Here is a 72,089-nt window from a genome sequence, read left to right as displayed (position 1 = left end):
ATTCCTTCTTAATTTCATAAATTTTTGATGTGTTTACTACTCCAATGTTACCATAGTCAATAAATTCCACTTCAAAAGAATTTCCTAGTAAAATTTTCTTAAAATGGCATTGTCACCAGAGTATTCTGCAACTACAAGATCTCCCACCACAGGTTTGACTGATTTTCTCTCTTTCACTGTATTGGCTCTTCTTGCATTTAGAGCATCCGCTAGGCTCATGATTACATTTTCAGTCTCGGCAAGCTGAATATGGAAACTTGCTGGATTACTTATATTAGAAACATATTCTTTAACTTTGGCATTCAAGTAAATTTTGGGTTGAGGAAGGTCTTTAATCTGTGGTCTAGCATGATTATATGTGTTTTGTGAGGCTGCCTGATTTAATTCTCTGATAAAAGACTGTGATACAACCCTTACTGATTTCTGGTCCACATCACTTTCATCAAGAATATGTGCAGACCCAGGGGCAATTTTTACACCTTTATTTTTAAATCCATCATTCAAAGACTTCTTCACCTTGTTTTTTGACACAAGTTCAACTTTATAACAAACTGATGGTTTCAAAAGCCTGCCATATATACTTTTGGAATTCATTAACTGATCTATTTTGCTTTCAGAATATGTTATTAGACTAGTTTTACTTATTGTACTATGGTGATAATTGTTTTCTATTTTGCCTTTCAAGGAAACAGCAAGTTTCTCATTTGTTTTAGGACGCTTTTCCACACATTGTGCTTGGTCACAATGTTTTTCTCCATAAGCATGAATCAACATTTTATTTTCTGATTTATATGTTGATATCCATCATATAAGTCTACACCAAGCTGGCCATCTGGCTCCTTGGACAATATTATTGCCCTTAATGGTTTTCCCAAAAAATTATCTTCAAACCAGCTATTGATTTCTGCTGGAATATCTACATCTCTAAGATCTGACAAAAAACATTTAATAGCTTGCATAGGTGTAAACAGCAACTCTGATAACTCATCTGAAACATCCCTCAACATACTTTCTTCTACTAATTGCTTATTTCCAAAGTCCACAAAATATACCAGGAAGTCAGATAATGAACCTGTCGGCATCACTAAAGCTCTATAAGGGAGACCATCCTCTACATACTTAAATATACACAATCTCATTTTACTAAAATCAGATTTGTTGCACTGACTGAGGTTACTAATCTCTGTGATTTTTGTTTCTGTCATCTCTAAGTCTTTATTATTTCTACTAAGTTGGCAATAAAACTTTTTGGGACTATATATGTGAGATATATATATTTCTTCCTCACTTCCAATTTTTATATTGAAGGAAGAATAACTGTAAAGACTAACTGAAGATGGAAATGGCTTTGATACTGTACTATACTGTGCAGAGCCATGATTATTAAGAAATTCTCTTGCACTAGCAAATGGAGATTGTAAATCCACCAAATTACATAAACAGTTTGGATATATAAGAACTAAGGCATAGATGACACAAGTCAATAACCCTCTAAATGAAGAAATAAAATTCCCAAGGTCTCTGCATGCTTCTCTCGTCCAATTGAATACTTTACAACTAATGGGTTCAACTAAATGGTTAAGACTTCATCTGAAGGCCTGACCTTCTAAAACAAGGAAACATGGTTTAAAAGCAGAAAAATCTTTAATTAAAACTCTTTCCTGGTAACCATAATCAACAAGTACCACATCAAATTCTTTTTTTTTGCGGTACGCGGGCCTCTCACTGTTGTGGCCTCTCCCGTTGCGGAGCACAGGCTCCGGATTCGCAGGCTCAGCGGCCATGGCTCACGGGCCCAGCAACTCCACGGCACGTGGGATCTTCCCAGACCGGGGCACGAACCCATGTCCCCTGCATCGGCAGGCAGACTCCCAACCACTGCGCCACCCGGGAAGCCCCCAACATCAAATTCCTTTTTTGATACTTGAGTCAAAATAGCAGCTCTATACCACTTCCCATCTTTAGAATACTTAGCAACACAAGCAATCTGCCCAATCTGATAAAGATCAGAATGAACACTATAATAATCCTGAAGTTGTTCCAATAATTCAGTAATTTTAAGTCTGCTAACTTACATTGCAGCTGGCATGAGAAGTCACCTGGGCCATAATAGTAAAAACACTTAACTTCAAGGACTGTTCCTGGTTTAAATACATATTCTTTATAAGGCCATGGTGACTCACGTCTCACAGACAAGGTGAAAGGGTTTTTTAAATCTAGGAAGTTAACAGCTGGGGACTTTAACAAAGAAAAGTTACTTCCTTTTAGCTTATCTGAATGGTACTTTTCAGGTTTAGGTCCTTCAAGAAGGGCAGATATAACTTTCTTAATATTTACTTTGTTTTTAGATTTTAAATTTAACACTGAATATTCACTTACAGATTTTGGACAACATTCTGGTTCTACTTCCCAATATTCTGCATATCCAGCTTGTAACATAAGAGAGACAACATCAATAGTTTCTGAGGCTTCAATATTCTGAATATTTACAGTATACTTCTTTGAAGCAAAATTGCTTTGTTCAAGACAATTTTTTAAAAATAATCAACTGCTACCTTCATCCATAAATCTTCAACGGGAAATATATATATGCAAGTGAACAACACATGGCTAAGGCAGGCAACTCACAAAACTCTGGAAGCAAAATTTTTACATCAAAAAATGGTATGGAATCAGTATTTCCGTAATCCAAGAAATAAACATTAATTTTATAACCATTAATTTCAGTAATGACAGCTCTATAAAAACGTCTGTCCTTGCTGTATCTAGCACAACAAAATAATCCAGGTTCTGGAATTCTTAGAATCAGTTCATCATTTTCACACAAATCATAAAATTTGTTTATATTTTTCATTATATCTTGAAATTCATTTTGATGTTCATTAGTACATATCCAGAAATTTGATGGGTTTAATACATATGCTACAAAAGCTATGTAGATAGCTTCTATCTCCATTTCTACAGTTTTAATAGGAAAATCTACTTTCAAAGTGTCTTTTTTATTTAGAGAATCTATCGATCATTCAGTATTTGCAATAAAACTCTCAACTGCAAAGCTGTTTACATCTGAGGCACTAGTCTCCCTCAACATATTTGAGATTTTTGAATCAGACACTGGACAAAGTACTTGGATGCCTACGGTCTTTAGCAGACACTTAGAAGTAATTGTAGACTCTTGAGTTTGTAATGTTACATAATACAAATGCTCATCCTTACTGAACCAATCAAGGTGTGCATATACTATTTGTCCTAACAAGGCTTGTTTAAATACACTTAGCTGAAATTTTCTTGCATCTCTGGACTGTGTAAATATGTCAGAGAACACGGAAATGAAAATAATGGTACTAAAATAAAATCCTGTTTAAGTTTCTTTACGTGAATTGAGGGTATAGCCTCACTACTGCCATAATCCATAAACCAAATTTTCACTTGATTATTGGGCAAGAAGAATTGCTGAAGAATTGGGCAAGAAGAATTGCTGAAGAATTCCTCTATGCCACTGTCCATTTCTCCTTTTGGCAACACAAAGTACTCCAAAATTATCACATGTGGGACTACCTTCTTGACTGATAATATCATAATGCAAAGTCAAACACACTGTCAAGTTTTCTAACTCGGGAATCCATTTAATTAGTTGGCAATAAAATTTACTTGGGCTCACGGCAGATGATACTTTTACACTTTCAATGCTGCCTACTGACAAAGATGGTTGCAAATTATCCAGAACACGTTGAATATCAAGTAAGTATAAGTATTATTACTTAATGATAATTCAGGTCTTTTATGTTGTAATGAATCTGGCATTTGTTTGGGGAATTCTTTTACCATTTCCACAATAAGACAAAATGAATCTCCATCAGTAAGTCTCCCTAATTGTAATTCAAGAACCTGGGATATAATTTTTGGCACTTCAAGAAGAATCATCTGAAGAGGCAAAATAGCTCGTACACAACCTTTCACTTGTAGTCCTACCAATGACTTGAAGTAATTCAAAGCCTTAGGACACCATTTTCCCCCAGTTGGTAATATGTTGGCAAAAATGCCAAACATTACCCATGGTGGTAGATCAAATAAGTTGCCACAGGCTGAAGCAACCTGCATACTGTCAACTCTCAGTTCTTCTCCGCGATCTATGAGGAGCACAGTATACAGATCATTTTTCTTTTCCACAACTCTTCCTCTCTGCCATTCTCCTGATATTCTTTCTTCTACCAAACAAAATTCATCAATGTCCACATTATTTTTTACTTTTGGAATATGCTGTATTTCCCTCTGCAATATGTGGTAGTCAAACTCACATTCACTATTATTTCTGCCTTGAAATTTCACCAGAACGTCCTTGGGAAAACATTCTATATGTGATATTGTCAGATTCACATCTAAAAATGTTGGTAACAGAGATGTAGAATCCATTTTCTAAAAAGCAAATAATAAGTACCTATTAGCTTCTGGACAGACAGCTGTCAAAATTAAATGAAATTAGCCTTATAGTATATAAACACAAATCTTAAAAATAATTCTTTGCCTGCATTTACCAAACTGAACATGTTGGTAAAAGTTATATACACTGGACAAGATGAAGAGAAACAAAATGCATTTAACTGTTCACTGCCTTCCACACTTTCAAAAAATTCCATCGAAACAACCAAAAGAACATAAAAAATAGGGAGAATATATATAATCACTGGAAAACAGAAAAAAGCAATATTTTTCAGAGACTAACAAATTTCTACTAGATATTGGACTGATATGGTATAATAAAAGGAAGCCAAATAAACACTACTGGAAAAACTCCTCCCCTCCTGTAAGAAAACTACTTTCCCTCATTCAGACCTCTTCCAACAACCCCTAATTCAAGGGGGTGAGTGCTAGAAGCAAGGTTGGATGGTGAACCAACAGGGGACACACTGTTCACACTCCCCACTCTGTGTCAATTAGCAATATTTGGGACCCTATCAGCATCATTATACAACTCCAGGATTCTTCTCTGAGGGCAACTGGCTGAGTCCCGGACACCAGTAAGGAAAGACAGGCATGGAAAGACCCTGAGGCAGGTTAAGTACATCAAGGCCTTGTCACTGACATGGGTACCCACAGAAAGTATGGAGGGAGGGGGAGAGGAAAAGAAATCTTTAGCACAGAGGCAAAGCTCTCTACTACAACTATGGCTCCAGCTAATTTTCTCTAGATTGCTGGGATCCTAAAAACTGTAATGCAAATATTCAAGAAGTATAAAATAGTCCCCAAATTCAGGTAAGAACCAACACAGCCCAACTCCCTCTAGACTCTGAGTTAATAGTTGACAATTTCTTTCTATGAGGATGAGAGAGAGAAAGTACTAGAGCTAAACAAATGAGGGAACCACTTAAAAGAAACCAAGGAAATGCTCCCCTCAGGAATAAATGTATTGAAGGAAAGAGCAAAAAAAATTGTTTTTCAAAAGTCTGATTCCTGTTTTTAAAAAGCCCAAAAGAGAATAATGCATTTTTATATGACTAAGTAGTCATTAAGATGCAACAACTGAAATTAGGAAAAACTACACACACGTAAGATTCAAAACTGCAAAGGGGAAAGCCAACACAAAATAAAAATAAATAGACTAAAAAAAATAATAATAATAAAAAAATAAAAAAAATAAATAGACTACAAGAATATTTTGAGAGAATACCCAAAAACTCAGAAGAAAAGGATAAAAAGATGGAAGAGGAGCATGAAGGACAGGAATATAAAACCTTATCAAAGTATAAATGTGTTATCTCAGAGATAAAGTAACAGAAGCCATTTCTAAGACTTAAGACCCAAGTCCACAAAGTGAAACAGGCCACTGGAAAGCTAGAGAAAAAGGTACAACTTAGGGTTTTCTGGGTACTGAGTATCGTTTTTATTTCCTCCTAGATAATTAATTTGGTGTGATAATCAGCATGGTTTGATCTATACAGATTCCAGACAACTCACTTGACCCTGGAGTCTTTAAGAATAAAAATCAATGAGCGATATACACTAAAGATTCAGATCAGAATAAGCCGCCATTATTTAAAGTCACAGGTCTCTACTCAATTCCCAGACTTTAGTCAGTTTATAGACCTATAATACCTTACATGAAGGGAAGACCAAGTACTGTTAAGAAAGGATCCTGTGCTTGAATGTACTTGAATATACCAAGAACATTCTTCCTGGCATTTACCCAAAGGGTCTTGTGACTATTCACCTGAGTAAACAGGAAAAAGAAAAAAATACATATGTCTTTCAGGAACAATACACTCTTTAGGTATAAAAAGCAAATGTTGCCAAAAGGACCCCTTTATTAAATGAATAGGGTATTTACCAAATAAGCCAAAGAAAGCCCAAAGGAATACGCGTGGTCAGGTTACTCAAACTACCAGAAGCCTGCTCCTCCACACTGCTATCCCTCCCTCAAACAATATAAATGGCCTCATGGGGAGTTTCACAGAGGAAGGCGGTAAAAAAATCTGAGCCTGATTTGCACATGCTCTGGAAATCTGGAAGTTAGTGGCATTAACTTCCAGAAACAGACTGCTGAAGCACTGCATTCCAGGAAATATTCACAGTTGACAGGACTACCAATACATCTATTTTGCCTGAAAAAGAAACTGCTTCAGTTAAGAACTTACGCATATTAGTAGGCAATAATTAATAATTTCTGCAGGATGATTAGTAATTCTGAAGGAGCAAGACTGGAGGATTTGTTAACAAAACAAGTCTAAAGAGGAGGCATGTGGATTAGCCTCTCAGAATTGGCACATGAAGAAAATCTGTAGGTCTCATGTGATGCGCACCAAAGGGCTCACTATGGAAAAGATTCTTAATCAGGTAGACAGAATAACCTATTCTGTGAATGTCAATCAGCTTTCTTCACCTGCCTCTCCAACGCTTGCTCAATAGAATCATGAAGAAGGTTCCCTGGGTCATGGATAAAGCTCCTCCCCTTGTGTATCTGAAGATCAAACTATAACAACTCAGAGAAAATTAGGGGAAAAAAATAAACAGGAAATTTAAAACCAAACCAATTATTTTATACAAGGGACAATTATTTAAAGATATAACTTAAATAAAGACGTTCTAGAGCCAAACTCTATTCAATATTATATTCCTTAAAATATTAACATAGTCACAGAAAGTACTTACTCTGTGTACACAAGAGTAGGACATCAGAAAACTTGAGTTTTACTTAAGACTCAATAATATGAAATGTGGGGAACTGTTTTTGCTTAGAATCAGATTCTAAATCTGTAAAATGAGAGGGTTGAATTAAATTAGGGTTTTTCTAACCTTTTTCTTTTTTTTTGCAATAGGAGAAATCCTTCTTAACCTAACCTAAGGTGCAAAAAGTTAACAGAAAACATAAAACATCTATAAATTAGATTCACAAGTGGTGTTCTAATAATTTCATAAATTTATATAATTTAATTACAAAGCCAGTAAATAGAATAATGAAACCATTCTGATGAACACAGTCTTATAGCAGCTCCATCATATAATCTGCCTTAATATTGTGTTAGATAACAGTATAGAGGAAAAAATCAGGCTCAGACATATATAATAGTTCCACAATTATACATGATCAGATACAGATAAGTTCAAATATAGTAGAGCCACAACTTAACAAATTAATCTGATGGCACTAACTAGTGCTCATCGCTGCTTTTAAGTTTAGTATATATTTAAATGTTTTATTTCTTCTTAAAAAAGCAAACTATTTTTAAAAGTTAAATTCAAAATTCACAAACTCATGAATTAAATTTACGTCAAAAATCCACAGTATCACAGTTCCCCTAAGGTTTGCAAAAATACAATCTATAAACACTATTAAAATTGATATGGAAAGCCCTTCCTATACTAAAATTCCCTGATTCTATAGAATACATATTATAGATGATGTCACTCTTACTGTTTTGGGATTTGTTTTCTATGAATTCACATCTAATAAGTCTAGACCAGTGAGCGGGGGAGGGGGGTGTCCAAGAGAAATATAGTTGAGCCATATAAATAATTTAAAATTTTAAATTTGTAAATTTTCTAAAAGGAATTTGGATTTCTTTCCTTACATTAAGAGCTCCTTATAATGCTTTACCTTTTTTAAAAAAGTTTCTAGTACATTAGTTTAACTGATCTTTTCAATAAGATTTTCATTTTTCAGATCAAAAAAGTGAAGATAAAGGAAATTTAGGAGTCTGAACTTATTTTCTGATTCAGTCCAGTTCTCCATGTACATTACACTCCCACTGTTTCACACTGCTCTTTCAACTAACCCATGTAACCATGGACAAGAAATAAAAGGTGAAAGATACAAATCGAAAACCAAAAATACAAACAAAAACAGGTAAAGCACCCTTATGGGAAAGAATGAGCTTATTCTTCCTTTTTCAAAATTTAAGATAATTCTGGTCAAACTCTGACTAGTATTGTGGCAAGGTTACCATGTTCCAAAAGACTGGCTCAAGTTAAGCATCTGTGCCTTGGTTTTCCTCCTCCTATCTCCTCCATACATTCTAAATGGTTTCTAGATTCAGGTCTTTGATATTCTATCCTGAATATCAATATTCAGGATATTGATGCAGGAGAAATAAAACAGCATAGAGAACTTTTTAAATTATGTATTTCAAAATCAGGGCTTCAATTTTTTTTAAAAAAACATTCTTTATTGAAGTAGTTCCTTAACCAGGGACAATATTGTCCCACAGGGAATATTTGACAATGTCTGGAGATATATTCCCTTGTCATAACTGGGCCTGGGTCAGGGCAGGCGTTCCCACAGGCATATAGTAGGTATATGCCAGAGATGTTGCTAAATATCCTACAATGCACAGAAGAACCTCCCACAAAAAAACAATTATCCACACCAAAGTGACAATATTGCAGAGGTTGAGAAAATGCTTAACCAAAAGCAAAAACAAATCCCAAACGGATAAAGAACTAATTTTTTAAAACCATCTAAGAGAATTAGTAGAAAATAATCTAATCTTACATTAAAGCTTTCTTCAAGAGACAAAACCTAGAGGCTACAAAAAAAATTAAAATTTTAGAAAATCACAGACCAAAAAATGAAGGTATAACAAAGTTGACATCAATTAAAAGTCAATATAATCTACCACATAAAAAAGATTTGCTCAGGCCAAATATCTTCAATCACCCTTGACTCCACTTCTTTGCATCCCACACACAATCCATCAGGAAATCCTATTAGGTTCATCTTCACAGCACAGAAAAATTCTGACACTTTCTTCCATCTCTGCTGCTACAACCCTGGCCCAAACTACCTTCCTGTCATCTGTAATACTGCATTCGTAACTTGTCTTCCTGCTTCTATCCTTAACTCTACCCTACCCCCATTCATGACTATTCTCAACATTGTAATCAGAATGATCTTTTTTAAAATATAAGACCACAACATGCACTACTGGGCTCAAGAAATTCGGTAGCTCCTAAAAACTAAAACCATCACAATGGCTTATGAAGTCCTCTCCTTATGAGATCTAACGGCTATCACCACCACCAGGACCTCCCACATTTTCTCTTACCTTATTGCTATTACACTCATCACACTGCAGCTACACTATCTTGCCAATCCTTGAACTTCTTGCCTCTGGGTTCTGAGCCTCTTGTTCCCAAAGCACAGCTTGCTCCCTCACCTCCTTCAAGTTTTTGGTCAGAAATGTTTCCTTCCAGGTGAAGCATTCCCTGACCACTATTTAAAACAGCAAGCTTCCTCTAATTTAGTTGTCTCTAGCCACCCCCCAACTCCTCTTTCTCTAGCACCAAAAAAAGTTCCATTAAACCAGTGGTTCTCAAATATTTGGCCTCAGGACCCTTTTATACACCTAAAAGATAACGAGGATCCTGTTATGGACTGAGGTTGTGTGTCCTCTCTCCCCAAATTCATTTGTTGAAACTCTATCTCCCAATGTGAGGGGATAAGATGATGTTATGAGGATTGAGCCTTCGTGAATGTAATTAGTGTCCTTCACTAATTAGTGATAAGAGTCACAAGAGCTTGCTTCTCTCTGCTCTCTGCTGTGTGAGCATACAATGAAAACACAGGCATCTATAAACTAGGAAGCAGGCTCTCACCAGACATCAGATCTGCTATCTCCTTGATGTTGGACTTCCCAGCCTGCAGAACTGTGAGAAATAGGTTTCTCTTGTTCATAGGCCATTCAGTTTAAGGTATTTTGTTACAGCAACCCCAGCTAGGACATAACCCAAAGAGCATTTATCTGGCTTCTGTCAACATTCACCACATTAGAAATAACAGGAAATTTTAAAATATTTAGGAACTTGGACTTCCCTGGTGGCGCAGTGTTTGAGCATCTGCCTGCTAGTGTAGGGGACACGGGTTCGAGCCCTGGTCTGGGAGGATCCCACCTGCCGCGGAGCAACTGGGCCCGTGAGCCACAACTACTGAGCCTGCGCGTTTGGAGCCTGTGCTCCACAACAAGAGAGGTCACGGCAGTGGGAGGCCCGCGCACCGCGATGAACAGTGGCCCCCGCTTGCCACAACTAGAGAAAGCCCTTGCACAGAAACGAAGATCCAACACAGCCAAAAATAAAAATAAATAAATAAAAAGGCTCAACATTTTAAAAATAAATAAAATATTTAGGAACTCACTTTCAAATAACAATAAACCCATTAAATGTTAATATTTTCATGAAAGATTTTTTTCAGAACCAAAAAAATTTAACGAGTAATATGGCTTTACAATTTTTGAAAATCTCAATGTCTGCTTAATAGAAAGTAGCTGTATTCTCACAGCTGCTTCTGCATTCAGTATGCTGCAATGCATTCAGTATGTTGCAATAGGTTGCTCTGGGTAAAGTATGTGAATAAAAGCTGGCCACACACAGATAATGTATTGGGTTGGCCAAAAAGTTTGCTCGGCTTTTCATCTTACAGGAAAACCCAAACAAACTTTTTGTCCAACTCAAAGAACGGAGGAACGCTTTAACAGCTTTTTGATATAACTGAGGATAGTCTTTTTTTTTGATTTTCACAAAAACTCTATGAGTGGTCATTTCTTAAATATTATTTACAACATGGAATATTAAACCATATAAATAAACTTTTTGTACTGTTACCTTAAACTCCCTTAGTCTATCATGCATTTTGAATGGAATTTTTAAACGAATGATTTTAAAAGATATTACATTGATTCATTTGAAAATACTGGTTCAGTTATACAGAACTTCCATATACTGACATAGCACATTACCCAACATCTTAAATCAAATTAATATCACCACCAACCTCATTAAAAAACTCAAATACTGGGAAGTCGTCAAAGCTTGCAGTGACAGGCACAAGTTTTCCACCTTTCCAATTCGGGCTTTAAAGCCTGAATTTTATCATTGACAAACACCATCAGCTGTTTCCTTAAAGTGTCAAGCTCACTTTACTCATTTTCAAGAAAATGTCTGCAAAATATCCAAATCTGAATGACCAGTTTGTTCCTGAAGTAAAAATGGAACCATACGACTGTATGCCACACACTGGAAACTAATCAGCAATAAAAAGGAACAAAGCATCGATACACACCACAACACAGATGGATCTCAAAAGTAATTATTCTGAGTGAAAGAAAGCTAAGGGAATACACACTGTATTCCATTTACGTAAAATTTCTAGAAAATGCAAACTAATCTAAAGTGAGGGGGGCAGAAGAAACTCTTGGGGGTGATGGATATATTTATTATCTCGATTATAATAGTTTCAGGGGCATATACATTTGTCATATGTCAAATTGTACACTTCACGTGCAGTTTGTTGTACCTCACTTATACTTCAGTAAAGCTGAACACAACCTAAAGTTTATTAATGATGGAAGAGTAAAATAAATTTTACTCACACACACAACCTAAAGTTTATTAATGGCGGAAGAGTAAAATAAATTACGGAGCATCTCATTCTTTGGGTTACTACTGAAAAGCGCTAAATTACATCTATTTTTATTGGCTCTGATGAACAGGTCTTAGGAATCCTGTTAAGTTGCGGGGGGTGGGGCCTGAGTAAGGTTCAGAAAATAAAAATTATATCCTACATAGGTACAGGAATATGTGTCTCTCTGCAAACAGATGAAGGGATGAAGGATAAATCACGAGTTGGAATTGGCAAACGGGAGGGGGGGGATGAACTTTACCTTCTGTTTAGCTGCTATACTGCAAACGGCTGGCACGTTTTTCCCTAAATTCTAAAAAGGAGAAAGTGATTCTTGAATTGTATTAAAGTATTACATCAATCAAGTGACTCAGCAAAACTCAGTTTCTTCTGAAGAGCACCTCCACACTCTGACTTGATGCCTTTTGACCTCCACAGGAACAGCGCCCGGGCAACACTATCAGCCATCACTGAGCCGACCCTGGGGGATACACCCTCTCTGAAAATGGCATTTTTCATGTCAACGATACCCGGCACCCACAGGGAGCCGACTAACAAACGCCGATATGAGGCAAGGAGGTCGCGGAGCTGACAGGATCCCACAACAGACCGAGGGCTGAGGGCCGGCCGCCTCTCCTGAGGCCAAAGCCACGACGGCTCAAGGAACAAAGCGGTAGAGGGGCTGCAGACCGGACACCATCGAAAACAATACTGCCTACAGCAGGCTGACCATTAAAAAGTAAAGCACGGACTTACAGAGAGCGGCCAGCGCAGGTCACGCAGTTCTGTGCGCAGGTCACGCAGTTCTGTCCGCAGCACCCGGGAGACAGCCACAGCCCAAGATGGCGGCACATTTAAAGCGTGTTCTCGGCCTTCGTTCGCCGCGGGGCGCATGCGCAGGGCGTGAAGGCCGCGGGCACAGCGGGAGGCTCGCAGCTGCGCCTAGTTCCTCCAGCCCGAAGACAATAGCTGCCTGGGTCCCGGGCAGGGCGGTTCCCAATCTGAGCTTCTAGCTCCAGGTGGGCATCGTCACAGCCTTGTCTCTCAGGGCCCGGCTAAGTCCTGGGTTAGAGCCTTGTGGAAGGTCTCTGGGCTGGGTGTGTGTGTAAAGGGTGTAGATTGTCGCGTGGATGTGGCACGGGGCGGGGCGGTGACCCCACTTCTCTGGTTGTGCGAAGACTGCAGAGCACGCAGACCTCCGCGGTGGCTGCGCAAGAAAGAAGCCCAGGAGCCCCCAGTGAATTTACGGACTGGTGAAAGTAACGGCCATTTATTGAGCACCTGTGAATCAGGTATTTATGTATGTTATTGCGTTTAGTTCTATTTCTCTATTTTGTAGAAACTGGAATTGGATCTATGAAATAGATAGTAGTCATTTATGATGTTAACTTCCTGATCTCAAAGGGTGTTTGAGAATTACGTAAGAAAAAGCCCTTGCTTGTAGAAAATAGATACTGAAGTACTGGGAGTGATTGGGTATGATGTCAGCAGTTTACTTTCAAATTTGGGGGGTTTGCGGGGGAGGGGTATGTTCTTTCTACTCTTGTATCTTTCCTGTATGTTTGAAGTTATTTCAAAAGAAAAAGAAAAATTAATTTAAAAAATTACACTAACCTAAAAAGAGCTGTGTGCTACAGTCACTGTTTTTCTGTATTAGGTAGAAATTTATATTACAAAGTAATTCACAGTTCCTTGAAAAAAAGAACAGCCACGAAGTCATCTAGGTGTGGGTGTTTTGGGGAAGACAAAAATCTGTGACTCCCATATAAATTCTTTCATGCCCACAGGTCTAGTGACGTTTTCTATTCCTCGAATGAATTTTGTCATCTTTTTTTCTCTATAAGTGTATCCATTTCCCCTAGGTTTTCAACTTTATTAATGTGTGGTTTTAATAATACAAGCATATTATTTTAAAATCTGTGCCTGACCATTTCCTCCTTTATTCTGTACTTTGTTCATTTATGTCTTCTCAGTTTTTTCTTGACAAATCTTATTTTTTCGATTGTTTTTTCTTGTTCTAATTGTTGTTCTCTTTTGTATTTCTTTCCTTATTTGTATTCTTTCCTTTTTAAAAACATAGTTTATCCTACTAATTTTCAACAACTTCTCTTGAGTGTTGACTGTCTTTATTTTTAACCTCTCCTTTCCTAAAAAGTGCAAGCTATTAATCTTCCTGTACTGCTTTAGATGTATCCTTTAGGTTTTTGTGGCATACTTTCATTATCATTCAGTTTTAAATTTTTGTAATTCCTATTGAGATTTCTTTTGTAGTCTATGGGTCAAAGACAATTTTTCTTAATTTCCAGATATGTGGAAGCTTTTTGATATTCATCTATAACTTACTTGCATTAATTAACCACATTATGGTCAGAGAACTTGGTCTGTATAATATCAATCACTTAAAATGTCTTCAGATTTCCTTCATACCCTACTATCTGATCATTTTGTAAACATTAGATCAAGTAGTTAATTGTGTTCAAGTGTTCTATATCCTTACTGATGTTTTTGTCAGCTGTATCAGGTAAAGAAAGTGATTTCTGTCAGCTTCTGTTAAGGCTGCCAATTTTCCCTTTCTATATTTAGAATCCATGTTTATAAAGCATGTAAAGGTTTAAAATTTCTTCCTGGTGATTTTCTCATTTTAACAATTTGTAATCACCTTTTTCAAGTCCAGAAAATTTTTGTCTTGAAGTCTGTTTTTCCTGGTATTGATGTAGCCATGCCAACTTTCATTTAGTTGGTATTTGCCTTGGCTTATCTTTCTCTATGTTTCACCTAGGAACCTCTGTGTCCTTATGTTTTAAGTGTGTTTCTTGTAAACAACATGTAGCTCAGGGTTTGCTTGCTTGCTTTTTGTGTTTATTTGATGTTTATTTATGCAGCATTAGAAGCATTTTTTTTGGTTCATTGACATTGATTGTGCTTTCTGGTATTTTGTGCTTCATTTCTACTACTTTAAGCTTTTGTTGCGTTTTCTAGGTTTCTCCATTGATGCTTTCTTTGAAGTTGAATTTTTACTGAACGTGTCCTTCCCTGCCTCACCCCCACTCCCACGTGCCATTTTCTTCTCTACTACGTGGGAAGTTACTCACTCTGGTACTATCTTTTGGTGGTCACCCTACAATTTATAACACATTTAATTGAACAAATTCTGAAGTTAATAAATATCTTTACCCTCCTCATGAACAATATAAGGACCTTGGGACATTTTAACTTCAATTATCACCTTACCCTTTCTAACTTATATGATTTTTCCAGAGATCTGCTGGGAGGAGTTTCTGTGAACATCTGATACACCATCTGCTCCCTGTACTTAATTTACTCCTACTCACCCTTCGTTTCTCAGCTTAAATGACACCTCCTCTGAGAAGACTTTCCTAGGCTCTGGGTGAGCAGTCATCAAACTGGATTACCATATACTTAGAAATGCCCAAAGATTTCCCAAGGGGGCACAGGCATAATAGCTTTAAAGGAGTTAATTTCCAGAGCCTCACCTTTTATGTGCACCCTTTCCTAATATTGAGAACCAAGCCACCCACAAGCCGAAGTAGGTGATTGATTCTCCTTTTCTCCTTCCCTTTCACTATTGCCCTGTTCTCACTTTGTAAAATAAAAGTATGTCTCTAGTACCTGTATTTATTATTATGCTTTCCCCTGGAGTGTAAATTCCTCTCGAAGACCAAACAAATAGGCAGCAGTTCAAAATATTAGTTTAGCATCAGTGAAACTTCCCTGTGTGTCTTTCCCTACATTATTCATATTTCTCTGACAGGCAAAGCATTAAAAACGGAGTATTTTGGTGCATGTTGGGTTGTTAATAGACATAATGTGAGTCAAACCGGTAGGGTTGCCACATTTAGCAAGTAAAAATACAGAAACCCAGTTAAATTTGAATTTCAGATAACAAAAAAATGTTTGAATACAGGATGCCTCAGATATACTAAAACACTGAAAAATTATTAGTTTCTGAAATTCAAATGTAGCTGGGCATTCAGTGTTTTATCTGGCAACCCTAGCAAAGTTAAGAACAGATTTCTTTTTTTTTTTTCCATCTCTGACGTTTTTAAAAAATACAGTGTTCCGAAGAGAAAGTTCTATTAGATCAAACCCCAAAATGTAGGTAAGGCATTTTAAAGCAGAAGTACTTCATTTCATCCAGGCTACAAACTCACAGCAAGGGTCCTTTCCTTATTTACCAATCTATCTTCGAATTAGAATTCAGAAATAAGATGATCATCATAGAGATGCTTAACTAAAACGTTGATTTGAAATGAAAGTCAGAATTGATCTGAGAGAAAACAAGGTAGATTTGGCTAAATGATTTGAAAATAGAACTCACTTTGTCAATTAGGTTACGTGCAGAAACTTTTTAGAAATTGAATTCACCAAATCTTCAACTCCAGGATTTATTGCTACCAGTGTCTTTATGTTAAAAGTTGACTGATCTGTACGCTTAAGACAAGTATACTTTTTGTTATACCTCAATGTAAAAAGAGAAAAACAAGCTTTGAAAAAAAATTGTGGAAATTAACTATTTTTTCTGAGTATATCTGCTAAGTCAGTCACATCTAAGTGAAAGAATAACACATGTAATTTGATCATTTTTGATAAGGCCTTTTTATGAAACTTCCCAGAGACTAAGAAAGATGATTCAAGCCAAGTAGTCTCTAATTTTAGCACTTAAAAAAAAAAATGAAGATTGAAGAATCTAGTCAAGTCCTCAATCAATCATTCAGTCATTAGAGACATGGGCGCATTAATGGTATGACAGCAAAAAAGTTGAAGAACCACTGAACTACTAAATTATATTTTCTCACAGCAACCTGGACTTTTTCCCTTACTAATTATAATCTGTAAATACATACTTATTTGTATGACTACTGATGTCTGTTTCTCCTACAACATCAAGTCTCATAGAAATAATACTGAATGTATTGTTTTTCCTCAGTGAATCTTTAAGTGAAAGGTTGAATGAACAAATACATTACTGTGCAGGTGGTATTTGCAGTCCTGGGAGTAGATGAGATTACCTGGAACACGTAAGCAGAGCAGAAAATGGAACTCTAGAAAACAGCAGTGGATTAACAGCTCCTATTAGGCCCACAACTGTGTCATTTGTTGTTGCACCTCTTTCCCTTTTCCTTTCCTCTTTTGTCCTTAATAGGGAGCACAGTTTTTTGGACATAGGAAGCATACAAAAGTAAAAATAACCCAGCTTCACCAAACCAGTCTAAGATCCAGAGTACATAGCTACTATTAAGAGTGTTCTTTTCAGTGAAACAATTACTGTAGAAGACTGTGAACTGGGCAAGTCTCTTAAATTTTTGTGCCTCATTGCCTTCACCATCTTGTAGGAAAAGCAGATATAAAATCTATAAAATATAGTCGTTTCCATCACCCCCTTCATGGAAGCTTCACGTGATCCCTCCTCAGAACATGCCCATTTGAACATTAATTTTCTTTTGTTATCATTAAGTTTAGTAAATCATCTCTGAGTATATCATGCATGTCATGCCATGTGCTATACTGTGGGTAAGAATATTTTTCCCCTAGTTTTTCCCATCTCCTCCTGTATCCTAAAGTCAGGTCCATTTTTTCTGTTTTTCTGCTACCCACTTTCTAGAACTTCAGCGTTCAATAAATTAACTCTGACAACTTGTTCAGATAGTCTCCTTTCAGGTTAACTGGGTTTTCTGTCATGCTGGTTTGTTAGGTGCCACCAGGAGGCAGCACAAACTTGTTTGTGATCTCACTCTCAGTGCCTGTACAGCTGCAGTCATCCTGTCGCTTCCTAAGGTAAGATATCTTTTCTACTTAAGATGCAGTTAAACCTGACCTCTTTTTTTTTTTCAAATACACAGTGTTAGTGAGGGCGTCGGGGAGCAGGTACTGTCATATACTTGTGGTAGAAGTGTTAACTGGAGCAATTCAAAAACTACATATCTAAAGCTTTAAAAGTGTTTATATCCTTTGCCCTGGCATTCCCCTTTCCCAGAACCACTCTCCCACCCCTAGTCATGTCTCTTAAAAAAATTATTGTGGCTATGAGCAAAAATCTAGCTACAGGGACATTCCATACAGCTTTGCTTATAATGATGTGAACTAGAAACAACGTAAAGGTTCAACAATAAGGAATACAGCGGATTACTTTGTGGCTGTTAAACACCATATTGTTGAAATGTTTTCCCAAAATGGTATATGTATCACAAGCTACGTTACACTAGACAATTTTAAGTACTAAATAGAAGAGCACCATTTGCTCCCATTTCCTTATATCTGCTCTCAGGTCCCAGAAACACGATCCTGGTTCAGCGTGGCATCCTCCTGGGCAACTAGAAGGCTAAGACTTCCCACATAAGCCCACGTTCTTCTTCTCCCCAGCCTCCTTCGGAGCTCCCTGTCCTGTTCCTTCTCCAAAACCCAGGCTTCATCCTGCCATCACAGCCCTAGCTTCCTTTCCTTTCCACCCGGCCCTTTGCCATTTGCCAGCACAGCTCTCCTTCATTCTGGCATCCAGCTCCATCCTCATAGCCTTCAAGTCCCTTTTCATCATATTTCCTGAAAACTCCAATTCTTTTTCTCCTCCTAAACTCCAGGAGGTGACACTGAATTAAGACTTTAAGGATGAGGAGGAGTTGGCCAGGCGGAGACAGAGGACATGGTGGCATGTCAGGATAATATAGACCAAGGCAAAGAAGAGAAAACATGAAATGCACAGAGAACTCAAATCAGTGATATGTGGTGGTAAATTGAGAAGCGTGTTCAGAGACACAGCCTAAGGGCAGCAGGGACCTGATTACAGAGGACAGAGCATGATGTTTTGTTTGTTTGTTTGTTTTAACATCTTTATTGGGGTAAAAAATTGCTTTACAATGGTGTGTTAGTTTCTGCTTTATAACAAAGTGAATCAGTTATACATATACATATGTTCCCATATCTCTTCCCTCTTGCGTCTCCCTCCCTCCCACCCTCCCTCTCCCACCCCTCCAGGCGGTCACAAAGCACCGAGCTGATCTCCCTGTGCTATGAGGCTGCTTCCCACTAGCTATCTACCTTACGTTTGGTAGTGTATATATGTCCATGCCTCTCTCTCGCTTTGTCACAGCTCACCCTTCCCCCTCCCCATATCCTCAAGTCCGTTCTCTAGTAGGTCTGTGTCTTTATTCCTGTCTTACCCCTATGTTCTTCATGACATTTTTTTTCTTAAATTCCATATATATGTGTTAGCATACGGTATTTGTCTTTCTCTTTCTGACTTACTTCACTCTGTATGACAGACTCTAGGTCTATCCACCTCATTACAAATAGCTCAATTTCGTTTCTTTTTATGGCTGAGTAATATTCCATTGTATATATGTGCCACATCTTGAGCTAAGATGACATTACTGTATATGTAGCAAACTCACTTCTAAGACACCATCAATTTTAAGACACACTGTTGATTTCATTGATTTTCTGAGGGTGGGTAGGTACCAAAAGGGTTAAAATGCAAAATGACTCTGCAGATCTTACAACTGAATGGAGGAGTTTATTTCCCTTCCCTTTAAATTTGGGCTGGCCTTATGGTTTGATTTGCTTTAGCCAACAGAATTTGTGATCAGAAGAATAAGAAGGAAACGAACCTCTTCTAATTAAGCAATTAGCATAAATTTAAATAATTGCTGATGCTATATCTGTGAAGTAATTGAAGATTCCTCAATATAAAAGTGGAAACTAAACAAATTTAATGATTATGTAGAATTAGAACTGTTGGCAGTGTAAACATAAAAGAAGAGGGGCATAGGTAAGAATGAAATTAAAATCTATTAAAAGAATTATCTTTTTTAATTTTAATTTTTTTTACATTTTTATACATTTTTAAAGATTACTTTCCATTTACAGTTATTACATAATATTGACTCAGTTCCCCATGTTGTACAGTACGTGGTTGAGCCTGTCTTACACCCAATAGTTAGTACCTCCCACTCTCTCACCCCTATATTATCCCTTCCCCCAACCCCCCACACAGGTAACCCCTAGTTTGTTCTCTATATCTGTGAGTCTACTTTTGTAATATTCACTAGTTTGTTGTATTTTTTTAGAATCCACATGTGGTATCATTCAGTATTTGTCTTTCTGTCTGACTTATTTCGCTTAGCATAATGCCCTCCAAAGTCCATCCATGTGGCTACAAATAGCAAAATTTCATTCTTTTTTATGTCTGAGTAGTATTCCATTATATACATTACATCTTCTTTATTGGTTACTCTGTTGATGGACACTTCAGTTGCTTCCATACCTTAGTAATTGTAAACAGTGCTGCTGTGAACATTGGGGTGCATGTATCTTTTCGAATTACTAGTGTTTTTGTTTTTTTCAGATATACACCTAAGAATGGAATTGCTGGGTCATATGGTAGTTCTAATTTTAGTTTTTGGAAAACTCTCACTATTGTTTTTTACAGTGGCTGCACTAATTTACATCCCCACCAATAGTGTAAGAGGGTTTCCTTTCCTCCATTGCCTCACCAACATTTGTTATTGGTGTTCTTTTTGATGATAGCCATTCTGACAGGTCTGAGGAGATAAAGATGCTCAACTAGTGATGCTGAGCATCTTTTCATGTGCTTGTTGGCCATCTCCACTTCCTCTTTGGAAAAATGTCTGTTCAGTTCTTCTACCCATTTTTTGGTTGGGTGGCTTGGTTTGTTTTTTGGTGGTTTTTTTTTTGATTTTGAGTTGTATGAGCTATTTATATATGTTGACCCCTTATTAGTCACATCATTTGCAAATATGTTCTCCCATTCAGTAGGTTGTCTTTTTGTTTTGTTGACGGTTTCCTTAGCTGTGCAAAAACTTTTAAGTTTAATTAGGTCCCATTTGTTTATTTTTGCTTTTATTTCCTTTGCTTTAGGAGACAGATCCAAAAAAGTATTGCTGTGATTTTTATCAGAGTGTTCTATGTTTCCCTCTGGGAGTTTTACAGTATCCAGTCTTACATTTAGGTCTTTAATCCATTTTGAGTGTATTTTTGTGTATGATGTTAGAGAATGTTCTAATTTCACGCTTTTACAAGTAGCTGTCCAGTTTTCGCAGCACCACATATTCAAAAGACCGTCTTTTCTCCATTGTATATTCTTGCCTCCTTTGTTGTAGATTAATTGACCATAAGTGTGTGGGTTTATTTCTGGGATTTCTGTTCTGTTCCATTGATCTATGTGTCTGTGCCAGTACCACACTGTTTTGATTACTGTAGCTTTGTAGTATTGTCTGAAGTCTGTAGATTACCTGGGGTAGTATGATCATTTTAATAATATTAATTCTTCCAGTCCAAGAGCACAGTGCCTCTTTGCATCTGTTTGTGTCATCTTCAGTTTCATCAGTGTCTTACAGTTTTCCAAGTACAGGTCTTTTACCTCCTCAGGTAGGTTTATTCCTAGGTATTTTATTCTTTTTGATGCGATGGTAAATGGGATTATGTCCTTAATTTCTCATTCATTTTTAGTGTATAGAAATGCAACAGATTTCTGTATATTAATTTTATATCCTGCAACTTTACCAAATTCATTGATAGCTGTAGTAGTTTTCTGGTAGCATCTTTAGGATTTTCTATGTATAGTATCATGTCATCTGCAAATAAAATAAAAGATAAATTCCTGTCTTTGAAAAAATGAATATTATGAGCCAACCTCTTGCAGGACTGATCAAGAAAAAAAATGGAAAGGCAAATATAAAATATTATGGGGAAAAGAGACCTGAACTACAAATAAGGTTGAATGAATGTACTTCTGTCCAGTAGTGAAAATGAATGAACTGAATCTACATATACCTAAAAATCTTGAAAACATAACTTTGAAGTAGAATAAGTTTCAAAAGGATATGTACAATATTGTACATTTGTGTAAATGTTAAACAATCTGTATTCTTTTTGCATGCATACATAGAAAAGAATCTGTAATTTAAATTTTATTTTTTAATTAAAATTTTTATTTTTAATTCTTATTTAGAATTAGAATTCTCATAAGAATTAGAATGCTAATTTATCAACTTTAAGACGCTAGTTTTCCCTGGGAGAAAAGAAGCCTAAAGGAATTGGGTGGGGGGTGGGGGATGGGTGCAAAGGGGATTTTAGCTATATCTTTAGTGTTTTATTTCATTTGTGTCCCAGAGAAAATGACAGAGATGGAACTGAAGGCAAAAAAAGAAAAATATTATTATCTTTTAGGTGTTATGGGGAGTACCTGTAGGTGCCTGTTATATTATTTTCTATACTTTTGATATGTTTGAAATGTTTTATAATTTAAAATTATTTTGAGGTTGGATTAAGTCAGTCATGCTCTAAACATCACCCAACAAAGTGTGCTGTATAGTGATCATATTCCTGAATAATCTCACACATGACGTAGCTACCAGATTTACAGACAACAGTCAATACCTATTAGTTCTATCACACAACTTCCTCAAAGGTATTAGACTGAGGATCATGTCAGTGGTTTCCTAGTTACAGTTGTTAACTGATTCCTTGGAGGATGCCAGAGTTAACACTAGTGATCCACTAGATGATTGCAACGTTTTACTAAATAGCTGCTCCTGAATTCAATGTCATGGTTAAATTATTGCCAAGGGTGAGTGCGTGCCCTATGATACTGGCCTTGCAAATGAAGTCAGAGAAATGTCAGTGCTTAGAAAGGAGGATTCAATGTGATAGGAATCCAGCCAGTAATTAATTACACCATGTCCTTCCCCTATGTTAACACTGATCACTTTGAATCATCATTGCTGGTCTGTATGCTTGGCTGGCCATGGACACGCAATAAATTGTTGACTGACTGATTAGTCTCCAGGAAATGAAATTCTGTGAATAAAGGGATTGCACCTACTTAGCCCCAGTTCCTAATATGGTGGACCTAGCATGAGGTAGCGCCAGCTAATATTTATTGAATGAGTGAACATGCTGCTACTTCCATGAAAATTTCCCAGATCTCTCAGGATCTTTTCCTCTCCAATTTGTACCCTCTCAAAATAATTTAACATCTTTTTTTTTTTTTTTTTTACAGATACTTGTGTTTATGTCGCATTTTCCACTACTACCTTTTACGTTTCTTAAGATCAGGGACTGTTCCCTTTTTGTAATTTATTACAGAGTGATGACAAATGGAAAGGAAAAAAATGCCTTAAAGCTAAAATTAATACATTTTTACACTTTTCTAAGTTCAGAAGAATTATATTGACCTTAAACTATGCAACTTTAAAGCACTTAAAATGAATTTTACTTCCATGTATTTAGTTGGTAGCAAAGGAATGGATAATAATCTGTGCCGTACTACCTACAGGGCTGGCATGCTTGTTTGCTCAGCTGTTTCTCATCAAACACCAGTGACCATAGAGAGCTGCCAAATATTTTCTAGGTCATTTGTTCTGTTTGTAAATAGAAAGTGTACAATAATTAACAAGAGGTAATCATTTGCAAACTGGATTTATGCAGAAGGAAAGAATTTTTTTTTAAAGAGGAGGGACATTAATGCAGGTCTTGAGTGCTTAATGACCCCATTACTTGAGAAATAGGTAATTGGAGAAATTAAACAGAAGAGGTAACGGCCTTGGAGCCATTACTCTATTCTGGACGTACTGCTAATGTTTACCAGGTGATTTTCCTCTGAATTAAGAGCCGAGAGTCAGTCTGCTTTCACACAATAGTTCTTAATCTTGCCAACCATAAGAATCTCTTCGAAAGCTATTGAACAACGCAGGTTCCTCGATTCTCTTCAGCCTTCCTTAACCAGAATCTTAGGGATGGGACTCAGGTGTAGAATGTTTACAAAGCTGACCAGGTGATTCTTTTGATTTTTTGATAGAAAGCTAGCCAGGTTTGGACATCATTGCTTTAGAACAGCGTTTCTCAACCTTGGAACTTTTGATGTTCTGGGGTAGCTAATCATTGTGGAGACTGCCCTGCACATCACAGATGTTCAGCAGCATCCCTGCCTCTACCCACTAGATACAGTAGCACCTTCCCTTCCCCAAGTTGAAAAAAACAAAATGTCTCCAGACATTGCCAGATTTCTTGAGGGGAGTGGAGGGAGGCGGCGGGGGCGGGGGGGTTGGGAGGGTGGAGGGTGGTATTAAATCACCACCATTTGAGAACCTGTGCTTTACAGCAATCCTGTTGATAGAACTTTATGCAGTGAGGGAAATGCCCAATACAGTAGCCACGAGTCCCATGCGGCTCTCGAACCCTTGCAGTGTGGCTAGTACAACTGAGGACCTAAATTTTAAATGTTATGTTATTTTAATTAACTTAATTGCAAAATCCAGTTTAACTAATAACATGTAACTAATGGCCATCATACTTGACAGCACAACTTTATAAGATCCAGATCTGACTCTAGACAGTGAAATCTACACAATTCCTCCTGAAGTACTTCTGAGACATGTCATGTAGAAATAATTTACAAGAATAGAAAATCTACCTACCTTCCTGTCTGAATCAGAAAAAATCTTGGGATGGTAGGACTACTGGAAAGTTTACTTGCAGTTTTGCTTTCTGTGTTGCCTAGGAAATATTTTTTGTTACTACCTTTGATACCCAGATTATCAGACTTAGAGCAGTCTGGCTGAGGATAGCCCCTTTCAGTTCCAACCTTGATCTCCTTTTATTGCCAGTCCTTAACATTTTCTTAGGAAAAATTCCCATTGTTGTCTGGTTTTCTCAATTCCTAACAGGTTAAACGTAGAGTTACCATATGACCCAGCAATTCTACTCCTAGATATATACCCAAGAGAGGTGAAAACATACGTCCATGCAAACACTTGAACGTGAATGTTCATAGCTGCATTTTTTCCAGTTTTATTGAGATATGATTAACATACTGCATTATGTAAGTTTAAGGTACACAGCATAATGGTTTGACTTACATTGTGAAATGATTACCACAATAATTTAGGTAACATCCATCATCTCATATAGATACCAAAAAAAAAAAGATAAAGAGAAAAAACAATTTTTTTTCCTTGTGATGAGAACTCTTAGGATTTACTCTCTTAACTTTTATACATACCAGGTAGCAGTGTTAACTATAGTCATGTTGTACATTACATCCCTAGTACTTACTTATCTTATAACTGGAAGTTTGTACCTTTTGACTCCCTTTATCCAATCCACACACCCCCCACCTCTGGTAACCACAAATCTGATCTCTTTTTCTATGAGTTTGCTTGTTTGTTTGTTTTAGATTCTACATATAAGTTAGATTGTATGGTATTTGTCTGCTTTATTTCACTTAGCATGATGCCCTCAAGGTCCATCCATGTTGTCACATTGGTAGGATTTCCTCCTTTTTTATGGCTAAATGATATTCCACTGTATGTATATATGCCACATCTTCTTCATCTAGTCATCTGTTGATAGACACTTAGATTGTTTCCATGTCTTAGCTATTGTAAATAATGAGGCATAATCTCATTCTTCATAATAGCCAAAAAGTAGAAATAATCCAAATGTCAACGACTGATGAATCAATAAAACAAAGAGTGGTGTATTCATACGATGGAATATTTTTTGGCAATAAAACAATGAAGCCCTGTTAGATGCCACAACAGGAGGAACCTTGAAAACATTATGATAAATGAAAGAAGCCAGTCACGAAATACCATATATTATATGATTCTATTTATATGAAATGTCTATAATAGGCAAACCTATAGAGACAGACAGTAGATTAGTGGTTGCTTAGGCCTGGGAGGGAAATGGGGACATTGGATGGTGATGGCTAATGGATAATAGGATTTCTTTTTGGTGTGTTGAAAATATTCTAAAATTAGATTGTGGTGATGGCTATACAATTATGTGACTGTTCTAAAAACTGTTGAATTGTATGCTTTAATTGGGTGAATTGTATGGTATGCGAGTTATATCTCAACAGAGCTGTTAAAAACTCTGTCCATTTAACTACATTAGCAGATCTAATGAGAAAAATCTGCATGTTCTATCAATTGGTGCATATTTATATTAGAACTGGAAGTGGCTTTGGATAACGTTACTGTCTTATTCCAAAATAGTCTCTCCACTGGCTACCACCACTCTCATTTCCAAGGTAATTAACGTGACCCTGCGTTGTGTCCAAACTCAGGGTAAAATCCTTAAGTATGGCCCTTACTGAACAACAAATCATTCCACTCTTAGAGACCCACCATAAGACAGAAAGTGCATCCGGAGGACACCCGTGGTGTAACCCCAGCCTGCAACTGAAAGGGCCCAGCCTTTGTCATTCCTGAGCTGGTTTGGCCTCTCTAGTCCAGAGGAATAATGGACACATGAATTTGCCAGTGAGAAAAGAGAAAAGGATACGAAGTTTCCAATATGCGCCTAATTTTGTCACGATTCAGGCTGGTCAGACCCTGTCCTGGATGTAAAGCCAGGAATGATAAACAGCTTTGTCAGACAGCTGGAAGACAACATTCACTTTTAGGGCCTTGAGCTCTCCAGGCAGCCCAGATAGAGCCCATTCTCCAATTTTCAGCTCACCTGACTCAGATGACTTTACAGGAAATAGAAACGTTTCTAGGTATTTAGTTATATAGAGAGACCTGATACTGAAAATAACTCCTAGGCTTATGCTGCTTGGGCATGGACTATTCAGGAGACCTCCTGGAAGTATGCAGAAGACGGGGAAGGGAAAATAGCAAATATCAAGTGAGATGAAGTCTTGCATAATGTAAACTAAAAAAAATTTTGTCTAAGGCAATTATGCTTTTATTTTCCAGAATAAATAAGGTCACATGAAGTTAAATAGTTTGTCTAAGTGGTTAGGTAGAGATTTGTTAAAAATCATGTAAAGAGAAATAGGCGCTCAGATCGGAAGACATGAAAGAACAGGATTTTTTTTTTGGGGGGGAGGGTACACGGGCCTCTCACTGCTGTGGCCTCTCCCGTTGTGGAGCACAGGCTCTGGACGCGCAGGCTCAGCGGCCATGGCTCATGGGCCCAGCCGCTCCGCGGCATGTGGGATCCTCCTGGACCGGGGCACGAACCCGTGACCCCTGCATCAGCAGGCAGACTCTCAACCACTGCGCCACCAGGGAAGCCCAAGAACAGGATGTTTAAAGAAAAGTACGTAGGGAGGAATATTAATTCAGTAACTCGGTTGACAAGGCTGTGGACCATAGGTTAAAAAGCAGTAGCACTGGCCTATGTCTAAACATTGACACATTTCTGACCTTTCTTGCGTTCACCAAGGATGCAGATGAATAAATACATACAGCTTTTATGAGAAGAGCTAAGTCCTCTGGCACGGTTCTGGGGAGAGTCTGATTTACTTGGAGGACAAGTGTCATCTTCAAGACAAGACGTATCAAATGTACTCTGAATTTCTTATAACTAGACGGAGTGACAGCCTTCCCTGGCCCTTACCATCTGTCTGGATGAGGTGTCCTTCTTCTGTGTTCTGACAGCACCCTGGAGCTACCCTTACTATTACACTTGAATTATTTTCTAAGCTTTTTATTTTTTTTATCTGCTTTCTCCACTAGACAAGGAACTTCTCAGAAACTAAAACATTGTTGGCCATTGTGTGGTTTTCAGTTTTCGAGAGCCTCTTATCAGAGTTACTAAGGCAGGCATACTTTCCCATCTCTGGTAGCGTTTCAATTTCAGGAGTTCTGTAAGCCAGCTGGCTCCTTCCCAGATTAGGTGATTCAAAGGTTAACACCATACCAGGACTCTGCCGTAAGACCTTGGGGTAAGTCAGATTGTTGTACAATACTGAGTTTCACTAATGGCTGGGCTCCGAGATGGATGCCTTTCACAGAATTGCTCACTAGAGTGGGTTTAGTGTCATTGCATTGGCTTCAAGTCACATGTTTTTCAGATGGCATTGTCACATGGCCTTTGGACATTAGAAATGCGCTCCCCCCAGTTGGGCACCCACATGAGCTTTATCTATTATTTCAGCCATGTTTATGTGAGACGCTTAAGAAACAAATTACTCAGTGACAACCATAGGACCTGAAAGAATTCAAGCACCTCCCTATCGCCTCTCTTCATGCGAGGGGTGGGTGGGGGCAGGGTAATATAGCCATTGAAAATTCTGATTTTTCTCCCAGATATGGAATCAGAAATTTTATTTTCTTCCTTGTATGTTTCAGACCATCAAACCTAATCCCAGATCTTGTCTTCTTTTGTTTGTTTGTTTGAACTCATTCTCTTTCTCTGAATGGAAATCTCCCCAAATCTTTGGGTGATGATCTTTTCATTTACACCACTTAAGTAAAAGTTACAATAGACACAGTTTCTCTTTTCTGGGCTGCCTCTGTCAGTGCAGACACTATGTACGTTTGAATAAAGAACAGTAAATAAAGTCCGTGAGTGCCCCTAAGCAGCACCAGCCTGTGTGAGCCAGTCTTTTATCTCCAGAATTATAGGAGCTCCTTCTGCCTCTGCTGCTGAGGCTCCTAGGATAAGAGACCAGCAGACAGACATGCAGCGTTCTGTATTTCAGGAAATACACATAGATGGACTTTGGAGTGAAGAAATGGTATTTGTGGAAACCTTTGCCCAGAGTTGTACATCTGTGTGCCACGTGGCAGGGATTTCTCTGACTCTGGAACAGAGAACAAAGAGCATTTTAGTTAGTCACGCTGCCGAAAACACCAAAGAAGCAGAACTCACAGGTGTGTGAGTAACAATAATGTACTGCCAGTCCCCACCCCTCCTGGAGGACCACCTGTCATGTCTTCAGCTCCTCAAGTAGAGATTTCTTGAAGCATTCCAGCTCCAAATCTGTTTTTTTTTTCTTTTAATCTATTTTTGGATGTGTTGGGTCTTCGTTGCTGCGCCCGGGCTTTCCCTAGTTGCAGCGAGTGGGGGTCTACTCTTCGTTGCGGTGCGCAGGCTTCTCATCGCGCTGGCTTCTCTCGTTGCGGAGACGGGCTCTAGACACGCGGGCTTCAGTAGTTTTGGCACACGGGTTCAGTAGTTGTGGCTCACGGGCTCTAGAGCACAGGCTGAGAAGTTGTGGTGCACTGGCTCAGTTGCTCCGCGGCATGTGGGATCTTCCCGGACCAGGGCTTGAACCCGTGTCCCCTGCATTGGCAGGCGGATTCTTACCCACTGCGCCACCAGGAAAGTCCCAAATCTGGGGTTTTAAAACAGTAAAACTATTATAATATCAAAACCATCACCCAGGCCCTAGTGATCCATTTTTAATGATGACGAGCTTAGCGCTTTCATGGAGTCATAAAACCTCAAGGTAGCCAAAAACCTGGAAGTCAGTGTTTCCCACCTTGGTGGGGCTGAGGGGGTGCCTAAGATCCAGTGTCACAAGGTCTCTCGGAGGCCCAACAAGCCCCACGACACCTGGAGGGCGTCTTTAAAACACATGACTTATAAATATAATAAATTTTCTTGGTAGAAAGATTTTAAATTATATAAAAGTATTAAGACGTTTTCATAATCCCACAACAGCACATTTTGTTCACCCTGCTCTTTTGTGATTAGAGATATAATTGACACGTTAAATCTTACAGAATAAAACAGAGAAATGTGGATTTCTACTTTTGATGTTTAAATCCTGGATTTTGCCACTTATTTCATAAAACATCAAAGCATCCTTGGACAGGGACCTTCTTCAAGACAGGCCGTATATTACAATAGGCTGTAAAAAAATTGCAAAATCGAGCCAGCTCCGCGAGTGTGTGCACAGCATGACATTCTCTGAAGATCCTGGCGAGGCCGAGAAAATCCTGCACTCCTAATTGCCTAAATCCTACTTCCGTCACTTGCTGGGCACAGTCCGTAATCAGTGGAAGGATTCTGGAGGTGTGTGATATTACCCCTGAGTTCTTATCACAGACGCTAAAATTCAGACAATTAAATTTGAGAGAAAGCAATCTCGAGGAGTTGAAAACAGAGTGATTGAGGTTTGTGGATTAGTGCTGATCTTGGACTGATTAGAGCTGCCAACAGAAGCCTCCAGCTGCCCTGAAGAGGTAAAGAGGCAGATCTTTGGAGGGCAGTTTCTAATCTTATGTGAAGTGATCTGGGTTTAGAAGGGAGTTCTGCCGAGAATGAGGATCAGCTAAGCGCTAAGCTAAGTTCTCTTGGCCTTAACTCCATGTATTTATGGAGACGCCTGCTTTGGAGGGATCTTTAGTTGTTCTGTAAACTCTGCAGACCCAGTGGACCATCTGAAGGCAGGTCTACTTGCAAATAACCACCCCCTGGGTATGAGATAAATGGGTATATACCCTTGCCTTTTTGTTACCTTGCTTTTCATTGCATTCTTCAATTTCCAGCTCTGAAATGTAACAGAGAAAAAAAAAAATCAGCACCTGTCCTGGCTTCAGTTTTGTTATCTGAACAATTACTGGGTCGGTTGGATGGGCTCATCACTGAGTGCCCTCCCCGGTTCTGCATTCTCTGGTCTGTGGTTCTAAAAACTAAATGTCCTAGGCAGGAGCAGTGTGATCTCTACTCGGGTCAACAGTGCTGGCCTTTTGAAAAAGCTGGGCTGTTTACTAAAGCAGTGCTTCAGTGACTGCCCCTCTAAACCCAGTTCTTCGCTTGTCAATTAAAGTGTAGGAAGTGGGGCTTCTCTGGTGGCGCAGTGATTGAGAATCTGCCTGCCGATGCAGGGGACATGGGTTCGAGCCCTGGTCTGGGAAGATCCCACATGCTGCGGAGCAACTCGGCCCGTGAGCCACAACTACTGAGCCTGCACGTCTGGAGCCTGTGCTCCACAACGAGGGAGGCCGCGATAGCGAGAGGCCCGTGCACTGCGATGAAGAGTGGCCCCCGCTTGCCGCAACTAGAGAAAACCCTCGCACAGAAACGAAGACCCAACACAGCAAAAATAAATAAATAAATAAATTAAATAAATAAAGTGTAGGAAGTAAGGGCCACCAGCAAGGGGGCTTCAAACAATAGGAAAGGAAAGAAAGAGGATGTGGGTGAGAGGCAGTACTTTTGCTTTTTAAAAAAATAATAATTTCTTATTTTTATCTTTTTGAGTTTCAAATGCACATTACTTATTAACTGATTACCACTTTTGTTTGCATATGGTGCATTACCTTAATTTTTTAGGAAGCATTTTGTTAAATGACTTCTACAATAGTTTTTCCTTAATTTCAACATTCTCCTGAAAGGGTCTTTAAAGTACTTGGAATGCATGCTACCTTTCAGAAAGCTTCATTACTTAGCTCTCTAACAACTGTGAGGTGGGAAGTTTTGATTCTTTCTTTTGAATAAAGAGGAAACTAAAACGCATAGATATTAAGCACATCAGGGAAGCAGAATTAGTCTTGTTTATAGGGTCGTTAAAAGGTGTACAATTTACAATTCTGTCGGAGAGGGAAGGGAGTTTCAACCATGAGTAAAATGACATGGATGTCTAAATACCCTACAGACTGCTGCTCTAAGGCAGATAGATGACTGCGGCAGCATCTAGACAAATACCCAGATAATTTTGTTTTCCCCACTAGGTATCTTTCTTCTAGGCTAACTGTCTTCAGCCAGCTACCTTGTCCCTTCTTTATGCTTCAGCACTGACGACCCATAAAGGTTGAAAATTGAAGCTGTCCCCTTGCATCTCAGGCCAAAATTGCAACTCCTTCAGACCTCCCTGGAGAGCAAAGTGAAATCAAATCAACAGTGTTATAGAAAGCTAACTGCCCAGGATGTAGCTCAGGACCCCAGGTGAGTTAGGTCATCTCTGACCTCTCCCCCGAGGCCTTGGTTAACTCTGAGGGTATGAAATGGAACTGAGTGAGGCCTTCTCCAGAGATCAGAGATGAGGGGGTCAAGAAAAAAAGACCCATTCCCAAAAACCAGAGAACAACTTTCTTGAGTAGTACAAATCCATTCAGTAGAATCTTTGTTATTAGAATCAGAGAATGGAAGAAACTCTGTGAAGTCATCCAATTTGTTCCCTGCTTTCAAATAATTAACAAGCATTCATCGAATTACTCCCTGCACCCTCAGGCATCTACCGGGATGGAATCCAACCCATAGCACTTTTCAAGACGGGAATTATCTCAAAGTATCCTTTGGTAATCTTTGCCAATGTCTCACCAGCGTCAGCCACCCAGTTAATATCTAACCTAAATCACTCCTGCTACTTATTTAAGCCTTTTTTTTTTTTGGATACCTTAGGAGATGTGAGAAAACAGCAAGTATCCTTTCCTGGAAACTTCTCAATGCTGTGATTCAGAGTGAACAGAGCTTGCAAGGGAGAATCTCACAGAACGTAGACTGTTTAATTTTCCCAATAAGAAAAGAGTCAGGAGTAAAGTTATGTATTTGACTTTTCCATTTATTAGCTCTGTGGTCTTGGACAAGTAATGTAACACCCTTAAGCTTCAATTTCTTCTTTCGTAATAAAAATATACCACTTAAACCGAAGATTATTATAATGGTTTAAAGGAGTAATATATGCAAAAAAAAATTTGTCAACTGTGAAGTGTAATACAGATACAGTAAAATTTTTCATTTGTTATGAGGATTAAGTCAGAAGAATAATGGTAAAATAAGTGTTGGGAGGATGTAGAGAAATTGGAACCCTGTTCATTGCTCATTGGAATGTAAAACAGTGCAGTACTGTGGAAAGTAGTAGAGTGGTTCCTCAAAACACACACACACACACACACACACACACACACACACACAGAAATACTATATGATCCAACTACTACTACTACTGGGTATATACCCCCAAAATTTGAGAAGGATTCAAACAGATATTTTTATACAAGCATTCATAGCAGCACTATTCACAATAGCCAAAATGAAGAAACAACCCAAATGTCCATCCATGGATGAATGAACAGGCAAAATGTGGTATATACATACAATGGAATATCATTCAGTCTAAAAAAGAAATGAAGTTCTGCCACACACTACAACATGGAAGAACCTTGACAACGTGATGCTAAGTGAAATAAGCCAGACACAAAAGAACAAAGATTGTATGATCAATTCCAGTTATATAAGGGTAGTCAGACTCATAGAAACAGAAAGTCAAATGGTTATTGCCAGGGGTTAGGGAGGAGGGGAGAAGAGGAAGTTATGGTTTAATGGGTACAGAGTTTCAGTTTGGGATGATGAAAAATTTCTGGAGATGGATGGTGGTGATAGTTGCACAGTAGTGTGAGTGTGCTTAATGCCACAGAGCTGTACACTTAAAAATGGTTAAAATGGTGAAGTTTATGTCATGTATATTTTATCACAATGTAAAAAAGAAGATAATGGTCACTACATGGTCCCCACTTGGCAAAGGATATGGGGGATATGAATACAAAAGAAAACATATGGAAGTTACCATTTTGTTAGAAAAACTGGACAATACATAAAACAGTCCAGACTAATAGGCACCACTCTGTGATTTGAAGCTTCTCAAGAGGTGCAAGGAGGCAGTAGTGAGCACGCTGGATTGGAGTGACTAGAGAAGGCTGTCTCTGTGGATATGTGGACCTCGACTGGACATAGGCCTTTGAATGAGCACAGTCAAAACTTTATTTCCAGGCTTAGGAAGCATCTTCCCAGCAACTAGCCCTCTTGTCTGCACCTCAGAAAGCAGCCATTTTCCTCCCATTCCAATTTGAACGCCAGGAATCCGGTGCAATAACTGATTCGTTGGCTTTTTTTTTTTTTTTCTTTCCGGTACGCGGGCCTCTCACTGTTGTGGCCTCTCCTGTTGTAGAGCACAGGCTCCGGACGCGCAGGCTCAGCGGCCATGGCTCACGGGCCCAGCCGCTCCACATCATGTGGGATCTTCCCAGACCTGGGCACGAACCCGTGTCACCTGCATCAGCAGGCGGACTCTCAACTACTGCGCCACCAGGGAAGCCCTCGTTGGCATTTTATATTGTGTAGCACCTTCATTCCAAGAGACTGCCCAGAGAACTAGAGACAGGCATTCAGCATTATTTTTTTTAATTGAATGATAGTTGATTTACAATATTGTGTTAGTTTCAGGTGTACAGCAAAGTGATTCAAAGTTATATATTTTTTTCAGGTTATTTTCCATTATAGGTTATTATAAGATATTGAATATAGTTCCCTGTGCTACATAGCAAATCCTTATTTCTTATCTGTTTTATGTATAGCAGTTTCTATCTGTTAATTCCATACTCCTAAGTTGTCCATCACTCATCCCTTTCCCCTTTGATAACCATAAGTTTTCTATGTCTGTAAGTCTGTTTCTGTTTTGTATGTAGATTCACTTTTGTGTTAATTTTTAGAGTCCACATATAAGCAATATATATGTATATGTCTTTCTCTGACTTACTTATTATGATAATCTCTAAGTCCATCCATGTTGCTGCAAATGGCAATATTTCATTCCTTTTATGGCTGAGTAATATTCCATTGTATATGTATATATCATATCTTCTTAAACCAATCATCTGTTGATGGGCACTTATGTTGTTTCCATGTCTTGGCTATTGTAAATAGTACTGCTATGAACATTGGGGTACGTGTATCTTTTCGAAGTAGAGTTTTCATCTTTTCCAGATATATGCCCAGGAGTGGGATTGCTGGATCATGCGGTAGCTCTATTTTTAGTTTTTTAAGGAAGCTCCATACTGTTCTCCATAGTAGCTGCACCATCTTATAGTTCCTCCAACAGTGTAGGAGGGTTTCCTTTTCTCCACACCTTCTCCAGAATTTATTATTTGTAGACTTTTTGATGATGGCCATTCTGACCAGTGTAAGGTGATACCTCATTGTGGTTTTGATTTGCATTTCTCTAATAATTAGTGATGTTGGGCATCTTTTCATGTGGCTGTTGGCCATCTGTATGTCTTCTTTGGAGAAATGTCTATTTAGGACTTATATGCCCATTTTTTGATTGGGTTGTTTGTTTTTTGATATTGAGTTATATGAGCTGTTTGTATGTTTTGTATATTAACCCCTCATTGGTTGCATTGTTTGCAAGCATTTTCTCCCATTCCATAGAATGTATTTTCATTTTGTCGGTAGTTTCCTTTGCTGTGAGAAAGCTCGTAAGTTTGCTTAGGTCCCACTTGTTTGTTTTTGCTTTTGTTTCTTTTGCCTTGAGAGACTGATCTAAGAAAATACTGGTATGATTTATGTCTGAGAATGTTTTGCCTATATGTTTTCTTCTAGGAGTTTTATGATGTAATGTCTTATATTTAGATCTTTAAACCATTTTGAGTTTATTTTTGTGTATGATGTGAGGGAGTGTTCTAATTTCATTGATTTACATGTAGCTTTCCAGCTTTCTCAGCACCACTTGTTGAAGAGACTGTCTTTTCTCTAATGTATATTCTTGCTGCCTTTGTTGAAGATTAACTGACCTTAGGTGTGTGGGTTTATTTCTGGGCTCTCTGTTCTGTTGCATTGATCTATATGTCTGTTTTTGTGCCAGTACCATGCTGTTTTGATTACTATAGCTTTTAGTGTTGTCTGAAGTACAGATAGGCATTCTTAAATGCCTATTTGAAACTGGAAACTGAGAGGCATGGCATAGAGTAAACCAAAAGGCTGAATATTGATTGACACATTATCTGGGTTAAGCTAAGGGAATCAGGAGTTAATCATTAATGTCATCAGATACCTACAGTTTAATGCCAGTACAGAGGTACTACATTGTTGCTCTAAGTACAGTCTTTGCAGTCTACCAGAAAAAAAAATTTTGCGCTGGTTTGGTGATAGCAGAAAGAGGTGATTGTAGTGGATTTTACAGAGAATGGGGGCATCAGGCTGAGTAATGTAATGGAAAGAGCAAGACTTCGGTGTCAGACAGACCTGGATTCGGATCCCAGTTCTGCCACTTAGCACCTTGTGAATTTGAAAAGTTATTTCACTTTTCTTAGTTTCTCATATGGAGCATAATGATACCTACATCACTAGGTTTAAGATGAGATTATGGCAATTTTTATAATGTCCCTTAAACATAAAGGGCACTCTAATAATGAGAAGAAAATCAGAAAAGTTTTCAGTAGAGATACCTGTGATTGCTTCTAGATTATAATAAAAATAGCTAACTTTCACGGTACTAATATTTTCCCCAGGAATATTCTAATAACTTTACATTTTGAACTCTTAACCCTTGGGAAAATCCTATCAGGTAGGTAGCATAGTTATCCTCACTTTACATTTGAGGAAGCTGGAGCACAGAGAGGTTAAGATACTTGCCAAATGTCACAAAGCCAATAAAAGTTGGCACCGAAGTCCATGTTCTGAACTGTGATAATATAGACCAGAGGTGATATTAGATAGCCTCCTAATGAATGAATTCACTGTGCATAAAAATATGTAACTTTGGTTTTAATAATAAGATGATTAGGAAAAAACAAAATAACATGCATCTTTAAATCTCTGTAGCAAATCATATAATGGTTATTTTATGGTCATATTAAGTTTCTTTTCAGCAGCTAATTCCAAAGATACAGATAATCAAGAAACATAAATCACCATGTCATATTAATAAGATATGTCTTTCTCACATACAGACACTAAAACATTTAAAGACAGAAGTGTGCCAGTTTTTATTGCTTAAGTTCTCATATTTGTGATAATTTTAGAATTCAAAAGTTTTAATATAGATAAGTTCAATGTGTACATTTTTCCAATTAGTATTAAAAAAAAGAAATAGATTATCTCTAAGGATTCAGGTTCCTTTTTATTCACAGTAAGACTAAAATTCTAAAAGATTTACATGGGTAAAATTGTACATCAAGAATACCAAACATATTGTAGAGGACTGTGGGCTTGCCTTGGTTGCTTACTCACTTACTTGATATAAGTTAGAAAAAATATGGCCCAGAAAACTCCAGAAAAATGGAAAGATGTTTCCCAGAAAAATGGAAAGATGTTTCACTTTTAAGTAATTGAGTAGACCAGTAACTGTAGAGGAAGTTAGAACTGTAGTAAAAAACGTATTTCTCAAAAGGACACCAGGCCCCAATGACTCATGATACATAAGTTGTTCAAGACCAAAGAAAAAGCTGAAAAGCTTGTCAATTTGTATCTGGTATAAACTCAGTGCCAAAAGTGGACAAAGATAGGGCTTCCCTGGTGGCGCAGTGGTTGAGAGTCCGCCTGCCAATGCAAGGGACACGGGTTCATACCCTGGTCCAGGGGGCGGCTAGGCCCATGAGCCATGGCCACTGAGCCTGCACGTCCGGAGCCTGTGCTCTGCAACGGGAGAGGCCACAACAGTGAGAGGCCCGCATACCACAAAAAAAAAGTGGACAAAGATAGGAGAAAAAAAGAAAACTATAAGCCAATCAAGAATTTGGAGAGTTTTAATGTATCAATTGTAATTTATTACATTTTGAGATTTAAGGATAAGATTTCTATGATACCCTTGATAGATGTCAAAAATGTTTTAGTAAAATTTAACACCCATTCCTGATTAAAACAAGAAAGTCTCTTGGTAAAATAGGAATGGAAGGAAACTTCCCTAACTGGACACGGCATATCTAGTAGAAACCTAAATCTCCTTAGTTTGGGCAAATACCAAAGAAGCTTATTTCTCACTTATGTAATAGTCCAAGGTGAGTGTTTCTGGTTAGCAAGCCCTACACACAGTCTTTCAGGTACTCAGAATCCTTGCATCTCGTGGCCCCATCTCCTAGAACCTCATCCTCTATATCCAGCCTTGAAAAGGAGGATGGAGGAGTACAAGTGTGAGTTTCTCATGGGCCTGGCATATGTACTGTTCACATTACCCTGGGGAGAACTTAGTCCCATGGCTGTACCCAAGTGTGAGGGAGGCAGGGAAATGGATTCTAGCTGTGCGCTCAAAGGGAAAACTAGAGTGTGGTTTCTGTGGACAGTTAGTGCTCTCTGCCCCAGTCAGCTTCTCTGGCTACCTGTATCTACATACCCTTCTTCACGCTCATCTCCTCCCCAAGAGAGATGACCCCACATCTTATGCAGTTACTGCATTCATCTCAAAGTTTAAGAACTCTGACTGCTGCGCAGTCCAGTCCATCAAATACTTCAACTCAATTATGTAGTTCTTTATGGTTTGGTGACCTATGAACCAAAAAATGTTAACTGCTCCTGCACACCCACACACCAGCACAAGTTAGTGGAGCAGAAAAGGACAACAGCAATAAAAAGTTCCACTTGGAAAGGGGAGAATAGGATACAAACCAAATCTCAGACCAAACACAAAATTAAAATCCTGTTGGATCTGTATCTAAACATGAAATATCTAATCACAAAAGACTGAACTATGAAATATTAAAAGGTGCTGTATAGTAAAAATAGGTTTTAATTATGGATTAGGAAGACCTCTTGAGCATAACACAACATCCAGAAATCTTAAAGTAAAAAATGGACAGATTTGACCTCATAAAAATGTAAAATTTCTGTATCTCAGAAGGTACCTTAAACAAAATTAAAAGGCTTATGTAACAAATATTTATAACATAGCTAAAAGTTGCTTAATATCTCTAATAATCAATAAGAAAAAGGCAAACAACCCAAAGTAAAAATGGAGGCTTTTGCCTTCCAGATGGGAAACTAATTGCACACAGCAATGTTCTCTCCTTCCCCAATCCCATCTGTCCTTCTACTCTAAGCCTTGGATTTCTTTTTTGAGTATGGGAATATATACCTTGTTCTGTAAATTCAAAGAGAAAATTTTGGCTAATGAAAATTATGAGAAATTCCTGAGAGTAAAAGAACAAAGGATAAGTTTGAAGAGGGTAATCGCAGCCTGGAATTTGTGCTGGATCCCTTTGGAAAGCACTACCACAGAACATGGGAGAATCACCAGGAATTCCTCCTGCCTACAGGTGGAAGAAGCCAGGAGTAGAAAAGAGTGGTTCAATGCAAATGACAGGAAAATGAGTTGGGGTACCCACAGTGTGTCGTGTGCATCCCACCCTCCTCTCCATCCATTCGGATCTGTCTTTGGGCAGGAGCCATGCTGAAGGAGAGGCAGGGCTTGACAATGCCCAGAGATAATGACTGAGCCCAGAATACCAGCCTCTAAGATATTCCATCCAGAATACATCCCACCTTTTCCCCATTCTCACTGAAAACAGTGGGGAGCACAAACCTCAGTAGCTATTTCTCCACCTCCCCCAAGGCTGGCTGAAAGACTACAAGTATAAAGGATCCAGCAGGGGATCCAAACTACAAAGATGAGCCCACAGTCAAAAATCACCAACATCTGGCTTGCAGCTGCCGTGAAAAATAGGTAACAACCCAACAGAATTACAACTATGCAAAAGTTAATAGAGCGATAAGAAAAGGACTTTAAAACAAGTGTGATCAGTGTCTTCAGATATAGGATGATGTCGCAATAATGAATCAGGAACTGTCTGTTATAAAACAAACCAAAGACAAACCTTGGAAGTAAAAAATATAATTATTGAAAGTAAAAATGCAGTAGATAGAAGAATAGGCATAGCTAAAAAAGAAATTAGATATCTGGAAGACAGCCTAGGGATGAAGTACAAGGCGAGAAAAAGATAAAAACTTAAAACATTGAAGAAAGTTCTGCAAGTCGTAGGATCTCCCCAATAGAGAATAATGAGAATAGAAGAGAGGTAAAATCTGAAGAAATAATAGGATGGAATTTCTTATAGTTGAAGAAACGTATAAATCCTCAGATTGAAATGGTCCACCAACTACAGAGTAGGATAAACACACAACAAAAATAAAAGGCAATGTACAAAAGCAATCAAAGTTCAGAACTTTCATTAGTCAATATAGTCAACATGCTAAAAGCTGTAAGGATAAAGACAAACTGCTGCAGCCTCCAGAGAGGTCGAGAAGAAGACTGTTCAAAGTAATTCTGATCAGATTTGGCATTAGATGTGTCATCAACAATATTGGATGAAAAAAGACATTGGACGGTATTTTTAGTTTGGTAAAGGAAAAGAAGTTCAAATCTAAATTTCTGTGTTCAGCCATGATATCATTGAAATGTGAGAATGAAATAAGATTCTTTCAAATAGCCAAGAATTCAAATTTTAACAACCCAGCAGATTCTCTCTGAAAGCTGAAAGAACTACTAGAGAATATACCCCCCAAAAGAGTCAATCCGGAACTTAACAATGAACTGCAATAGTTAGCAAAAAAAGTAATAAAGCCATTCTATAGATATGATTATAAAATTATTTTTAAAAAACAATACTGTGCCAAGATTTCAGATTATGTCAACATGGGATGTGGGAATATGGAGGCAAGGGTGCTGATGAAGAATTTAGGAAAATAAAAGCATTCTAAGATTCATCAAAAGGAACCAGTGGGTAGTGACTAACTTCAGACACTATTAGAAAAATATAAATCTAACCACTTATGATAAAAGTTTAAGTGTAACTACTAGAAAGATAAAAATAGAATATGTATGATTTTCAAACTAGTAAATGAAAAGAGGAACAAAGAAAATTCCACTAATCCATGAAAACGCTGGGAAGAAGAAACGCAAGCATGAGAAAAAGGATGGCAAATTGAAAACACAAAATAAGGCGGCAGGAATAGGTCTAAGTGTATCAAATGTAACAGTAAATATTAATTGCATATGTTTGTTTCATAAAAGGTAAAATAGTTTGGATTTTTAAGAATCCAGCTATGTGCAGGTTACTAGAGAAAGCCAAAACTGTGATAACTCAAAGTTTGAAAACATATCCCTAGCAAGTACTAACAGAAAGGTGGCAAAGCACCATCAGTGCCAGACAAGATAGAATTGAAAGTCAAAAACGTTAAAAGTTTCATAAAGGACATTTCACATGGTTAAATAATTCACCAAGAAGCAATAATAATCATAAACTTAAACGCCCCTAACATCATTTGGAAATACAAGAAAAATTGATAAAATCACAGATGGAAATTAGAAAATCCACATCATAGAGGTATGTTAAAGTATCCCACTCTGATGGACTATGAATAAAAATATAGAATATTTAAATAATGTAATTAATAAGTTCATGCTAATATATATGAATAGAATTCACATCCAATAGAGAATATGCAACTTGTTCATTTACTCAGTTAACATTTACAAAAATTGGTCCTGTAGAATGTCACAAAGAAATTACAGTTAGGGAAAAAAAAGAAATATAGAGATATATAGACCACTTAACCAACCCCAGTATATTAATATTTTTTTTAATTTTTTAAAAAGTTAATCCAGGCATCTAGATATTTTGCCACTTCTAAATAATTTATTGGTTAAAGAGAATGTCAAAATTGTAGTTTAAAATTATTTATAAATTCATGAAAATGAAAGCACTCCATATCAGAACTTATATGTTTTTTCATGGCTTCAAAAGTATTACACACTAACCTAAGAAGCTAGGAAATAAACAACCCAAACAAGCCCATAGAAAGAAGAAATAAAAATAATTAAAGCAGAAACGGATGAAATAGGAAATAGTTAAGTCCACTTCCTCTTCCTCCTACCTCATTTCTCCTGTCTCCTGTAGCAGAATTCTTCAAAATACTTGCATATTCTCACTGTCCCCAGTCGTTCTCCATTTAAAAACAAAAAAAAAGAAGAAGAAAAAAAAAAAGAAACCTAATCAGGCTTCTGTCTTCAGCACTTCACCAAAACATATCTTGTAAAGACCACCATGTGTATATTTCAACTTTAATTTTATTTGAACCATCTGTGGATTGATCATGTAACTTATTTTACAGTCTTGGACACTTAGTAAAAGAGAGTAAGAGAGTGTTGTTAGTTATTACAGCTGAAAACAGGCATAAATTGGGTCATGTGGTCACCCCACCAATCAGCAACATTTAGCCATAGATCAGTGCCTGGCATAGAGTGCATAATACATATATATTGAATGGATGGAGTTTATCAGCCCCACAGAATTTCCCCATTTTTTATTTTTGTTGTTAACTGAATAAAATAAAACCTTTGGCAAGATTGACCAAGGAACAAAAAGAGATCACAAAACAACATGAGGAATGAATGAAAGGTCATAGACACAAATATGTGAAAGATAAAAGAAAATTATGAGAATACTATAACAACTTTGTACTAATCCACCTGAAAACATAGATGAAATGGATACATTTCCTACAATACAAATGATTAAAGTTGACCTAAGATGGAGTAGAAAATCTGAATAAATGAATCAATGTTAAAAAGAAAATTGGGGCTTCCCTGGTTGTGCAGTGGTTAAGAATCTGCCTGCCAATGCAGGGAACACCGGTTCGAGCCCTGGTCCGGGAAGATCCTACATGCTGCAGAGCAACTAAGCCTGTGCGCCACAACTACTGAGCCTGTACTCTAGAGCCCGCAGGCCACAACTACTGAGCCCACGTGCCACAGCTACTGAAGCCTGCGTGCCTAGAACCTGTGCTCCACAACAAGAGAAACCACCGCAATGAGAAGCCCGCGCACCGCAGCAAAGAGTAGCCCCTGCTTGCCGCAACTAGAGAAAGCCCACGTGCAGCAACGAAGACCCAATGCAGCCAAAAATAAAAATAAATAATTTTTTTTTTTTAAAGTTGGAAAAAGCATTTCTCAGCTGTGCTGTGGAGAAAGAAGAAAGTAGTCTGGATACCTGCTTGGGGTTGTATAACAGGGCAGGAAGAAACCACTTAGGGGAAAGTGGATTTCAGGGCTGAAAGTCAGAGTTCTGTGCTCCAGCAACCCCATCTGTGTCCAGATGTGCAAACTCATTTTTTGAAGGAAACTGATAGATTTCATTGTAGATGCATTACTTTTCACCATAGTTCCATTCCTACTCAGAACTACTGAGTCTTCTCCTACTTTGTGGGAAGATTGGACAAAATTATGAAAGAAACCAAGGAGTTAAGCTACGAGTTAGAAGAAAATATATCCTCCCTCCAGCTAGCTACATATTGCAGGGTCCAGGCAAGCACGTAGCCTTATGGTCTAGATTTTTTTTTTTTTGCCCATCATATGAAAAGGATACCATTAGCCCGTTTATCTTGTAGATTTGTTTCTGAGGGTGAAAAGAGAATGAACATCTGGTAATGAATAAAGAGGGACGTAAGTGGGAGATTTAGCATTATTTTGAAGGGTATGTGTGGAACAAAAATGAAAAAACATGAAGACACTTCAGTTATGATGCGTTTACAACACTTTTCCATCTCCAGGCCAGCAACCCACTTGTGTCCCGCCATCCTAAATATGCCCTGAGCATGTCTTCTTGTACTTAGGTCCTACACAGAGTGAGTGTAGTAGCATCGCCAGCAATTTGTTCAACGTATGCTCAATAAAGTATTCTGAAATAAAAGGAAAAGGTTAAGGATAACCTTTAATCATAAAGAAAATACTGAGCTCTGTTCATTATTCTCTGAGGAAGATGTCCTCATTTTAGAAAGATTTTCTTTAAAACGACAAAGTGAATAAAAATGTTGGTGTTGAGGGGCTTCCCTGGTGGCGCAGTGGTTGAGAGTCCGCCTGCCGATGCAGGGGACGCGGGTTCGTGCCCCGGTCCAGGAGGATCCCACATGCCGCGGAATGGCTGGGCCCGTGAGCCATGGCTGCTGAGCCTGCGCGTCCGGAGCCTGTGCTCCGCAACGGGAGAGGCCACAACAGTGAGAGGCCCACATACCGCAAAAAAAAAAAAAAAAAAAAAAAAAATGTTGGTGTTGAAAAGAATGACTATAGAGAAAGCAGCTCTCTAGGGTAACACCATTGAGAAGAGTCTAGGAGAGTTTAGAATTTGATATATATTTTCATAAAACTTGGCAATGACTGATTTTATTCCAGTATTTCAAATGGTTTTGGAAAAAGAAATAATAAAGTAATTAAGATTGTAAAAAAGTTAATTTTAGTGATAAATCCCCAACATAAAAGCAATGTGCTGTACAAGAAGTCTTTGAAATAAAAGAAGGTGGAGAGAAGGTAATTCTAATGAAATTTTATCTCTAGGGGCATATATCATCAAACCCCTCCAGCATAAATGCTATTTTATTATATTCATTCTTATGTCTTACTCATTTGTGTGTATTAAGAGTATTTTATTCTAAGATTACATATTTGGCTGAATAAACTTCTTGGTGTCTGTAGATGTTATGTTTTAGTGGAATATTTGTATATAAATGTTTTCAACAAATTACCACATCAGTGACAATTTCTGGAACATGAAGAGCTGAATTAGTAAATTCATTTGAAGAGAAAAAAAATATTTCATTGCTCTTGAGCTCCTAAGTGTTGAATTTTACTTTTTCTGAGGTGATATAAAAATGTATTTCTAATAGTGAAAATATATGAACATATGAAAGAATAAAGACTAGTTTATACTGAGTTAGAGAAGATGAGGCTTGGAAGGTAATTTGAAGCCATATGGTTTAGGGTATTGAAAAGTTTGGCTTGGGTGGGACCTCAGAGATCATCTGGTGTTTAATTAACCTGTTAATCTTATTTTCAGAGAAATTAGGTCCCAAGAATCCCTCCAATTTCTTTTTTTTTTCTTATTTATTTTATTTTTGACTGCATTGGGTCTTCATTGCTGTGCATGGGCTTTTCTCTAGTTGCGGAGAGCGGGAACTACTCTTCATTGTGGTACACGGGCTTCTCGTTACAGTGGCTTCTCTTGTTGCGGAGCACGGGCTCTAGGCGCACAGGCTTCAGGAGTTGTGGCGTGTGGGCTTCAGTAGTTGTGGCATGTGGGTTCAGTAGTTGTGGCTCATGGAATCTAGAGCGCAGGCTCCATAGTTGTGGTACACAGGCTCAGTTGCTTCGCGGCATGTGCGATCTTCCTGGACCAGGGCTCAAACCCGTGTCCCCTGCATTGGCAGGCGGATTCTTAACCACTGCACCACCAGGGAAGCCCTCAAATTTCTTTTTTTAATTAAAGTAATTAATCTTCAATGTTTTGTTAGATTCAGGTATATAGCAAAGTGATTCAGTTGTGTGTGTGTGTATTCTTTTTCAAGTTATTTTCCATTATAGGTTACTATTGATACATGATACTGAATATAGTTCCCTGTTCTATGCAGTAGGTCCTTGTTGTTTATCTATTTTGTATACAGTAGTGTGTATCTGTTAATCCCAAACTCCTAATTTATTCCTCCTCCCCCCTTTCCCCTTTGGTAACCAGGAGTTTGTTTTCTATGTCTGTGAGTCTATTTCTGTTTTATAAATAAGTTCATTTGTATAATTTTTAGATTCCATATAAAAGTGATATCATATGATGTTTGTCTTTCTCTGTCTGTCTTATTTCACTTGGTATGATAATCTCTAGGTCCATCCATGTTGTTGCAGATGGCATTATTTCATTCTTTTTTATGGCTGAGTAATATTCCATTGTGTGTGTGTGTGTGTGTGTGTGTAGCACATCTTTATCCATTCATCTGTTGATGGACATTTAGGTTGTTTCCATGTCTTGGCTATTGTACATAGTGCTGCTATGATGATGGCCATTATGACCAATGTGAGGTGCTACCTCATTGTAGTTTTGATCTGCATTTCTCTAATAATTAGTGGTGTTGAGCATCTTTTCATGTGCCTGTTTGCCATCTGTATGTCCTCTTTGGAGACATGTCTATTTAGGGCTTCTGTCCTTTTTTTTTTTGGGTTGTTTGCTTTTTTTCGATATTGAGTTGTATAAGCTGTTTGTGTATTTTGGAAATTAAGCCCTTGTTGGTGGCATCATTTGCAAATATTTTCTCCCATTCCATAGGTTGTTTTTCCATTTTGTTAATGGTTTCCTTTGCTGTGCAAAAGCTTTAAAGTTTAAATAGGTCCTATTTGTTTATTTTTGCTTTTGTTTCCATTACTCTAAGAGGCAGATACAAGAAAATATTGCTGCGATTTATGTCAAAGAGTGTTCTGCCTACATTTTCCTCTAGGAGTTTTATAGTATTCGGTCTTACATTTAGGTATTTAATCCATTTTGAGTTTATTTTTGTATGTGGTATTAGAAATTTTTCTAATTTCTTTCTTTTACAGGTAACTGTCCAGTTTTCCCAGCATCACTTATTGGACAGACTGTCTTTTCTCCATTGTATATTCTAGCCTCCTTTGTCATAAATTAATTGACCATAAGTGTGTGGGTTTATTTCTGGGCTTTCTATCTTTTTTTTTTTTTTTTTTGCGGTACGCGGGCCTCTCACTGTTGTGGCGTCTCCCGTGGCGGAGCACAGGCTCTGGACGCGCAGGCTCAGCGGCCATGGCTCACAGGCCCAGCCGCTCTGCGGTATGTGGGATCTTCCTGGACCGGGGCATGAACCCGTGTCCCCTGCATTGGCAGGCGGACTCTCAACCACTGTGCCACCAGGGAAGCCCCATGGGCTTTCTATCTTGATCATGGATCTGTGTGAACTGGTTTTGTGCTGGTACCATACTGATTTGATTACAGTAGCTTTATAGTATAGTCTGAAGCCAGAGGGCATGATTCCTCCAGCTCCATTCTTCTTTCTCAAGATTGTTTTGGTTATTTGAGGTCTTTTGTGTTTCCATAAAAATTTTAGAATTTTTTTTCTAGTTCTGTGAGAAATGTCATTGGTAAATTGATAGGGATTGCACTGAATCTGTAGATTTCCTTGGGCAGTATGGGGCTTCTTCAAAAATTAAAAATAGAACTACCATGTGATCCAGCAATCCTACTTCTGGGAATATATCCAAAGAAAATGAAAATAGGATATCAAAGAGATATCTGCACCCCCATGTTCTTTGCAGCATTATTCACAGTAGCAAATATATGGAAACAGCCTAAGTGTTCATCAGCAGATGAATGGATAAAGAAGGTGTGGGATATATATATGAACTGGAATATTATCCCGCCATGAAAAAGGGAAACCCTGCCTTTTGTAGCAACATGAATGGAACTTGAAGGCATAATACTAAGTGAAATAAGTTAGAGAAAGACAAATACTGCATGGCATCACAAATGGAATCTTAAAAAAATCTCAAATTCATAGAAAAAGAAAGTAGAAAAGGGGTTACCAGGGGCTGGGTTTGGGGTGGGGGAATAAGCAGACATTGGTACAAGGGTACAAACTTTCAGCTATAAAATGAATAAGGATCTAATTAATGTACAACATGGTGACTGTAGTTGACAACACTATACTGTATAATTAAAATTTGCTAAGAGAGAATTTAAATGTTCTCACCAGATATAGATAGATAGATAGATAGATAGATAGATAGATAGATAGATAGATAGATTTTAACATATAAAAATATGTGAGGTGATGGATGTGTTAATTAACTATGGTGAAATCCTTTTACAATGTATACCTGTATCAAATAATCATGTTGTACACTTTAAATATCTTACAATTTTATTTGTCAGTTATGACTCAAGAAAATTGGGGGAAAAAAAAGAAGACCAGGTTCAGATACTGGCTTGGCCACTTCCCAGTTGTGTAAACTTGATATTTTATCTATCTTAGTGGAAGCTACCCATCCAAGACAGCCTTCAGCATTATGATGATACCCACTGCCTCAGGCTGATACTACTACTTTCCTTACTGGGAAAGCAAGAAGGAAAGGATGATTTGCGGCAGGGGGGTCCTAGCTTCAGCTTTCCTTCAGCTGTATTTTTATTTTTTGTGTGTGTTTTGAGGCCCCTATTTTGTGGGGCTCTAAGTACACTGTTTCTCACCCAGTATGCAGACTTCAGTCAAAATTTACAGTGTATTAGGGACACATAACTAAATTCCAAAGCAATTTTCAGCTCCCCTGATCTCACCTATGAGCTCAGAACCCCCTTAGAATAAGGTAGACAATAAAACAGGGTAAAACTAGAGTCTTCCTCTCTGCAGCTGTTTCCTAAATGTTGTTTTTCATATCTTTGCTTTCCAAGGCACCATTACCCATCTGTACCAGTACCCAGCAACCTTCCGTTTCCCCAAGAATCTTCATGTAGAGTGTATATGTTGATAAGGAAGCATCAAAGCCAATATTTTACCAGTTTTAGAAGCTATCCCCATTTTCAACCATTAGCTCAAAAAAGGAAGTAATGAGATCAAGACCTAGTAAGACAGAGCTATCCAGGATTTTAAAGGCTTGGTGGTTGTCTATCAAGGTTGGTAGGTATATGGGGATTGTTAATGAGAGAATAAATTGATGCAGCATCCTTGGAGTAGGGGGCAATTTCATAATATCTACCATCACTTAGTAGCTGTGTGATGCTGAGTTTTCTTTTCCTCCCTGGAAAAGTGGAGATACTAATGCCTACCTCCTAGTTTTGTTTCAAAGAGTAAATGTGACACAATGCCTAGCATATAGTTAGTACTTAATAAATATTACCTCCTGTTTTAATCATCTTGGGCTGCCATAAAAAAAATACCATAGACTGGGTGGTTTAAACAAATTTATTTCTCACAGTTCTGGAGCCTGGAAAGCCCCAGATAAAGGTGCCAGCAAGGTAGCTTCATTATAAAGCCTCTTCTCCTGGCTTGTAGGCAGCCAGCATCTCACTGTGTGCTCACATGACCTCTTCTTTGTGTGTCCAGGGGAAGGAGGTGCTCTTTGGTATCTCTTCTTATAAGGTCACTAATCCCATCATGGGGGCCCCACCCTCCTGACCTCATCTAAGGCTAATTACGTTCAAAAAGCCTCACCTCCAAATACCATTGAATTGGGGTGTTAGGGCTCCAACTTATGAATTTGGAGAGACACAAACATTCAGTCCACAGACCCTCCACATACCTAGGCACAATTTTGAGGAAGGAAAATATACTTAACTCAGACTGTGGTTTCTGTTGAAACAGATGTTAAGAAATCCATTCCAGGATTTCATGTTTAAGCTGAAATTTCATTTTAACTTGGAGAACATATTTCAGGGTTTTCTTTTTAAGCCCTGAGGCAGGAGCAGGATCATCCTACCAAGTACAGAGCAGGTTTTCTATCCCTCTCAAAGGTATGGAAGGGAACCCTTTCCTCACTGATTTATTTCAGAGACAGTAAAGAGTTCAGGAAGGGGAAGGGGTGATGGGGACACAAAGCCAAGTGAGCTTTGGCCACAGGATAGTTCCTGCAGTGCATAACTAAATATGTCTTGGCTTTCTTGGCAAACTATCCAGCAGGTGGAAATACACTACGATTCTTTTTTTTTTTTTTTTTTTGCTGTGTTGGGTTTTCGTTTCTGTGCGAGGGCTTTCTCTAGTTGTGGCAAGCGGGGGCCACTCTTCATCGTGTTGCAGGGGCCTCTCACTATCGCGGCCTCTCTTTTTGCGGAGCACAGGCTCCAGACGCGCAGGCTCAGTCGTTGTGGCTCACGGGCGTAGTTGCTCCGCGGCATGTGGGATCCTCCCAGACCAGGGCTCAAACCCGTGTCCCCTGCATTAGCAGGCAGATTCTCAACCACTGCGCCACCAGGGAAGCCCCACTACGATTCTTTTACACATCTGCCTTCATTCTGGTCTGAATTCAGTCACCTTTGGTAATCATGAGAATTTTCTATTAGAATGACTTGCTTTAATACCCAAATTCTAACTTTAAACCTTGTTATGATGAGCAAAAGAAGCCAGACACAAAAGAATACCAACTGTGTTTCCATTAAAATGAAGTTCTAAAATAGACAAACTAATCTATGATGATAGAAATCAGCACTGTGTTGCATCAGGTAGGGCAGGAATTGAGTGGGAAGGGTCACCAGGGAACTTTCTAGAGTAATGGAAATATTCTATAGCCTGATAAAGGTGAGGGCTTATGCATTTGTCAAAACTCACCAAACTGTGCATTTAAGGTCTGTTCATTTCACTGTAAATAACACCTGTTATAAAAATGACTGTATGCATTTATACTATTTCATATCAAAAGAAACAAAATTATGAAAAATATGTGTGTTTTTCCTTGGAAAGATCTGTCAGAAATCTAGATTCATGTCTATATATAGTCATAAGTAGCAAGCACAGGAGTATGAATAGGATAGAAGCCATATGCTCCTCAGGAATTCTTCCTAGATTTCTGTAGCCATCCTTAAAGCAGCAGTTCTCACTGGGAAGAGAAGAACAATGGGAAATAACACCTCCTGATGGTTGTATTGGAACAACCAGGCTGAGTTTTCTAATACAGATATGGGCTGCCTCCCTGTTTCATCCCAAATATTCCCTTAGGATGCTTCCCCACCTTAAGAACCATCCCAGAATGAGCCACTATGATTTCGGAGAGCGTTGTAACCCTCGGGTATGTTCAGCGCAAGCTCTTGATTCCCTAAGGTAAGATGGGTTTACCAACCTCTGCCTCACTTTATTACTGTCATCTACCAACTTCCCAGATACGCCCCTTCGTTAACTGGCAAATACAGGACCTGGATCTTTCTTTCTACCCCAGTTACTCTCATAATTCTGGGTGACACCAAGGTCATGTAGATGAGCCATCCAGAAATGTACACTCGGACTTTCTTAATTCCAGTGGCTTTCACATCCACTCGACTTTAGCCAAGTCACATCTAGAATCTTATCATCACCTGGAACTGCACCACATCCAAAATTCTGCTCTGCACTATCCCTCTATGAGTCTTAACATCTTATCCTCTTACTTCTCCTGTGCCTTCACTCCCACTGTACCTACTTTCAACTTCAGAGAGACCTCCAGTTCTTTGACCCCATAATTTTTTTCCCAGTCTGTGAGGACTCTCTAAGGCTTCCTTGCCAACGTAAACTGTTATAACATGATTGGTTGTCTTAGTTATTTTTTTTACCAGTATCTTTGATGTGTTTTTGTTAGCATACCTTCACCACAACAGCACCTGGACAGTAAATCTCCAGCCCAAGATCAGTACAACATTACTGCTTACTATTATCTTTATTCCTGTACACACATGACTAGAGAAATCCTACAAATCAACCTGACAACGATTTTGTAATTTAGCCTCAGTTGGTCCTTTAACACCTATTAACCCTTTCATCTGCCCTTGGTCAGACTGCTCTCCAAGCTCCTGAACAGTTGTCCCAGACCTTTGCCATTCTCCCTCAGATCATTCCCCCAGGAGATCACCTGAGCACCTATGTCATGGAGAAATTGAAATCATCAAGCATACTCTCTATCAGTGTCTTGCTTTTATTCAGCAGTTTTAATGTAAATTCTAGCCGATATTCTCCTTCATATCATATCTCAAAGTCGAAGAAAACAAGGTCAACCTTAAGTCCACCCCCTTCTGACTTCGTTGACACTCTCTGTGTCGGTCATCTCCTTCTTTTTCCAAATAAACTCTTCCCACTTGCTCCTTCTCTTCAGCCTGTAAACATGCTCATATCAGGCCCATAATAAATACAAGCCCTCTGGACTGCATGACTCATTCTAACTACTGTTTATCATCACCATCTTATTAAGAGTGTGCTTTCTTAGTATAACAGTGGTTCTAATTGATAAGTCTTATGGGCATGTTTAATCCCAGTTTCACTGGACTGTAGAGAAATTATAATTGATCATCCTAAAAGAAATACTCCAACATCGTAAGGACTAATGAACAAGGTCAGCAAGGTTTGCAGGATATGAAGTCAACATGCAAAAGCCAATTATCTTAATACCCTAGCAATGAACAATCCAAAAATGAAACTTAGAAAAAACAACTCCAATTATAATAGCATTAAAAGAATAAAATATTCAGGAATAAATATAACAGAAGTGTAATATTTGTACACCTAAAATCATTGAGAGAAGGAAGACCTACATAAATGGAAAGACATCCCATATTTAAGAACCAGAAGACAATATTGTTAAGATAGCAAAACTTTCCAAATTGATCTAAAGATTCAGTGCAATTTATTTCAAAATCCCAGGTGGGTTCTTTGCACAAAATGACAAGCTAATTCTAAAATTCATATGGAAATGCAAGAGAACTGGAATAACCAAAACAATCTTGAAAAAGAAGAATGGATTTGGAGGACTCACACTTCCCAATTTGAAAACTTACTACAAAGCTACTGTAATCAAGACAGTGTCATATGGGCATAAAAGTAGACATATGGATCGATTGAGAACAGAATTGAAAGTCCAGAAATAAACTCCCACATTTATGGTCAAAGGATTTGTGACAAGGATGCCAAAAGATTCAATGAGGAAAGAATAGTCTTTTCAACAAATGGTGCTGGTTTAACAGCATATCCAAATGTAAAAAATGAAGTTGGATCTTCAGGTTTCAGCCCTACATGTAAAACACTCACAATCTTACCCAAAAAAAGTGGGGGAAAGAACCCTAACAATCAGTGGCTTTTCTTGGACTCATGAAGCTGAGGTAGCAGGGCAAACAACCACCCCAAAATCTGGACAGACAGGAGAGTCACTGAGGTCTGCTTACCTGGAGTGGAAATCACTGGAGCCCTACATTGATAGGAACAGTTTTGCGATAATTTTGACAAATTGCTGGAGCTGAGAGTGGACTAGTATGAGAGTGAGAGAGTCCTGGAGTCTGTGACCTTAGGGGTCACTCACGCTTTCATGGGCTTTACCTCCAGGAAACCCACCAGGTCCTCACAGTGAAGAACCAAGAAAGATAACCTCAGGGCTCTGACAGGTGGTGGAGAAGCTTTCTTCTTTTGAAATAAATCTAGAGTGTTTTCCATAACAAAGCCCTACTCTCCAGGGGAAAGATTTTTCCAGAGCCTTATTTAGCTTGGGAGAAGTACACCGCCCTGCCTCCAGCCCCTAATACGGTGAGGGTCTATGAAACACTTGTGAAGGTCGCATACCAGGGACCCAAGCACACTAAAACACTGAGATTTAACTATAAAACTATAGAATGCTTTCCCGCCCAGACACCTCACCACCACACAAACAGGGCTCTGATATAGCAGTGGATTACAGCTGAAACGGCTGCAAAATACAGACTCTACCTAAGGAGGACTTATTAGGGTATCCCCTGGACAGGAGGGGAGACAGAAACAAAGGCACTAGAGAGATTTGAAGCCTCTGGCACCTACAGCTACAGCAAACATTAAACACAGCCCAGCTCATAGTAGGCCTGCTTGGCTTCATTTATTTTAGTCATTCATAAATGTACTAACTTACATAAACTCTTTTACTGGACTTCTGATTGGTTATATAACCAAAGATGACTAACCTCTCTAATACTTTTCATATTATATAAATGTTAGTATTATTGTATCATTTTATTTCTGCCTATTTTATTGCTCCAATTTCAATTGAAGTCTTTTAAGGACAAAGACCATGTTTTACTTTTCTGTACCTTCCATGAATAGCTTACCTCAGCGATGCGTGAGTGAGTGAGTGAATGAAAGAATGAATGAACCAGCTTAAGATTGTCGTTAGATTGACAAGGGAGCCCTTGAAGGAGGTACGGCATTTCTGGCTGTTATTGTTCTGATAGAACTTTCTTGGTCCTGGACATCCTCCTCCAGAGAAAGAGTGTGTACAGTGGAGAATGGTTTAGGATCAGGAAGTCTGGTTTCTAGTCCTGAATATACCGCTAGGTAACTGTGTGGCCTTGAAGAGCTTGATGCTCTGGGCTTTTTACATTTCTGTAAAATAAACATTCCTTTCAGATCTATCATTCCAAGATTCTTAAAACCACTGGCCCTTATTAAAATGAGGAAAAAACCTACCAAAATAAATTGAGAATTTAGCAAATGAATATTTCTTTTTTTATATCCTATTAATACCTAGGACTTAATGAATGCCTGCTATATTCAGGTGCTGTTTTAAGTGCATCACCTGTATTAACTTATTTATTCCTATGGAATAAAACTACTTCACTTCACTTTCACATATGAGGTATAGAAAGGTTGTGTAACTTACATAGCTTGTGGCAGAACCAATTTCAGATCGAAGCAGTCTGGCTCCCATAGCTGTGCTCTTGATCTTAATGTTTCTCCCAGGCACCAGGTTAGTGCCAGCCTTCCCTTCTGCCCTCAGAACCACTGGCTTCTTCTGTGGTCATATACTTCATTTGAAAGATTAAACTCTAAACTCAATGCAAAGTGATAATTCAGAAAGATGTTGTGAGAGAACAGAATTCCCAGGAGAGCAAAGAGATATTTGCTAATGACTTCATTTGGGACAAGGGATTTTGTTTTATTTGATATTACGGATCCTGTATTGAGAAATCAATGTGTGGATAAGCTTTTGACCTGACTTTTGAACAGAATATCGTTCTTTCCCCCAAACGTTATCAATCATGAGGTTGAAAGGTGAGTCTTGTCATTGCAACATCACCTATTTTTCTCCTACTGAGAGGGTTCCACTTGATTTAACATTAGGAAAGGTTTCTTGCGCAGGAGCTGGATTTAGGAAGCCACCCTGACGCTGCTTTTCCCACTCCTTACCTCAGCTCACAAGTATATCAGCTATAAGAAACATTGAGATGGTTAGACAGCCTTTTAAAGCTGGATCAGGAAGAATAAGTAAACAAGGGAACTTTCCATCATATGAAATGTGTACTTTGAGTCCAACAAAGTATACAGAGTAGCAAGTAAGATAAAGATGATTCTAGAACTAACAAAGATGTGATCAACATTCAGTGCTGCTGGGCCTTCTTCCTGCAATTCCAGCCACGTTTTCCTCACATTCTTTTTTCCCATTCCTACCTTCCCTTTTCTCCTCTCAACTCTTTTCTCCCCCATCCTTTCCTTTCCAGATACCCCCAGGACTGTTATTCTCACATTTCTTGCTCCTAGGACATTGAGGAAACGAGTTTTATATGAGAACATGTAAAAAATCCTGAATATCCACCTATGTATAGCATATGTTCACACTTTGATTTTTTTCATCCATATTCATTCATTCATTCAACAGACGATTATTTAGTGAATGTTCAGTCTTAACAGTTCTTATGCTACACATATGTATATACCTTAGGACAGATGTTATGTTTGTGTTTCCCTAAGGACATTGGATTTTAGCTGGAAAGCCCCGAAGTAGCAGAAAATTGGGGCATATTCTTGATAGTTTACCATTTATCATGGGTTCGGGGTCTGGTAGAAGCTAGGCCTACAAATTACAGCCTGAGGAAAACCAGCTGTTTGGGAAAACCAGCAGAAACAAAGACTTTCCTATCTGGTGCTTTTATTGGCCTTTCTGGAATTTTCTCTTTGAACTCTGGGGAAAGCTCAAGCACAGGTAGGAAACAAACAGTGTCCCTCTCTCATCCCCTCCTACCTGTTCACTGAGAAAAAGCCCTACAAGCTTGGGAAACTTTTCCAGTGCAACCCATTGACACATAGAGTATCATAGATATGATACTACCCATGAAATACAATCATACCTTTTACAAGGTATGATTATAAAGCATTATAAAAGGTTTTGGCACAAAAATGCCCAGAATACAGTGTCAAAACCAGAACATGACTTTTGACCAACCTGTTTACCATTGAGCACCTCTGGGGCAGCCAGCATGGTGTTAGGTACATTCCTGGTCCTTTGGGCACTTCCAAGTTGGGGAGGCTAGACAGGCACAAATCAGATCATGAATACAGCATGATAAAGCAGAAATAGCCCTCGATTTGGAATCTTAAGACTGGCTGTGGCTCTAAATTCCACCACTTGTTAGCTGTGAAACACAGTGAAACCTATTTAAGAAATGTTTGTCAATTATGAATGAATAGAAAATATTTTTATGGTTTTTAGTGAAGAGTGCAAAGCAGAACAGGGTTCTTTGTCAGGTTTAATATAATCCCATGAGGTAGCCAGTGGTTTGCAAACAACAAGTTGGCACCCATTGGTGGATCATAAAATCTGTTTCATGTGTGGTGACCAGTTTTCTTCTTTTTTTCTTTTTTTTTTTAATGAAATAGAACAGAATAGAAAAAAAATCAGAGTATATCACATGTAGTAAGGGTAAGTTTCAGGTAACTTTCGTCTCATGTGTGTGTGCATGTACTGTGTTAGAATGGGAAGGTAATTTCTTACTATAGGTCACTTTCAGAAAGTTTGAAAAATGCTGAGGAGACTGCATGCCCTCTCCACTCGAATGTTTATAAAATTATTTGGACTCAGCCTTGTTTCTTCTTTAATAATTCAATAGTTAGATTCTTAACTCACTCAAGCCAGTATTTCTTTTTTTCTCCCCTAAAGCTTCTCTGTTTTTTATTTTAAATGTTAATATTCCATTGTATTTTATTTTATTTTTTTTAACATCTTTATTGGAGCATAATTATGCTCCAATAAAGCCAGTATTTCTTGATTTCTACACCTGCTCAGCCCCATGGGGCGGTGCCTACAGACATCTTACTCTCCAGGACCTAATCAGGAAAGGAGAATGACCAAAAGTAACTAGAGAATATTGGGAATATTCAAATGTCACACCAGGTAATAATTAGTCTTCAGTAACAGAATGTCACAGGATGGGGGTGGAACTGAGATTTTCGGTAAGATTTCTGGTAAGTCCACTTAGAGCAAACCCTAGAGACAGGGACTTATGGGGGGGCACCATGCAAATAGGGTCGACATCTTGGCCAGTCTCCTGTGCCCATGAGCTCCTGCCTGCCTGGCGGACGCCAGCTACCAGCTCTCAACAAGCAAAGCCTGGCTTTCTCTCCCCTTGCATCATCTTCCCTCTGCCCTAACCCTGGCCAGTCACTATGCACAGCAACTATAGGCCAGGAAAGGCAAGAGACAGGCAGCAGAACAACCTGTAATCTGAGACTTGCCACATTTGTATTCTTGAGCTATTGCGCTTGAAGTGAACCTTTGCCACCAGGGCGTTCTCACAGAAACTTGATCTCTGCACTGATGAGCCATCAGTGATACATCCTGCCCTGCACGACTTGGTGTGGTTCCACTATTAAGGCACCGTTACGGCACAGCAGGCCTCTGGGACAATGCCAAAGCCTCAGGATCAGGAGTTAAAGTCATGTCACAGGTCACATGTACTTTAGGAAGGTTATAGCCTCGAAATACCCCTGGAAGCACAGATTGAACCCACAGCTTTGGGACTTCCTTCTCTGTCCCTTGTCTGTCTGTCTCCCTCTCTCTCTCTCTCTCTCTCTCTCTCTCTCACACACACACACACACACACACACACACACACACACACACACATGGCAACACCCTGAGGAAAACCCGATTCTAAGGCTGGAGCATGGACTACATTTGAAGCCATTTGCTGCATTCTTTCCATAGCACACATTTTCCCTGTCAAGACAATTGGTTCTGGACCTGTGACTCAGTGCACTCATTGTGTGGCTCCCTCCAGGATTTCTTGATGACACAGGAGCAGTTAACTGTACTATTTATTGAAGGATAGTGTTATTCTAGCATCTAATATCATGGGCCAAAGAACCAAAAACCCAGGTCATCCTAACAGCAGTGACCACACACTCATGACTTGCCCAGTGTGTTCAGGTTGGGGTTGCTACTGCCGGCATGTGGGTGTCCCCGACACCCAGCACTCACCGTGCTGCCCAGCCTTCTTGAAATCCTCTCTCCTGAACGCCCAGTGGCTGCAGTGGGCCGGGAGTGGGGAGGCAGGGTGGGACTAGACCTCTGGAGATGCTGGCACTAGTGCACTGAGTTTCTCGGAGGTTTCCTACCGGTGCTCTGGAGCTCCCTGTGGCTGAGAGCACCAACTCCAACCCCTGGTAAATTGTTCATTCCCAAAGACTCTGAAATCCTACTCCAGGCTGGTCACTGTGCTGGGAAGTTTAAAGATATAGAGACGGATGAAGTATGAACATGGTTAGTTGTCACATTAAGCAGCTTAACTAAGGAGTTGTTGGGGGCCATGGATGGATTCCAGGGGCTTCACAATGTCTTGAAGTTCTGTGCAAAACTTGCTGGTCATTTGTAGATATTTATAGTAAGAGGATGCTAGCTCTTGTTAGATCATCAAAGGGCAGGGTTCTGTGGCCCCCAAATTTTTAAGAACGATCAGTTTTCTCAAGTATAATTTTTAGATATTCTTATATTAAGAAGAGTAGTTCCATAACCCTGGATGAAAAGGAGAGAAAAGGCCTTTTGAGTAACAGAAGCTGACTTCCATCTGATTTACTGCCCCAGCATTTACTTAGTAAGTGGTCAGGGTCTTACTGCCTCAGTGGGAATGTGGACCCTTAGAAGATCAGTCAGAAGCGCTTTGACCAAATCTAAAGGCTGACCCTCAACTCCTTAAAATGTAGTGTCGTATGTCACTAATCCCTATACCATTTGTGCAAGCATTTGTTTCTGTCCTACTGTAGCAGCATGTTCAAAAGCAAGTAAATTGAAGAGAGTCGATTTGTTATGCAATACAGCCAATCCCACTGCTTCCGTCATCAGCGTGAAGGGTATAGATTGCCCCATGGTGGAGTCTGTCCCTCTGACTGCTGCTGGTGAAAATATGGAGAGAATAGACTGTGTTGACTCTGTTGTATCCAGCTAGGCCATGAAGTTTCTTACTGAGTTGGCTTCTTGCAATTCAGAGTCCCATTTGCTAATTGTTATTGACCACATTGTGTATATACAGTCTAATTTTTAAAATTTTGAATCTAAGCAAATCTAAAATTTATTCTTTGAAATTGGGATTTCTCTTCTCTTCTCTTGTGGGAGAGGCATTCCTGTCTTTATTGCTGAATATCTGAGAAAAAAGTTTACCTGATGTCCTCTAAATGACTAAATAACTTTTACACAATTGTGTAATCTAAATCAAGGTGTTTTTATCAGAAGATTAACTGTGGCCTAATTTCACAGCCTGTAGCTTTCCTGAGTTCAAAGAAGGTTAATCCCATACCTAAACTGGAATTGCTTCTTTCTCTTTGTATGAAGATACCTAATTATTTAAGTATTACATTTCTTACAGATAATTAATATCAGCAAAATTAATTCATTCACTTTTAAAAGCAGTGGTCTGAGAACAAGTGAAAAATTCAGGCTGTAGAATATGTAAGTTATCCTCTATTCACTCTTTAGTCTGTTGATAAATCAATAACTGTTTCTATCATAACTGAGTCATTACTGATGGAATAATGAAAAGTAGGAAAGTTAACAGTTAACCATACCATGTGACTTTAGTTATGTAATGTTGATTTTAGAGAGTTGCATAAAATAAGCTCTAGTTGGCTGCTGAAATAATAGAAAATAATATCAAGCAGCTTTATGACCAGTGGAAATCTAACATGACAATTTTAAAATATCCATTTAGTTTATGATGCTGTATTTCAAATATACATTTAAATGGTAATGGGAAAGATGATTAAAGTTGGCCCAGTGACATTTTTCAGATAGCTGAGAAATGAGAAATATATTCTTCCCTTCACAGCTTTATGTTTCATTGGTATGAATTGATAGGTTCTTTTGCTGAAGAAGTGAGCCAGTGGTCCATGTACCAGAGCATTTATATTTTCAATTCTAAACCACTTCATTTTTCTAAACCCCAAAGAATTTTACTAGAGTGGAAGTTATATCTCATTACATACAAATCATACAAAAAGAATTAAAAAGTAGGCTCTGTTCTTTTGCTCAGAGTAGAACAGTGTTTTATAAAGTGTAGAGCTAGAAGGAATTTCACATGACACAAAGGGGGAATATTTTCTCACTCTGACCAAACAGATAGTAGAAATTGCTAAAAACCATCTATTGCACTAAGACAGTGTGAGTTGAGTTTTTCCCCTTGTTTATTCACTAAATGTTTTGAGGTTTGTGAACTTTTGCAAATGGTTGTGCAATAGAAATTATCTTTCTTAATCTTTTAAAATGCATGCCAGGTAAAAAGGAAACTTCTTGAAATACCAATGTCCTGTTCAAATCCAACTGTGCATCTAGGAAGCATTCCTATTAACAGTGAGCTTTAATTCAAACAATGATCTTTCCACGAACAATGGAAACTTCATTGGAGGTTTAAAAGTCTTATTTGTCACACTGTGTAGGAAACTGAGGCTTGAGAAGGGAACAAGTTGTTAATGATAGATAAGAACTACTAGGTTATGAATCTCCATTAATCAAGACATATGATTAAATATGTGCCACCAAAGGTGATGAAAATGCCCACACTTAAGATACAGAAGGTGAAAAATATGTGTTCAACTAATTCATTCATTCAACAAACATGTCGTGTTTGAAAGGTTTGTGGGATATCCAAGTGGAGATGTTTTGATGTGCCGGGCATTGAGATGACAAAAATGAAAACACAGGACCTCTGCCCTTAAAATGCACAGAGTAATGAAGAGATGGGCGGACAAACGTTCAATTACGGTACAATCAGATATTACTATAATGGGAATATATACAAAGCACACAGATAGCATTAAGAGCAGCAACTAAATTTGTTGGGGACATCAGGGAAGGCTACAGAGAGGACTTTAAGTTTGTTTGTCAAACTAATGGGAGGAGAACATTCCAAGCAGAGAGAATGGCATCTTCAAGGACTCAGAGAAATGAAAGACCTTGAAATATTCAGGGAACTACATGTTGAATTGTGTGGCTGTAACTAGGGTGCAAGAAGGCTATTGCAGTAGTACAGGCAAGACATGTCCAGATCAGTGGCAGCAGAGAATGGCAGGAGAAACAAGTGATGGAGATATTTAGAAAGTAGACTTGACTAGGTTTTGTGAAGAGGGAGGAGGCTCTAATGACTCCTAGGGTTCTGCTTTGCACACACGGAGGACACCGTTTACTAAAATAGGGAATGTACATGGGGAAGAGACTTAGATTCAAGGATGGGTGAGGTAGTGTATTCATTTTTGAATATGTTGTATTTGAGATGCCTGCAGGACATCCAATTGGATGCCAATTGTATATGTAGGTGAGGATCCCAAATAAGAAAACTGGGCTGAAAATACAAATGAGAGGCCATCAGCATATAGATAGAGGTTGAAGCCACAGGATAGGTGAGATAGAGAGTAATAAGAACAGAGCCCGTGAGAAGACAGACACTTAAAGAACAGATAAAGCAATAGTTGGGTAAAGTAGGTTGCAAAGATTATACGCAGGATAGGAGGAGAACTAGCAGATTGTAATGACATGAAACTCATCAGGAGAGTAGGACTTCAAGAAAGAGGCAACACGTATCAGTATGGAAAGCTGAAGTTAAGTCAAGCAGAATAATGATTGAGATGCTGACACTGGATGTGTTAAATAAGTTTTGGCACCCTTAATAAAGCAGTTTTCATGGGTTTTAGTGGTGGAGAGGGTCTCCACCAGATTGCGTTGAGCTGAGACGTGAATTGGAAGTGAGAAAATGGAGGCAATGTATATGTGAACTGCATTTTGGAAAAGCTGTGGGAAAATCAAGGCGGAATAGAGGGTGGTAGTTAGTGATTCAGTATCAAAAACATTTTTTAAGATAGTCGGGAGTTGACAAGTTTTATATATGCAAACAACAGAGCATGTTTTATATGCAGTTTTAATCATTATAGATATGCATTCTTGGTTAATTCGCAGAATAATTCTGAGGTGGTAACAATAATATTTAACATTTATTGAGTGCTTCCTATGTTCCAGTGTAGGATATGGACACTTTACATGTATTACCTCATTTAATCCTCAAAACGACTCTTAAGAGGTAACTGGTATTATCACCCCCATTTTGCAGATGAGAAAATTGAAGGACAGAGAAGTAATGTATAGCTCCAGGCATACAGTTACAAAACAGCAAAGTCAAAATTGAACCAAAAGTCTAATCCCAGAGTCTGTGAAGTAATAAGATAGTTCTTATCACCCTTTTAAAGATGAGAATACTGAGTCTAAGAGGTTAAACAGTTTGCCTACTGTTAGGTCAATCGATGAGTTTCAAAGCAGGATGGGCACAGGATGCCTGATTCCAAAGCTTGGAACAACCATGTTGCTGATGGAGCAGAGTCTGGAGATAAGAGAGAGAGGGCACAACACGTGGAATAATTCTGACCCAGCACAGCCAAATAAATATTTAAAAGAAAAAAAAAGGAAAAAAAGAAAAAAGAACCTCTAAAAACGGAAGAAGATAACAACACAGGTGAAGAAATTAGTCTGTTACCTGCAACATGTGAACAAATCCAGGAATGTACAAATCACAGGATTGGAAGGAAACTCTTTGAGGCCAACCCTGTTGCTTTCTTAATACACCACAAGCAAAGCCAGACAGGCAGATGTATTGTTTGCCCAGGGAAGAAGGTCAAACACTTCTCTGCAGGCTCTCAAGGCACCAGTATAATATTTACTCCAGCATCCTCTTGGACATTTGTCTCAGGGAAATGAAAACTTATGTTCCCGCAAAAACCCATACACAGTACTTATAGCAGTTTTTTTCTTAATAACCCAAAACCTGGAAACCACCCAGATGTCCTGTGAAGGGTGAGTGGTTAAACATACTCTGATAAATCTTCACCATGGAATACTACGCAGCCATAAAAAGGGAAAATTATTGATACACACAATTTCTATAGATCTGTAGCTAATTATGAGGGGTGAAAAAAGAAACAATCTCAAAAGTGTGTATACTGTCTAATTCCATTTATATAACATTCTTGAAATGACAAAATTATAGAAATGGAGAACAGATTAGTGGTTGCCAAGGGTTAAGGAGGGGGGGACTGAGCTGGAAGTAGTTGCAGTGATTAAAGGGTGCAAAGGAGTCTGTGAGGGAACAGATTTGTGTCTTGCCTGCGGGGAGCGCTCACACAAATCTACATATGTAATAAAATTGCACAGAACTATCTGCACACACACCACACACAAATGTGTGCAAAACTGGTGACAGCTGTACATCAGCGGGTTCTACCAGTGTCATTTTCCTGGTTGTGATATTGTGCTGTAGTTTTAAAAAACGTTCCTATTGGGGGAATCCAGGTGAAGGCTATACAAGACCTCTCTGTATTATTTCTTACAACTGCATGTGAATATGCAATTATCTCAAAACTTGTTTAAAGCTACGTAAGTAAAAGCCTTAGAGATTGCTACGTAGGCTGTCTCTTTTTTTACTTGGATCACCCCAGAATAGATCCCGGGGAAAAACTGTGTGGTGCACTAAAATAGGAATATAAAGTTATTTGGACTTTCTTAAAACTGAGACAAATACATGTTGATCCATGTTTGTTGAATAAATGCAGGATGAATGAATAAAGACAGGACAAGTTTCTTTTTTCATTTCCTGCCAACTTTTTAATAATGTTGGTTTCTAAATCAGTGACTCACCCATACTCTAGACTCAAAGTTCTGTAATCACCTCAGCTCCAGTGACTTTCACCTATATTCCAGCAACCCACATCCATGGTCACACTCCAAACGGTCTCTCCCTCCAGAACCCCAGAATGATTCTCCTTCTGAAATCTTTTTTTTTTTTTTTTTTTTTTCCCCTGTACGTGGGCCTCTCACTGCTGTGGCCTCTCCCATTGCAGAGCACAGGCTCCGGACGGGCAGGCCCAGTGGCCATGGCTCACGGGCCCAGCCACTCCGCGGCATGTGGGATCCTCCTGGACAGGGGGACGAACCCGCGTCCCCTGCATCGGCAGGCGGATTCTCAACCACTGCGCCACCAGGGAAGCCCCTTCTGAAATCTTAAAACTCAGAAAGCCAACATCTGACCCTAACTTCCAGTAAGCTCTCTTTTTACCCTCATCAAGATCTTCAGTCCCTTCACCCTTTCTAATCTGTCCATGCTTCACTATCTTTATACCCTCTCATCTCTAGATTCCAGCTCACAGTGAATCCCTCCAAAGACTACCCTACCCTCCTTGGTTACCTGACTTTTTTGTTCTTCTTCACATCCCTAAGTCAATCCCAAATCCTGGCTTACTCTGGCTGTCCAGTATCTGTGTTTCAAGGCTGTGTATCTCTGCTGGAGAAAATTCCCACTGAGTTCTCAGGGTCATTTCAAACATTATTTCCAACTTCCATTAGACACTCAACTCTCCTTGAGAGAGAGTTCATCATCCTATTCTCAGTTTCTTTTCCCCACTGAGATATCCATTTTCAACCTTTACCACATCCCCTTCCCCCTCATTTCCCAACTCTTTTGGGAAAATACTCCGTCGGTTATTCTTTTTATACCATCGACTTTCTCCTTCATAACCTCAAAGCATATCTGTGTTTCCATCTTGCCAAAATAAATTCTTCTCTGTGCTCTTCTCTTCAGATCACCCTTTTTTCCCTATAACCAAACTTTTCAAAAGAGTCTCCTCCTTTTTCTCTCCCATTTACTTCCCAACTTGCTGTGATCTGGCTTTAGGCCTCACACTTTTTCCAAAAAACAAGATTTCAAATAATGTCCTAATTTCCACAACCAATGGGCATCTTCCATCCTTTGGTCCCATTGGACCTCTCTTTGAAGCCTTGGACCCTTCTTAACATCCTCACTTCTCTTAACTTCTGTGAGGCCACTTGTCATAACATGGAAGATGAGGAGCTTTCTAGGGCCTCAGTCCCGGGATAATGGGGGTTGGGGGGGGCATTGAGGAGCCAGGAGTAGGCAGTGCCGGGACTTGAGGGGCTGACAGGGATCTAGAGCCAGTCTTCAGAAAGGTCAGGATCGTAATTCACAATGTTAAGTGGTGGTTGTCTGACAAACAGATTTTATGCCAAGAATGCTGCTTATTTTAGGTCAAACCACATGAAATTTTCAGTGTTCAGTTATTTGTGACCTATAAAAATGGCATGTCATACATGGTTCAAGCTAATAGTTAGATGCTAGTGTTTTAATAGGTGCTAGTATTTTATTTCCAGAGAAATTCCATCCTGGTTGAAGCAACAGAGAGGGCAACAGAAGAGGGACTGGCAAGGGTGAGGCAGGGCGTCCGCTGTGTAGTTTCCAGTAAGTGGAGGTCCAGTGCAAACCGTGGTTCTGGCACACATAATAATTGTAACAATATATAAAGCTAATATTCATATCATACTGCTGCCTACTTTTGTCAGATGCTGTTTACCTATATTAATACATTTAATCCTTATAACAACAGCAACCTTATAAGGTAGGGCTGTGGTTATCACCATTTTCATAGTAAGGAAACCAAAGCATAAGAAACTCAAGTGACTTGTTTAAGGTCGTACAACTGATAAAATGCCAGAGTATGGCTCAGACTGGGCAAGCTAGCCTTGAATGCCACATGCTTAACCACTCTGCCACACTGCTGCTCTGACACAGAGGTGTAGCTTAGGGCATGGGCTCCAGGGGCACAGTGGAACCGGGACAGCAAGACCCACTTCTAAGTTGATCGACCAGCAGGGATGAGGTACCTCCTGGGCAGGTCACGTGAGCACTGGGCCAGATGAAGCAGAACCTGCACCTGAGCCTGCAGTGCCCACATTTACCTGCGTAGGGTGTGAGCAGGCAGGGGCAGGCACCACTGCTCTCTTCTGTGTCTCTTCTTACTCCTCTGAGCTCTTTTTTCTCTATTTCTTTTTCCCTGTTCATTCTTTAAATGTTCTTGTTTCTGCTGGATCCATATCATGTGTAAAATCCCTCACTGAATCTTCTCTGTTTTATAGGGAGTCTAGAACCTTTAGCCTATCTTCCAAAAGCCTTGGCAGTCAACAAATACATGTCAAAAAGCATATATGTAGGTTGAAATGAGTCCCTGTAATGGACATTTTTAAAATGATGCAGTAGTGTGGGTTTGAAAAGGTAGTGACTTTCAAAAAATAATTAACATAAAATTACAGAGGATGAGAGCAGAGGGAATAAATAACCATAGAATAAGATTATTTAGTTAAACTCCTGTGATTTGGGGATGAGGTAAGAAGAAGATCCTTAGAGACTCAGAGACTTGGGCAAGGTCTGAAAGTCCGTTTCTCTTTTCTTTTTTTCTTCATGGATGTATCTGGGAGAGTCACAGCCTTAAGCAGCTTGGGAACAACCCATTAGATTAGTGGAGAGCTAGAGGCATTTTATCCTCTAGTATTAACCTTTCATGAAACTAAAATTTTGGAGAATATCTCTCTACGTAACAAATCACAAAATTATGAATCCCAATTCTGAATTCTTCACCATAAGAATATCCCTTATCAGACTTCAGTGAGAGGGTTTACTTTCCACCCCTGACTGGAGACCAGAGACCTGGGCAGCCCATCCACTCCCACCCTGTTCAGAAGATTCTAAGGCAACTCAACTTTCAGCCTAACCATGGATATTTTAATTGTGTTACAAACTTTATAATGATACTTACGATGATATTTTTACAAATTGTGTGGGAAAAGAATTACTTGTTTTTCATAAACGTTAAAGCTAGATGAAGGAACTGCCTACCCAAAAATAATTTGAGAGTTTCTAGATTTCTGAGAATCTCCACTAAAAGTGTAAAGATACCAAATAAGAAGCTGAAACTCATTTTACAAAATGAGAAGTTAAGTGTTGCTACTTCAAATGCAAAGATAAATCCCACCTAATAAAGAAAATACCATGGACATATTTAGTCAAACATAAATATCACAAAAAAGTCAGTTGGCCATTCAGCTGACATCCTAAGGAACTTATTGCAAAATTCCTCAAAGGTTTGGATCGTTCATCATAGCACTTTATCTCCCGTAACCACCTCGTGTAACCGCAGCTGCTGCACCTCTTCTAGGGCAATAATATTTGGTCTTATAGTCTGGCTGTTCTTGTAGGTCTTACTTCCTCTATAAGAGTGTAAACTAGCAGAAAAACTTTTTATTCATCTTGGGAAAATACCTAAAGTAGACGTTACGTGTGCACATCAGTAGATCACAGACATTTGGGAGAAGAAAGGGAACTGAATGTTAAAGGATATATTGACAGACCGATGACATTAACTGATATTTATGGACTATTTACCATGCACAAGAACTGTGCCCAGTACCTTATCGGTATTAACTCATTTAATAATCGTAAAACCTTATCAGGTAGGAACAGTCTATTATGTATTATGATCCCCTTTTTACAGATAAGGAAACAGAGGCACAAGAGATTAAATAACATGCCCCCAATTACATAACCCATAAGTGACAGAGCTGTAGTGTAAGCCCAGACCTCTGGCTTCAAAATGTGTGCTCTTAACCATTCTGCTAATGCACTTCCTAAACATGAGCAAAGGAAGCATCGGGTCCCCAGCTCTGAAAAAAATGGTAGGTTTCTGGGTCTGCTGGAATCAGCTTGTTCTACAAGAAGAAGTTGCTCAGTAGATCATCCAACCTGGAAGCCCAGCTTCCTTTGTTGGTTATCTAGAACAGAGTCTGGCTAACGGGATGAATTAACTGAACACATAAAGATCTTTATAAAGGGAAGTCACAAATGTTTCAGCTTGTCATCATGAGCCCATACAAACTGATTTCATACATGACGTAAATACCCAGTTTTCTTAACTAGATCCATATCTTCTTTCTTTCACCACCCAGTATAGGATTGAGAGTGCTGAAAAATAATCAATAAATGCTCTTTTGCTGATTAATTGATTTGCTGACTGACTGATAGGAGGAAGCCTTATTCTTTTTGTTTTTAGTCCCAGCTTCATTTATAGTCAGGTGCTTCAACACCCCACTCTCGGCAGCTCATAGAACCAATAAACAAAAAAACAAAATCAGCAAGAATATAGAAGAACTCATCAACCAACAGGATCTAATTAACATTTATAGAAAACTACAGCCAACTCAGTAGAATACGCATTTTTTCAAATGATCATTGAAACATTCACCGATATAGACCATATTCTGGGACATAAACAAGCCTCAACAAATTTAAAATAATTGAAATCATACAGAGTACATTCTCCGACCGTAAGGAAATCAAATTTCCTTTGGGTTCAGTCAAGCTACTCAACTAAATAATATAATGTTATTTTGGCCTTATTTTTGTCATGTTAACCAAATATGCTATTACTGTGCCTTTCTTCACAGGCTGGTTGATGTTAATGGTGTCACTTTAAAAATCTCATAAATATTTCTTCCAGCATTTTTTTTGAGAAGCCTGGTATTTCATGTAAATGAGTCTTCTCTAATTTGTAGATGTTTGCACCTATTTTTTCCTTGCAAGAGACGCTTTTATTTCTCCGTTCTCCACCCAAAGCATTCACAGTATTAAAGCATTAATCTGCCCTACATAATCAGACCAAGGTCGCTGGCTGCACTGCTCCTGAGCTAAGGGGATTGCGGCCCACAGGTACAAGGGACTCCATAGTTCTCTGGGAGTCTGTCTTTAATCCCCTAGAGATGAGTTTATTCTGCTAGGAGAAAAATAGCCCCTAAAGAACGGAAGTCAATAAGCTCTGTTACTCTCCTTCTGAGTTATTTTGCTGTTGTTGATAGGCTGTCTAAACTTCCCAGACCAATTGCTTTCTGGATTTGTCCTACCCTTGGAATTACCACAGGATTTCCTGGCTGCCCAAAGGTATGTTCTAGAGGCATTGTTATCCAGCGATATCCTTCTACTGCAGTAATCACATGGCCAAAAGCCATCTCAGGACTCTGAGGAAGCCATTAACTCAGTGGGGCAGTTCCAAGACCATGTGGCCCATAGTCCCTAGTCGGCTACTCAGCTAACAGGGTCTTCTTGAAGCTTTCCAGAGTCCTTCTCAGGAGTCACAAGGGGAGTCCATATCACTGTCAATTGTAAGGAAATCATGTACTTCTGTTTACAGAACCCATTCAGACTATTATGGACTCAAGTGTATCCCCCCAAAATTCATATGTTGCTATGAACAAAATTGTGTTCACCCCAAATTCATATGTTGAAGCCCTAATCCCCATTGTGATAGTATTTGGAAATAGGGCTTTTGGAGGTAATTAGGTTTAGACAAGGTCATGAAGGTAGTAGGGCCTTCATGATGGGATTAGTTCCCTTATAAGAAGAGACACCAAAGAGCTACCCCATTCTCTCTTTCGCTCTCGCTCTCGTTGTTTTTCTCTTTCTGTCTCCCCCACTATCTGCTACTCCCACTCCCCTGCCATGTGAGGACACAGGGAGTAGGTACCTGTCTGCAATCCAGGAAGAAAGCTCTCGCCAGAACCTGACCGTGTGGGCGCTCTGATCTCAGGCTTCCAGCTTCCAGACTGTGAGAAAATTAATTTCTATTGTTTAAGCCCCTCAGTCTATGGTATTTTGCTACAGCAATCTGAGCAGACTAAAGCATACTTTGAAGTCCTAACTTCCAGTATCTCAGAACATGACTGTATTTGGAGATAGGGCTCTTCAAGGGGTTATTAAGTAAAATGAGACCATTAGGGTGAACCCTAATCCACGAGGACTAGTGTCCTTATAAATAAGAGGAGGAAATTAGGACACAGACAGGCACAGAGGGAAAACCATGTGAAGACACAGGGAAGAGGAGGTGGCTGTCCACAAGCCAAGGAGAGAGGCCTCAAAAGAAACCAACCTTGCCAGCACCTTGGTCTTGGACTTCTAGCCTCCAGAGTTGTGAGAAAATTAATTTCTGTTGTTTTAAGTCACCCAGTCTGTGGTACTTTGTTATGGTAGCCCGGGCAAACTAATACACAGGCTATATTGGGAGTCATTACAGCATATTCACTTATATGCCAGCATCTCAGTCCATAAAGTAACTCAAAATATAAACCAATTCAGAGATAATGAGGTACTAAAATGGTGGCAATGATAAAGCACACATGAAAGAGGAGGAAGAATAGGACAGACAACCTTAATAGAGAAAATGGAGATTAGGGCTGAGGTTTGGTGACCAGGGCAGGAGAGAGAGTTCACTGAGGGAGTGAGAGCAGGAGTGAGAAGGAGCAAAGTAAGGGAGAGAGTGGGAGGGGAAGGAGGTCCCGTAAGGAAGTGCTTCCTCTGCCTCCGTGGGAGGATTTTAGGGAGGGGTGTATTAGGGGGTGAAAGCAGGGCAGCTGCTGCTCTGCCCTAAAGGTGGTGGTGTGCTCATCCATGGGATGGCCTTGGAAGCTGCTTGCGTTATCTGACTCTTCCACCCATGTACCTCCCTCCCTTGAGGAAGGTTCTAGCTTCTGTGAGCAGTAAGCGTGCACATAGCACCTCTGCCCTCTAACAAGGAGACACAGTTCTGTTATTAATGAAGTGAGAATGAAGTAATTATCTGGATAATTCAGACATCCATCACCGTATTCAACTAAGAAGTCCAGGTAAAAAAGGTGTAAGAGTCTAGAGGAATATATTGATTTGAATTAATTGCCTCAATTTACCATTTTATATTGGACTTGTCCAAATTAAGTTACATAGATGGCCTTTAGCTTTGCCTGTGGGTCAGCCAGTGTTCTGCCAGGGGCTCCAGTCCCAAGAGCTGGTCTGGAATAAGAAGACAGACATATCATTTCATACTGACTCATTCTCAGAGATACTTTCTGGATGTGATAACAGTGTCTCACATTCCAGAGTGTTAATCCATAGGAATAATCGTGCAAGGCCATTATGTGCAAGATACGTATGGAAAAAGAACTGAGGTGTCTGAGCCAGCTTCTTGTTTACCTACTTAATAAAAATGCATGAAGGCATTTAGAAGGGGAAAATTGCAATAAACAGTATTTACATTAACACATCCAAGGAGCGGCGACCACAGGTGTTTCACCACATCTTTGCTTCTTCCCTAAGTACATTTCATCAGACGTCAGGATGTTATCAAAGGCAGCCCCTCGGAAATGCCGCCAAGCCCCATCTCCTTCTCTGGCAGTGGTTTGCTGCGGTATTTCTGTGTTGCCTCTCTGAGTGTCCTCTCTGGGAGCCAGCTACGGCTCAGAACCCCCATGCCTTATCTCTCTACCAAATTCCATAAAAAGTCCTGGGTTCCCTAATCCTCTCATTAAGATTCAGGATAGTGGAGTATGAACTCCTTGGGAGATGAAATCAGAACACCTGATTTTGAGTTCTAGCGCAGCTAGTTACATGCCAGGTGATCTCAGAAAGTCATTTAACTCCAGGGAGCCTCAGGTTCCTCACCTGTGATATCTAATATAAAACTCACAGGGTTATTAGAAAGATGAAAAGAAATACTGGATACCAAAGCCTTTAACAAACCTTAAAGCAACATGCAATTGCAGCTCTTGTTAATAAGACACTAGCTTATTTCCGCAGATAAAGGGCAACTTAGGTATATGTGCCCGGGGCCGCTGAGATGAGCCTTATGTTGCTCATTTGGCCCTCTTATGCATTCATAGTTGCCTCGTCTAGGGCTCACAGGGAAGACATTGCATAACTTATGTAGACTTTAGCCCTTGCTTCCTTATTTGTAGGAACGAGGGTTAAAAATACCTATTTTGCAGGTTTTAGCTTTTGAATATTAAATCAGATAATTTATGAAAGTGAACTGTAACAATGATTAGTACATTTTGAGTTCTTGATAAATGTTAATGTTTTTTAACATTTATAATGCTAGGACTGTTGTTACCACTCAGGAGGAGACATGACTATCCCCCCTCCTCAGCATCTGGCACACTGGTACAGGTCTGCAAGGGCCCTCCGTCTCAGTCTGTCGGTTTATTTGTTTATTTTCCATCCTAACTCCCCATCCCCGCCCTCCAACTCCTGATCTTCTCCCCTTCCTCCCCAAAGCAACCATTCCAATGTGTTTGATGTCACTTTATTCTATTTATTTATTTGTTTGTTTGTTTCTAGTTCTGTATATTTCCTTGTAAAACATGTGAGCTGTTTTGGGTGCAGAAAAGCCTCATTTCTTTAACCACTGGATACTTTCTGAAGGAAAAAGGAAGCATGGTTATCAGAGGATCATGGACTTGAAAAGGAGCTTGGGATTTTAGCTTCAGAAACCAAAAACATCATTTTTCTTTCTGAGAAGACAAGGGCTCAGGGCCTGTGCCCTCGCTGACTGTGGCTCTCAGTCACTGGTGACTGGTCACTGCCTGGAAAGCACCAGGGAGGAGCAGCACCCAATAAGGGACGGATCAGTTCACTGAGCAAAGGGGACTGACATCATTGTCAGGAACAGGTCACGCCCTATTAGCAGAGAGGTGGGAGAGGTTACTCAGAGTCAGGTACAGGCTCACAGAACCTAGAAATGTCCAAAAGCAAGGCTTAGAAGGTAACTTCTATGTACAAAATTTAACTCTAAATAGATCAGAGACATAAATACAGCACCTAATACTATACACCTCCTTGAAGAAAATATAGAAGTAAATTTTCTTGACCTTGTTTTAGGCAGTGTCTCTTAGATATGACACCAAAAGAACACGTAACAAAAGTAAATAAACAAAGCGGACTTTATCAAAGGAGATGTGGGGATATATGTATATGTATAGCTGATTCACTTTGTTATAAAGCAGAAACTAACACACCATTGTAAAGCAATTATACTCCAATAAAGATGTTAAAAAAAATAATGAGGAAAAAAATTAAAAATGTACTTCAAAGGACATCATCAAAAAAGTGAAAAGACAACCCACAGAATGAGAGAAAATATTTGCAAATCCTGTATCTAATAAAAGGCTTGTATCTAGAATATGTGAAGAACTCTTACAACTTAATAATAAAAAGTCCAAATAACTCAATTAAAAACCCAAGGATTTGAATAGACATTTCTCCAAAGGAGATAAACAAATTTCCAGTAAGAGCACAAAAACATGCTCGATATC

General features: G+C 38.9%; 1 protein-coding gene and 1 long non-coding RNA gene across 3 annotated transcripts in view; both read right to left on the bottom strand.

Moving 5' to 3' along the window:
* TDRD15 (tudor domain containing 15) overlaps positions 1 to 4,413 on the bottom strand; it is a gene marked incomplete at its 5' end in the record, with an annotated part of 6,453 nt that extends 2,040 nt beyond the window's left edge. Inside the window, 13 exon segments of the mRNA XM_082852313.1 lie at positions 1 to 102; positions 105 to 773; positions 776 to 1,586; positions 1,590 to 1,696; positions 1,888 to 2,050; positions 2,053 to 2,501; positions 2,504 to 2,534; positions 2,538 to 2,588; positions 2,591 to 3,019; positions 3,023 to 3,297; positions 3,300 to 3,444; positions 3,446 to 3,742; positions 3,745 to 4,413. The exon segment at positions 1 to 102 is cut by the window's left edge and continues 105 nt beyond it. Of these exon segments, the coding sequence (XP_082708439.1) occupies positions 1 to 102; positions 105 to 773; positions 776 to 1,586; positions 1,590 to 1,696; positions 1,888 to 2,050; positions 2,053 to 2,501; positions 2,504 to 2,534; positions 2,538 to 2,588; positions 2,591 to 3,019; positions 3,023 to 3,297; positions 3,300 to 3,444; positions 3,446 to 3,742; positions 3,745 to 4,413 (4,198 nt within the window).
* A 20,091-nt stretch (positions 4,414 to 24,504) lies between these two features.
* Positions 24,505 to 53,719, bottom strand: LOC309969915. 2 transcript variants are annotated; one of them, XR_014326654.1, is made up of 4 exons: positions 53,490 to 53,719; positions 41,255 to 41,323; positions 30,129 to 30,161; positions 24,505 to 28,466 (listed from the first exon to the last, which is right to left on the bottom strand). It is a non-coding gene; the product is annotated as an uncharacterized lncRNA (long non-coding RNA). The 2 variants fall into 2 exon arrangements; XR_014326655.1 differs by lacking the exon at positions 41,255 to 41,323 and having other exon boundaries at positions 24,506 to 28,466.
* Positions 53,720 to 72,089: the final 18,370 nt, after the last annotated feature.

Source organism: Leucopleurus acutus (genome assembly GCF_964270905.1).
Source record: "Leucopleurus acutus genome assembly, chromosome: 12".
Lineage (NCBI taxonomy): Eukaryota > Metazoa > Chordata > Mammalia > Artiodactyla > Delphinidae > Leucopleurus > Leucopleurus acutus.
The sequence above is the reverse complement of the archived record's forward strand: the minus strand, read 5'-3'. Positions and strand labels throughout refer to the sequence as shown.